The 72,089-nt window shown below is 37.8% G+C and overlaps 1 protein-coding gene and 1 non-coding gene across 2 annotated transcripts in view; one reads left to right on the forward strand and one right to left on the reverse strand.

The window, feature by feature from the left end:
• Positions 1-55,566: 55,566 nt before the first annotated feature.
• LOC145561013 (small nucleolar RNA R71) lies at positions 55,567-55,672 on the forward strand. Its single transcript, XR_014093596.1, has one exon. It is a non-coding gene; the product is annotated as a small nucleolar RNA R71 (small nucleolar RNA).
• A 14,531-nt stretch (positions 55,673-70,203) lies between these two features.
• Positions 70,204-72,089, reverse strand: part of LOC145557554 (uncharacterized) — a 2,016-nt gene continuing 130 nt past the window's right edge. The window contains exons 2-6 of the mRNA XM_081618729.1: positions 71,813-71,926; positions 71,590-71,713; positions 71,319-71,547; positions 71,056-71,247; positions 70,204-70,959 (exon numbers count right to left, since the gene is read on the reverse strand). Of these exons, the coding sequence (XP_081474855.1) occupies positions 70,204-70,959; positions 71,056-71,247; positions 71,319-71,547; positions 71,590-71,713; positions 71,813-71,926 (1,415 nt within the window). The remainder of the gene's footprint in view (positions 70,960-71,055; positions 71,248-71,318; positions 71,548-71,589; positions 71,714-71,812; positions 71,927-72,089) is intronic.

Consider the following 72,089-nt stretch of genomic DNA (forward strand, 5'->3'; position numbering starts at 1 on the left):
TGAATGTGTCAGACTTTCATTTTATACAATTACCTTTGTTGAATACATTTGAGTTTCATTTTTTTGAAAAGCATTGTCTGAATGTGTTTGACTCTTATTTAATTCAAAAATCTTTGTTAGAATGTGTTTGACTTTCATATGATTCAATTAGCTTTGTTTGAATGTATTTGACTTTCATTTGATTCAGTTAGCTTTGTTTGAATGTGTTTGACTTTCATTATATTTAAAAAGCTCTTTTTGAATGTGTTTTACTTTCATTTGATTCAATTAGCTTTGTTTGAATTTGTTTAATTTTCATTTGAAATAAAAAGATTTGTTTGAATGTGATTGACTTTAATTTGATCAATTAGCTTTGTTGAATGAATTTAACTTACATTTAAAATAAAAAGCTCTGTTTGAATTTGTTTGACTTTCATTTAATTCTATAGGTTTTTTTTAATATGTTTGACTTTTATTTAATTCAAACACCTTTTTTTGAATGTGTTTGAATTTCATTACATTCAAGTAGCTTTTTTTAATGTGTTTGACTTTCTTTTTATTCAATTTATTTTTGTTGAATGCATTTGATTTTTATTTGGGGTAATTTTACCCTGCCACGTGGCCCAACCAGAAAGTAACACGTGTCTCCCTAGGGTTAGTCCAAAATGGATCAAACCCTGTTTGACACGTGTCATTCCAAAAGAGTGGGAAAAAGGCGGCCTTCATGGCCCAAATCCCGAAAAAGCGAAAATGCGACGCAGCCCCCAATGATTAGAGCTTGATGACCTAATCAGGGGCACAATTCCCAAGGACCCTATAAATAGGGAGATTTCCTCCATTTTGAGGCACGTTTTACCATTTATTACACATTTACTCTTTGAAAGAGACATCTTGAGCTTGGAATCCGAGCAGATACCCACTTAAATTTCCGCACCTTTTTACTCCTATTCAAGTTACTAACTTGGTCATTGGAGGCGGAGCTCCAACCACTCGGAGTCTTTGTTGTTTTGCAGGTACATCTCACGTCAGACCAGACTTTATGACGTAAATCTCCCGAGGGAAAAAACACCCAAAACATTTGGCGCTGTCTGTGGGGAGAGTACCTCAAAGATGGTTCAAGAGTCTGTACCACCTATTGAATTAAACAACCCTCAACCTATTACCCGACCGGGTAATTCAAGCATTTCTCAACCGGTTCATCAATCGGGTAGTTAAAGCATTCCTCCACCGGTACATCAGCCGGAGGTCTTCACTGACCAAGATGATGATGATGATGTGGAGACGTATGTGACCAAGATGGCTTATTCATTTCTAAATACACTTTTTCCAGAGATCAGTAGGAACGTGAAGCAGACCAGGCGGGTCGAATCAGACCCACTGGGAGGCCAGAATGGGAAACCAAGAAGGCCAGAGGATCAACACCGGTCACTTGGGACGAGCTCATGACTTTCATGAACTCCTTCAAGGGTGAAATTAAGGAGAAGATAAACAAAAAAAGGTTGGCCCCAGCAAGGGTCAGCCGGCTAAGAAGACACCTCCATCTGGGCGGAAGAAGACGGTCAAGGGCAGGCAGCATACTCCTCATCCCAAGGAAAAGGAGAGAGCAGCCACAAGACTTGGCTAGACCAAGATCCTTTTGCCAACGGGTCCTTAGAGGCACACCCGACAAGAGCAGCCGGAAGCCACAAAGAAAACTGTTTTCGACGCTCAACAAATCATTGAGCGGAGGAGACACCAGCACCTGTCTAAGTCAGCCTCCACCACGAGCTTTCCAGACTTTAAGGAACACACTGTCCTTACATGAGAGTCGGAGAGGCGGCAAGTCCGTCAACACCGACCCTCAGATGATGATAGGGTCTGTCCCGTTTGCTCCGAGGCGCAATATGGGCAATATAGCCTTCCATTTATGCAACCACCTCCTTTCGGAGGACAGGCGGCATTTAACAACGTCCAACCTTTGGACTGGCAGCTCCAACAGCTCAAATTTGGTGAACAACCCTCTGCGTTCACCAGGAATATAACCAAGACGGCATAGCCGGCCAAAGTTAAGAATGTGTTGGTAGGTACTTATGATGGTACCTCAAACCTAGAAGATCACCTGATGACATACACGAACCTCATGTGACTATAAGGGTGGGATGATGCCACTTGGTGTCGAAGCTTCCCTGCTACATTGAGGGGTATTGCCCAACAAATGTTTGGCAACCTGCTAGCCTGCTCTATTGATTGCTTCAAGAAGCAAACCTTCTTGTTTGCCACAAACTTCTCAATGAACATCCCTGCTAAGAAAACGAGCCTTTATTTGAGCACCGTTAAGCAGGGTGAGAGAGAAGGGCTATGCTTATATGTCAGGTGGCTCAACCTGTTCAGAATCCAGATCTAGGGGCTGTCTGACGAAGTGGCATTCACAAAAGTCTTCAAGGGTCAGAGAGATGGGTCGAACTTTAAGTTTGACCTCGTCATAAAGGGGGCATTTACGCTGTAGGCGGCCCTAAGGGAGGCGGAAAGCTATATTCAAGCTACCGACCTCTACACGCCTGGCAGCCAGTCAGACTCCAAGAAGTCTGACAAACAAAAAGTAAGCTGGACTACTCAGCCGGCAAAAAAGAAAGAACAGAAAAGAAGTCTGGACGGTTAGTGATTATGACCAGCCGTCTCATAAGAAAAAGAGAGATTTTAAACCGTACGTCCCTAGGTATGAGTTTAACAAGGATTCTAACTCCATTCTCATGGAGATAAAGGACCGGCTGACCATTGAGAAGCTGAATCTAATGAAAAGTTCTTTCCAGTCACCGAACAAGAACAAATTTTGCCAGTACCATGAGGAAGTTGGCCATGACACCAACAACTGCTTCAGCCTTCAACGGGCGTTGGACCGTCTGGCTGATAAAGGGATGTTAAAGTCCTACATTTCTAAGTCCAAAGGGACTAATAAGAAGAACAAGGGGCAGTCGTCTGATATGTCCATTTTATATAGTGTTTTACCCCCGTCCCTTGGTCGTTATTAGTAGTGTTTTTGGCTCTTTCGGGCCACTTTTATTACTAATTTGTGTGTTCTAGTGTTTTCGTAGTTTTAGTTGTATTTTACAGGAAACTACACTCGTGGAGCATTTTCCCGGGCTTTATGGGTCAACTACGGAAGCTAGAAGGACACGACCACTTTTAGAGCCCAAGATCGGTGAGAGCCGATGATTAAGGGATCGGTAATTGGGATCCCGAGGCATTTGGACCAAGTATTCAAGACCCGAGGAGGAAATCCGGATAGGGCCGAGAAATCAAGCCCAATCGAAGTCCAAGCTCAAGGAGAAGCAACCGCCCGATCGGGCTACCTCTAGCACGATCGGGCGCGGCAAGGCTTGTTGCTGAGCGTGCTAAGGCGCGCCCGATCGTGCGAGCCTCTAGCACGATCGGGCAATGCTTTTTGGGAAGAATGCGAAGAAAAAGGCGCGCCCGATCGGGCGCGCGTTTTTAGAAGACCGGATTAATTATTTTAGAAAACTTTTAAATACAATTTTGTACGGAATTATTAGATTACCTTCTTTCTTAGACTTTCTCTCTCTAATTAGTATTTTCTCTCTCTTAAATTCTCTCTCAACTTTTGTTCTTAATTCTTCCTTTAATTCAAGATTTCTTTTTGGTAACAATTTCTTCTTTTTAATTTCAGTTATTTTATTTGCTTTCTCGATTATGCTTTTATTTATTTATTTGATTAGTTTAGTCATGATGATTTGTGAGTAGTTTAATTTCTAGGGTTTATGGGGATCTAATGAATGATATGAAGGGGTAATTTTGTGATTGTTAATTATCAATGCTTGGTTGATTTCCTATTGATTGTTTTAATACTATGCAATTAGGTTTGGCCGGATTTAATTGTATGAGTTTAGCTATATTAGTTCGAGATTCGACAGATGAGAATTGATATTTAGGCTTAGTTTCAATAGGCGGATTAATTTATAAATGGTTAAGTCGAGATTCGACAGATGAGATTTAATACCGGTAAATTAACTCTGTGATTATAATACGTAGCGAAAGCCCTTTGTAATCTGATTAACCAATGCTTGATGATTGCTTTTTATGAATTGCCCTGGAATATTGTTTATTAGTGAACCTATGACCTAGGCCTTAAATATTTGATTTTCTCCCTACTTATTCCCATTCGACTCTATTCTCCGTAGTTTAGTTTTTATTCACAAAAATATTGGTTACTTAGATAATTTAGACTATAATAATTAATTAGGAGTAAAAAGACCTGTTTCCCTGTGGAGTTCGACCCTACTCTTCTATCTACTTTAGTTAGAGGACTGAGGTAATTATTTTTGATTAGGGGATACGACTTTACCTTGTCAAAATTTGGCGCCGTTGCCGGGGAAACGGTTTTATTTTTGTTTTCTGATTATATTTTTGTAGTCTAGATTATCCCCTTTTTGCCTCAGAGAACATTAGTTCTTTGAGGCAATTCTCATATTTGTCTTTAGTACTTTATTTATGCCCAGGTGTTCCAGATTAGGTTACATCCCTTTTGACCCTGAGATCGAGCGTTCTTTTCATAGGCAAAGGAAACTCTATAGACAAATTCTGGCGGGTTCTGAGGAGGACAACGATCGAAGAGATCCTCCCCCTGATTCTAGTGACACAGATATTCCTTCAGATTCAGAATAAGAGATGACGACCCAGAAGAAACTCGGTGACTACTCGCAACCGAAGCTCACAGATTTCCCGCACCTTACTCCCACTCCGGCTCTAGATGGAGTTCAATTTGAGATCAAGCCCCAATTTATCACTATGATAGAGAGGAAGCAGTTCAACGGAGCTAAGGGTGAAGATCCTAATCTTCACATCGCAGATTTCTGCCAATATTGTAACACCATTAGACAAGCCAGGGTCACGCAAGACCAAATCAGGGAGATTCTTTTTCCCTTTTCATTATGTGGCGAAGCAAAATTATGGTTTAATGGTTTGAATAGAACTGCACTTGGTATTACTGACTGGGAAACTCTTGCTTTGAATTTCTATAATAAATATTATCCTGCAGAGAGAACAACGGTGCTAAGGAGTGCTATTCAGAACTTCGCTCAAGAGGCCGACGAAACGTTATATGAGGCTTGGGAGAGGTTCAAGGATCTACAGAGAGAGTTCCCCCACCACAATCTAGCACAATGGCAATTGATCCAAGCATTCTATAATGGACTTGGAAATTCTTCTAGATCAGTGCTAGATTCGGCAGCTAGTGGGAGGTTTATGAATTTAAATGTGGATGATGCAGGACAGGTTATCGAAGACATGGCAATACACAATTCCCAATATGAGAATCTGAGAGGGTTTGCAAATAAAGGAAAACATAGTGTCGATTCCGTATCCTTTTTGCAAGCTCAATTAACATCTATTTGTCAAAAATTAGATAATCTTACTGCTGCTCCTAACTCTGTAGCAAATGTTTCTGCTGTTGCTAACCATGAAGCTTTTTTGTGAAAATTGTGGAATTGTAGGCAAAATAACCCTTATTCCAATTCCTACAATGTCGGTTATAAAAATCATCCTTATCTTTCATACCGGAGCACCAATGTACAAAATCCTCCACCTCCACAACAACCACAAAAGCAAACCCCACAACAGCAAAAATATTATCATCCTAATTCCGGCCAGAAAATCCAAGCATCACCCTCATCATCTTCCGACCCTACCATGACAAAAATTAGAGCAATGCTTGCCAACATGCAAAAGCATATGGAGAGTAAGGATGCGCAAATTGATTCTATCCTAGCCCATAATAAAATCATGGACAATCAAATTGCACAACTTTCATCTACCCTACAATCCCGTCAGCAGGGAGCTCTACCATCACAACCTATCCTTCCTACAGATCATGCTAATGCAATCACTCTAAGGAGTGGTTCACATTATGATGGACCTCCTATGCCAAAGGAAGATAGACCAGTTCCTAATCTAGATTCCTCTATACCAAACTCTAATTCTGCTAGCCCTGCAGGGCTACAAATAGATGCTAACCCTACTAATGTTTCTGTGCAGGGTAAATCGCAGGATAAGGGAGGAGATGTCCAGAGCCCGGTTATCAAACTTCCATTCCCTAATAGACAACTGAAGAGTAAGTTTGATAAATAATTCGGTAAGTTTCTAGAGGTTGTGAAAAACCTGCAGGTAAAAGTTCCTTTCACTGATTTAATCACTCAAGTTCCTGCTTATGCTAAATTTATGAAAGACATTCTTATTAGGAAAAGGGCATTTAATGAAGTAGAAACTGTAGCTTTCACAGAGGAGTGTAGCGCTTTATTGCAAAACAAATCCCCTCCTAAATTAAAGGATCCCGGTAGTTTTTCTATCCCTTGTCACATTGGGAATGTTTTTATTGATAAAGCTTTGTGTGATTTGGGTGCTAGTGTCAGTGTCATGCCATCGTCTGTCTGTGCTATACTAAATATGGGAGAATTAAAAATTACTAATATAACTTTGCAAATGGCAGATCGTTCGGTAAAATACCCCTTAGGTATTTTAGAGGACGTACCTGTCAGAGTTGGTAAATTTTTTATTCCTGTTGATTTTGTTGTTTTAGACATGGCAGAGGAGACACAAATACCCATTATATTAGGTAGGCCTTTCCTCCATACTGCAGGAGCGATTATTGAGTTTAAAAATGGTAAAGTAACCCTTTCTGTAGGTAACGATAATGTTACTTTCAATTTAGGGAAGGTTTTGAAAGGGCCTATGTTAGAGGAAAATTGTTGCTACATTGATATAATTGATATAATGGATGATATTTGTGATGATAGCTTGACACAGGTTCTTGCGAAGGATCCCTTAGAGAAAGTTCTCTGCGGGAATTTATCTAGCGACAATGCAAGCGTTTGGGGTAATGAGGTACAGGATATTGAAAAGGCTCTTTCCTTATAAGAGTTAAGCCCCAAGGAAACAATGAAGGTAGTATTTTTAGTTCATGAATCAAAACCTACAGAGGTCAAGAAACCTGAGCTAAAACCTCTCCCTTCTCATTAAAAAATATGTTTTTTTTTATGAACAGGAACTACACCCCGTGATCATCAGTACTGCACTCATTGACCTACAATCTTCCCAACTTCTAGGGGTTCTCAAAACCCATAAGAAGGCAATAGGGTACAGTATTGATGATCTCAAGGGTATTAGCCCTGACTTTTGTATGCATAGGATACATCTAGAGGAAAATTACAAGACCTGCATTCAACCCCAACAAAGATTAAATCCCAACATGCAGGAAGTAGTCAAGAAGGAGGTAATGAAATTACTTGATGCAGGTATTATCTATCCTATTTCTGACTCCAAGTGGGTAAGTCCTGTGCAGGTAGTGCCAAAGAAGGGGGGATGACTGTGATAACAAATGAAAAGAATGAATTAATTCCCACTAGAATTGTAACAGGGTGGCGTATGTGCATAGACTATCGTAGATTAAATATCGCCACTAAAACGGATCACTTCCCTCTTCCCTTTATAGATCAAATGCTTGAGAGGTTAGCCAATCACAAATTCTTTTGCTATTTGGATGGGTATTCGGGATTTTTCAAAATTCCGATTCACCCTGAAGATCAGGAAAAGACTACTTTTACATGCCCTTATGGATCTTTTGCATATTGTAGAATGCCCTTTGGTTTATGTAATGCACCTGCTACCTTTCAACGTTGTATGATGAACATTTTTTCTGATTTCATAGAGTCTATTATGGAGGTCTTTATGGATGATTTTAGCGTATATGGTTCTTCATTTGATTCATGCTTAATTAATCTCGCTAAAATTTTGAAAAGATGTGAAGAGTGCAATTTAGTCCTTAATTGGGAAAAATGTCACTTTATGGTGACAGAGGGAGTAGTCCTAGGTCATATTGTATCTGATAAGGGCATACAAGTAGACAAGGCCAAAATATCAGTGATTGAGCAATTACCTCCCCCAGTTAATGTTAAGGGAGTTAGAAGTTTCTTGGGTCATGCGGGGTTTTATCGCCGCTTTATCAAAGATTTTTCTAAAATTGCTAAACCACTGACACAACTCTTGCTCAAGGATGCCCCATTTATTTTTACTAACGAGTGTCTTGAGGCTTTCAACAGGATTAAGCAGGCTTTGATATCGGCACCCATCATATGTGCTCTCGATTGGAACCTTCCTTTCGAGATCATGTGTGATGCAAGTGACTTTGCACTAGGAGCCGTGCTCGGACAGAGGAAGGACAAGGTTTTGCATGCTATTTATTATGCTAGAAAAACTTTGGATGAAGCCCAAGTCAACTATGCCACTACGGAAAAGGAGTTTCTTGCTGTTATCTATGCTTTAGAAAAATTTAGATCATATCTTGTTGGTTCTAAAGTTATTGTTTTTACTGATCATGCAGCATTGAAATATTTGATAGCTAAGGCGGAATCAAAGCCAAGGATACTCCGGTGGTTTCTCTTTCTCCAACATTTCAACATAGAAATAAAAGATAAAAAGGGAGCAGAGAACATAGTGGCAGACCACTTGTCACGTATCAGGTATGATGAGGGTAAGAATTCTTTACCTATAGATGATTCTTTCCTTGATGACAACCTATATGCAGTTGTAGAGCAACACCATGGTATGCAGATTTTGCTAATTATTTAGTGGGTGGTACTCTACCTCTTGACTTGTCCTACCAACAAAAAAAGAAATTCCTTTCTGATGTTAAACATTATTTTTGGGATGATCCTTTTTTGTTTCGTAAGTGTGGAGATGGATTATTTCGCAGGTGTGTTCCCGAATGGGAAGTCCACGGTGTGCTTACTAGTTTCCACACCTCACCATATGAAGGACATCATGGCCCCACTAAAACGGTGGCCAAGATTAATGAGTCCGGTTTTTATTGGCCTACAATGTTTAAAGATGCTAACATGTTTGTGCAGGCTTGTGACTCTTGCCAGAGGACTGGAAACATCTCGCGGAGGCATGAGATGCCCCAAACAGGAATTCTAGATGTTGAGATTTTTGACTTTTGGGGTGTTGATTACATGGGACCGTTCCCTTCTTCAAAAAGGAACCGTTATATTCTTGTCGCCGTAGATTATGTATCCAAGTAGGTTGAAGCCATCGCCACTCCTACCAATGACGCCAAGGTCGTCCACAAACTTTTTAAAAAGACCATCTTTCCAAGATTTGGTGTACCTAGAGCTATAATAAGTGACGGAGGATCTCACTTTCATGAACGGAAGTTGGACACCCTCCTCAAAAAGTATGGTGTCTACCATAGGACAGGTTTAGCCTACCACCCGTAAACTAGTGGCCAAGTTGAGGTTTCTAACCATGAGATCAAGGCCATTCTAGAGAAGGTGGTGTCAAAATCAAGGAAAGATTGGAGGGACAAGTTGGACGACACTCTTTGGGCATACAGAACTGCATTCAAGACCCCTATAGGTACTACTCTGTATAGACTCGTGTACGGAAAAGCATGTCATCTCCCGGTCGAATTGGAATATAAGGCATTTTGGGGTACTAAGGAGCTCAATCTAGATGCCAAACTAGCGGGGGAAAAGAGGTTACTTCAACTTAACCAACTCGATGAGTTTAGGTTGACGGCCTATGATAGTGCTCGAGTCTACAAAGAGAAGACGAAAAAGTGGCACGACAAGATGATCCTTCAGAGAGAATTTAACGAGGGTGATAAAGTGTTACTATTCAACTCACGACTTAAACTTTTCCCAGGAAAGTTAAGGTCAAGGTGGTCGGGTCCTTTTATCGTAAAAAGGGCCAACAAATTCGGTTCTGTGGAAGTTTTCGACGAACATGGTAATGAGTTCAAGGTTAATGGCCAAAGACTCAAGCTATATCATGAGGGGGCTACAATTGGTGCGGTTGATATACTTCACCTAAGCAGTTCCGATTCACTCTGAGTTTCACTATGGTAAGCGGGTCGTTCGGGACCTAGATAAACCAGCGCTTTGCGGGAGGCAACCCGTATTTCTTGCTTTCTAGACTAGTTTTTTTTTTTAATTTTTTTAATTTTTTTTTTTTTTACTTTAGAGAGGCGAGGAGAGTGAAATTTTACCGTTTATGAGTGTTTTTGTACAGGTATAGGTCTAAGAGGTCAAAAGACTTAGAAGAATTTGAAGACGAAGAAAAGCAAAGGAAACCGACTGGGCACGGGCCCGATCGGGCGGAGCTCGCCTAATCGGGCGCGCAAGGAAGGTGCAGTTTCAGCCTTAAATTCGCCAGATTGGGCGTGGCTGCCCGATCGGGCGCGCAAAGAGAGCTGGAAAGTCGAGCAAATTTCGCCCAATCGGGCGAGGTTGCCTGATCGGGCGCAAGAGGAGAGCTGGGAATCGAGGCTTAATTCGCCAGATCGGCCGCGCAAGTTAAGTCAGAAACTCGAGTAAATTTCGCCCGATCGGGCTCAAATCGAGTGAAGGAAAAGATATGTCGGGCGAGCCATAGGGCGAATTTTTCGTTCATGTTCGCGCCCGATCGGGCGCGCAACTATGATTCTGGAATCACTATTATCCGCTCGATCGGGCGCGCCTATTTTTGGCCTTCCCCTTATATTTTTCCTCTTCTTTCTTTCCTCATTTTCTTCTTACTTCATCTTCTTCTCCTTTACTTTCTCTCTCTAAAACCTCCATTTTTACACCTTCAAACTCACTTATTTTTCAAGATCTTCTCCAATCCTTCCATCAAAACTCAAAATTTTTACATATTTCTAATCCTTTCATCTTTCTCTACAATCTAGACCCAATTTCTACCATTTTCTCTCAATTTTCTCTAAACCCTAAGAGAGAGAAACCACTCAATTCCTATTCTTTCTACCATCAATGGCTTTCAAGAGGTCAAGGACGGTAAGGGGGGAAGGCTCAAGGAACCAAGAGGCGAGAATTGACCCGGATTTGGAAATTCCGGGATGGGAGAGGGTGGTCATCAACACCCAAGAGCAAAAACAGAGGATGCTTAACCTCATCACGAGGCAAGTAATTCCCACTCGTTTCATTCATCACCCTACCCTTATTAGACTAGGAATTAATAAGCATGTAGAAAAATTATTCAAAGGAGTTGGCATGAGCGGTTTCTTTAACATGCATTACGATACTTATGATTATTTAACCTTAGAATTCGTTTCTAGTTTTAATGTCATAAAATCAAATGCTTTAATTTCTCATGTTCAATTTCCGTTATTCAATAATGATATTAGATTGACATTGAAAGAATTTGGTAAAATTTTTGAGTTGAAATCAGATAGGCCCCTTGAACCGCCCCAAGACAACATTGTCGTTGTCTATCAATCCCTTACGGGGGATCCTAATTTGAACCTCCAACATGCTAAAGGTACTTGGATACAACATCCCGTGCCAAAGATTTGGCAACGGTATGTTGGCCTTACCATTTTTGGAAGGCATGAACCCGCCAATGTTAGGCGGGATGAGCTTGAATTACTAGGGTCATACATGATCCCTAGGAGTGAAAAGCTCGATATAGTCCATAAAATGGCCAACCACTTCCAACGGGTGGCCAATGCGGCCGAGGCGGGTAGGTCTAGGGTGCCCATTTACTTTGCTGACCTAGTTACACATATAGCGGTCAAACACCTTAGCTTTGTCCCTAACGATGACGGTAAGATAGCCGGCCCAACTATTATGGACCTACCCTATCTAGGTGGCCTTAACTGGATTAATGTCATGGGAGGGGAGACATGGTGGGTGATTCAACGGGAATCGGGTAGGAGGGATAATGCTTTCATTTTACCCCACCCCACCTTGACCAAATTTGAGAAGGGGAAGCCTTCTTACACTTTTGAGCTTAACGGTCAAGGTGAGGTGCAACCACCTCACCCTTCACCTCAACTCCATCACTATCCAATTGACCACTCACCTCCTCACCATTCACCACATTATCCACCACCTCAACCCTTTACATGCGATATCCCCACTTCCTCTACCAACTACAACATAGACCCTAACGCCCCTTATGACTTCTCGACTTTTAGGAGCCAATTAGATAGGATTGAGACGGGGAAAGGGAGATTTGAGGGTTTGATTAGGGATTTGGATACTAGAGTAGGGTCTCTAGATAGAAGGGTAGGTTATGTGGAGAGGAACCTAGGGAGGGGTTTATACCCCATGTATGATTACTACGCCCGTCGAGGGGCTATTCCCCCCGATTCACTTGCCCCTGATTGGTTCCAATATCCGCAGGGTGGATATACGAACCCAAGTGCCTTTGGTACCTACGTTGACTACTCATCGGTCCATGGTTATGGGACCGATGTACCTTTTGGTGGGATTGGGGGGAATGTAGACCCTAACTACTTAGCAGGTGGTTCGGGTTATGGAGGTGGTGGCTCTAGCCATGGATGAGCCGGTTCTAGCCACGGCGGGGGCTATTCGAGGATGGATGAGGATGAGGATTAGGCTACTCTCCCATGTCAATGAGGGCATTGCTTGATTTGGCTTGGGGGGGTGTTCTTTCACTGGGTAATTCTCTTCCTTTTCTCTTTTTATTTGCTTTCTAGTATAGTTTTATTGCTTTCCTAGTGTAGTTTTTTTTTTATTGCTTTCTTATATATGAAAAATAAAAAAAATTGAAAAATAATAAAAAAATTCAAAAATACGTTCCAATGAATTATGAATCATACTTCCCTGTGCCCCATACTTGAGAAAAGTTTGTTTTGATTCTTGGTTATTGATAATGAGCATTGTGGATTTGTTGGTCATGATTTGAAGTTTAATTGCTTGGATTCCTAAACATGAGTCAATCTTGCCCAACTACTTGTGAATATAGTGCTTGACTAGTTGATTTGGTTAGGAAATGTGTGATAGTTCCATAATTCCTAGTATGTCAATGAATTTGAGTATTGATTTGCAACTATGAGTAGTGTTTCATGACTTATTATTATGCACATGAGGAGGACGAAGGCGTTCATTCTTTTAGGTAGCCTTTAGAGTATTAGATACATTTGTTCCCTTCTTGTTACCCATGTTGTTGCTTGTGCCCTTTTATTGTTTATTTAGCCACATTACAAGCTTATTTGAGCCCCATTGGTTACTAGTCCCAAGCTTGGCTTGGGGGAGCTTTTAGTTGGTGAGGTGAGGGAGTTGTGGTGTGCATATTATTTGCACTATGTGGGAATAAAAGACGAGTGATTGTTCTTTGATTTTTGTTTGGAAAATATTGATATTGTGTTTCAAAGTTGAATTTTCCAATATGAGTTAAAAAAAAAAAGAGCAAAAGAAAAAATTTATTAATGCTCAAATGTTCTATTTGAAGGTTGTTCAGAAAAAAAAAAAAGAAGAGAAAAAATTTTCAAGTAGAAAAAAAAAAGAATGAGTTCAAAGTTTGTTTTTCACTCAAAGTTCTACATTATCATATTTTTATGAGTGATTATTGTGAGTGTTGGGATTGTTTATGATGATTAGAGTTGTATTTGGTGGTTTTTGTTGGAGTTGGTTATGTTGATGGAGATGTATGATCATCATTATTTTGATCATGGGTTTATTAGGTTTTGGCTCCCTTAATGCATAGCTTTTCTCTCACATAATCCCAAATTTATCCTACCTTTACCCTGGCCTTACATTACAAGCTTTAAAGACCTTCCGACCTTGTGCATAGAAGTTATGTAAACGTGAAAGTGTTGTTTGTCAATGCAAGTTATGACTTGGCATATTTCGAGTCGACTAGTAGGATGAGCGTTCAATGTTTTTGTACACACGAGAGTGTGAGTTGGGAGAGAATTGTTCACATTAAAGGGGTTGGGTGGAGAGCGATCGAGTACATCTTTTACTCGCCACATAAATGAGAGTTGAGTGTGTGAGCACTAGTCTTGAATTCTATATGCTCTTGTGGTTTGCTCTACTTGACAATTGTTGGGGAGGAAGGGTGATTAGATGAATAAGATTGATTGATGTTGAAGCGTGTTCATTAGATTTGCCTTGAGTCGTTGGTTTTTGATTTGATTATAGGGGTGAAGTGTGTTTTTTATGTTCATTGATGAGCTCTTTGCTTAGGGACAAGCAAAGGTTTGGCTTGGGGGAGTTTGATATGTCCATTTTATATAGTGTTTTACCCCCGTCCCTTGGTCGTTATTAGTAGTGTTTTTTGCTCTTTCGGGCCACTTTTATTACTAATTTGTGTGTTCTAGTGTTTTCGTAGTTTTAGTTGTATTTTACAGGAAACTGCACTCGTGGAGCATTTTCCCGGGCTTTATGGGTCAACTACGGAAGCTAGAAGGACACGACCACTTTTGGAGCCCAAGATCGGTGAGAGCCGGTGATTAAGGGCTCGGTAATTGGGATCCTGAGGCATTTCGACCAAGTATTCAAGACCCGAGGAGGAAATCCGGATTGGGCCGAGAAATCAAGCCCAATCGAAGTCCAAGCTCAAGGAGAAGCAACCGCCTGATCGGGCTACCTCTAGCACGATCGGGCGCGGCAAGGCTTGTTGCTGAGCGTGCTAAGGCGCGCCCAATCGTGCGAGCCTCTAGCACGATCGGGCGATGCTGCTAGGGAAGAACGCGAAGAAAAAGGCGCGCCCGATCGGGCGGCCCTTCGCCCGATCGGGCGCGCGTTTTTAGAAGACCTGATTAAGTTTTGTTTTAATTCTTGTTTTAGAAAACGTTTAAATACGATTTTGTACGGAATTATTAGATTACCTTCTTTCTTAGACTTTCTCTCTCTACTTAGTATTTTCTCTCTCTTAAATTCTCTCTCAACTTTTGTTCTTAATTCTTCCTTTAATTCCAGATTTCTTTTTGGTAACAATTTCTTCCTTTTTAATTTCAGTTATTTTATTTGCTTTCTCGATTATGCTTTTATTTATTTTTTTGATTAGTTTAGTCATGATGATTTGTGAGTAGTTTAATTTCTAGGGTTTATGGGGATCTAATAAATGATATGAAGGGGTAATTTTGTGATTGTTAATTATCAATGCTTGATTGATTTCCTATTGATTGTTTTAATACTATGCAATTAGGTTTGGCCAGATTTAATTGTATGAGTTTAGCTATATTAGTTCGAGATTCGACAGATGAGAATTGATATTTAGGCTTAGTTTCAATAGGCGGATTAATTTATAAATGGTTAAGTCGAGATTCGACAGATGAGATTTAATACCGGTAAATTAACTCTGTGATTATAATACGTAGCGAAAGCCCTTTGTAATCTGATTAACCAATGCTTGATGAATGCTTTTTATAAATTGCCCTGGAATATTGTTTATTAGTGAACCTATGCCCTAGGCCTTAAATATTTGATTTTCTCCCTACTTATTCCCATTCGACTCTATTCTCCGTAGTTTAGTTTTTATTCACAAAAATATTGGTTACTTAGATAATTTAGACTATAATAATTAATTAGGAGTAAAAAGACATGTTTCCCTGTGGAGTTCGACCCTACTTCCCTATCTACTTTAGTTAGAGGACTTAGGTAATTATTTTTGATTAGGGGATACAAATTTACCCTGTCATCGTCCAAGACTCCCTAGCCTACTAGTAGTTCGGACACCGATAAGGAGCCAGTCTACACCATAGCAGGAGCCCTACCATCCGGGGCACCAAGAGCCATCTTCGAAAGATGGCCAAGGATGATGATGAGCAGGCGTCGGCTAGCTCCTCCTTCCCAGACGTCTTGATCACTGAGAAGGACAGAGACAGCGTCCGCCGTTCGCACGACGACCCGGTCGTCATTGAATGTAAGGTCGCCAACCAGCTGGTTGGGAGAATCCTTATTGACACCGGCAGCTTGTCGGACATCATCAGTCTCCGGTGCCTACAGAAGCTGAAATACAACCTCAGCAACATGCATCCGGTTACCCACCCCTTGGTTGGTTTTGGGGGTGGGATGGTTTACCCAGTCGGTAGGATCGACTTACCTATCCGGCTGGGTGAAAAAGGAAAAGGACGACACCTGGTCGTCAAATTCTTGGTCGTTGAGGAACTGACCGCCTATAACATCATCTTAGGCCGTCCGACCCTCAACGAAGCCAAGGTTGTAATCATCCCTTCTCTCATGCTCATCAAGTATGAGAGGGATGATGGCTCTGTTCTCAGCCGGTCAGGCGACAAATTCCTTTACTTCTTCAAAGAAATCAGGAAGAAGACCAGATTTGAATGGGGGGGATGGTGCTGAGTCGGCCTTTTAAAAGCTAAAAGTGCACTTGCCCTCCTTGCCAAGGCTCGTTATTCCTCTGCCTAAAGAGACACTGTACATGTACCTAGCCGTCTCAGATTATGCCCTCAGTGCCGTTCTCCTTGCTGAACGAGACGACGTCCAGCTCCCGGTCTATTTCATTAGCCATGTACTCAAAAATGCTGAACTCCGATACCCAATGGTTGAAAATTTTAGTCTTGCTCAGTATATGGAATTCAAGAAATTGAAGCCTTATTTTCTGGCACATCCGGTGGTGATATACACCGATCAGCCACTCAAGCGGCCTATGTCCACTGATAAGTGACTTTTATGTCACTTTTAGGGGTGTTTATTGAATACTTTTCCAGCTTATTTCAATAATTAATCTCATTTTATCCTTTATTTCTATTATTTTGCTTATTCTCGTCTTTTATCCTTTTATTTGAGTATTTTGTAGTTTTTAGTTTAATTTAGATTAACTTAGTTTTATTAATTCCTAGTATCTCTCTTTTTATTTATTTTCTTTTAGTTTCTAGTTTGTTTTCTTTATTTTACGTTATTTCATTTAATTTTATTATTTCTTTAGTTTTAGTATTTTATTTTACTTTATTTATCTAACTTTATTTTATTTTATTTTATCTTTTGATGATCCTCTCGTGTTTGATTTTTGGTTGTAGGTGTTTTCGGGTTGACGCTCGATTTCCATGTTCAAATCAAGTTCGAAATTCCGGGTTTGAGTCAAATGTGTCGAAGCCAAGTCATGGGCTCATAGTTGCTGCCACGCAACCCCAACTGCCAACCTCCACCATCAACCACTAAGCTCCCCTGCTCCACCAATTGCAGCAGCCACCTCCAGCTCCCACGCACCTGACCACCAAGGACCACCACAACCACTTCCTCCCTATCCTACACCACAACTCAACCTCACTGCCCTGCTCCCTGCTTTCCCCCAACAACACCAACACCAACAGTAACAGCCGCACCACCACCATCACCCATCAATATCACACACCAATCCTCTGTTCCCTCAATTCACCAAAGCACCACGCACACTAGCCATGCAACCACCTGCGAGCAGCCCCCCAAACCGCCCTAAACCACCAACAACAACCAGCCGCAACAACTCACCACGACACCAAGCAGCAACCCCGCAACATTTCACTCCATTTAATCTACCTCACTCAACTTTTCCCCTGCTCCCATAGCGCCACAGCCACCGTCACCAACCATCTTCAACCTCCTAAACCGAAAACCACTAGCTGCGCCTCCCATTTCGCCACTAATCTCAACCTCCACAGCCGCCGCAACCACCAAACCACTCACCAATTAAACCACCAGCAGCCCCTGCTACCTCACGCAGCTCCCAGCCCACCAACAACACCTACTTGTACAATCTCTTATCAACCACCAAGCAGCCACTCAATTCCGGCCATCACCCTACCAATTCGCGCAAGAAATAGAGCAAAATTAGAGCAAATGGCAAATTAATCAAGTTCGAGCAAACCAATAAGAGTTCGGTCGAAGTATGAGTCAGAAACTTTCAAAGTTTTTTAAATTAAAGAGGTGAGGTCGAACTCACCCATGGTACGACCGAACCAACCCCGTAGTTCGGCCGCACCAACCCATGATTTGACCGAACCATTTCACGAGCTATGCACATGGCTTTTAATGAGGATCGAACGGTGGTGTTTGCTTGATGCCGATTTTCAATGATGATGAGCGGTAGTGATTTGATGATGATGGTTGTTAGCTTGATTTGGTGAGATGCAAAGCATGGGAAAAAACCACATTTTAGAGCAGCAAAATTCGAAGAACAAGAAGAGGGGTGTGGCAGTTTTGGGGGGTTTTGGGGTTTCTTTTTCCTTTTCATTTTCTTTTATTTTATTTTATTTTTGTTTTGTTTTTGAATTCAGTTTTAATTAGTTTTATTTATTTTATTTTATTCGGTTTAACTTGTATTACAAATACCCCCTTTGGGGTTATTTTCTAATAACTTGTAATCAACATTATTTTACCTAGTATTAGATTAGTTTAGTAGGTCGTTGGGACTACTAACCCTGACCAAATTAGAAATTTATAATACCTAAACTTCCACTAAACTAGTTAGTGGCAAGTAAAGGATCGAACCCAAAAGGACTAAGTGTATTAATTTGTGCCAACTAGACTACAAGGAAAGGTCGTGAGATAGAGAGAGGTTAAACTAAACACGACTAAGAACAAACAACTAAAACTAGGGAAAGTGGAATCCAATCACATCAATGTATTAAACAACATCATACAAATAGATGAAAATGACCTCGATTAGGAACATCAACACATTTAACTCACTCTCGCACAATTAAGCATGTTAATTATCCTACTAAACTAATTCACTCACGTGCAACTAGCCTAGCAAAGGTATGGAAGAATTTAGGGATCTCAACCAACTCACTCTCGCACAATTGATTGAAAGCACAATTAAGAGCATAGAATCGATTAGCTAGAAAGATTTTAATCCATAAAAGCATCACCCATACAGAATAATCAAGAAACAATTTCATACTAATCACAATCAATCATTTAGTTCATTAATATAACCTTCATCCAATTTCCCTAGAACAAGACCTAAGCTAACATAATGAAGAAAGACATGGAAAACAAGATAAAATAAGAATAAAAACAAGATTAAACAAATAAACTAATTAATCTACTCAAATCAACAAACAAAAAGCAAAAACTAAGGATTAAGCAAAGAAATCAAGATGGGAGAATGTTAGAAAATGCTCATTGAATAGATGAGAAGAAGTTCCACAAAGTTGCTTCTTCAACCTCTCAAAAACTCCATGGAAATCCAAGCTTTCTCTCTCTACACTACTCCTAAACTAGAGAGAGAAAATCCTAATCTAACCCTAAGAGAGAGAAAATATAGGCTAAACTAATCTAATCTATCTAAAATAAAAATGTTGATTGAAAGTTATGAGAAAATAACCCAAAAGGGGTATTTATAATACAAGTTAAATAAAAATAAAATAAAATAAATTAAAAAGAAATAAAACTAAATAAAACAATTCAAATAACCAAACTACAAACCAAAAAAAAAAAAACAAAACTCGAATAAAATATAATAAAAGAAAATGAAAAGGAAAAGAAACCCCAAAAACCCACAATTCCCACCAAACCCACGAAAACAATCAGACTAATCTTTTTCCCTTTTTCATTTCGTGGCTGCTCCAATTCAAACACCATCAGCCATTATCCCAAACAACCATCATCACCGTTCATCAACATTATCATCATCTAGCATCACCAAATTCTTGGCCTTTGGATTAATTGAAGGGATCGTGGTCGTCCGATCTTCATTAAAATCACGTGAAAAGCTAGTTATTGACCCACATTTGCTCGCCCGCATATAAGTCGCGCATTGGTCGCGCATAACTTACTGCCTCAAATCTGTTTTGGAGTCCAATTTGCGCGCTTTCTGAGAGGGTTGCGCGGCCGCGAATTGACTTGGCTGTGAGTTTGGGTGATGGGCGAATTGCGGCTGCAATTGTTGTTGTTGTTTTGGTGGCTGACGGTGGTCTATTGGAGGTGAGTTCGGTGGTGTATTGGTTGTTGGATGAGGTGAATTGGTGTCAGTTGGTGCTCGGTTTGGGTGGCTGAAGGTGGTGCGCGAAGGTAACAGGGGATTGTGGTGGTTGATGTGTGAGGTTGTGGTTTAATTGGTGTTGCGGGGTGTTGGTGGTGATTTGGTATTGTTGTTGTTGCGTGAAGTGAGGGAGCAGGGGAATTGGTTGTTGCGGTGGTGTTGGTGGTTCAGGTGGTTTGGGATGGTTGGTGAAACAGGGGAAAATTGGGAATGCGGGTCAGTGAGAAGAGGAGAGGGAAATCAGGGGAGAGTGGTGGTTATTGATGCGGTTTTGCGTGAGGGAGGAGGGGTTGCTGGTGGTTGTTTGGTGGTGTTGGTTGGGGTTTATGGGAGCAGGGGAATGGTGTTAAGGGTGGCTGAATGTGGTTGTGATAGGTGGGTGTTGATGGTTGTGCGGCTGTTGCTGTTGGAGTGGAATAGGTGGGCTGATTTGGTTGGTGGTTGCAGCAGGGTGAAAGTGCAGCTGGTACTCAAGAAGGGGGGGGTTGAATTGAGTACAGGGCAGTGTTAGAAATTATTGGATTTTCTTCTATTTATGTAGGGGGACCAGATGATGAACTGGTCCTGCAGCGGAAACAGAAAATACAATAAATAATCAACACAAAGATTTAACGAGGTTCAGCTCAACTCTGAGCCTACGTCCTCCACTACCCTAATTACTTTTATTAATCAACTCTGAAAAACAAAAGCAATTACAAATGATCACACTCGTGATCCCCACACCTAACTCTAGGTGTCACTTCGCACTTGAACTCACAAGCACTTGCACTCACACTCGTAAATGCTACCCAATCACTAACCTCTTAGTGATTCAATACAAACCCTTTGTTTCCCTCTAAATGCTTCCACTCAAAGCTTACAATAGATAATTACAAAACAATTCTTACTGTGTGCATAAATAGTTTGTAAGAGATGAACTAACTATTTCCCTTAGAGTGTATTTCGAGCTTTCAAAGATAGAGAATTTTTTTTCAGAAAAGCTCACTCGAAATTCTGATCGAGTTTATGCTTTTATAAGGTTGGGAGATGAATTCTTTCGTGATCTTTTCAGATCATAACTTAGGAAAATAGAATATCTTTTATTTTGTAAATAAGAGATATTCTAAGATATTATTCTACTTTCCATAAATGGGTAGAATAATATATTCTAAGTTATATGCGAAATAATTCATCTCCAACTCTGCATAAACTGAATCAATTAGTTTAGTAAATATTCTCTAAGGATAGGAAATATATATTCCAGAAAATATTTACTGAACTAATGTCCAGGTTCACGAAACAAGCTACGAAGCAGCTGTTTTCTAACCTGTTAGTGTCCTAGAGATCAGGTCAACTTTTCCTGATCTCTACAACACTAAATATTCTAAGTAAGGGATACAGATAGCTTACGTACAAACATCCATGCACACTTAACATTATAAAGACTACAAAGATCAACTATCCTAATCTTCAAGTCTTGACGGCCTTCCTTGATAGAACATTCTGATACATATTTCTTGAATGCTTTGATTCAAAAGGACTTCATATTGCCTCAAGTACTTGGGATAGCTGTTCCTGTTCAAAATGTCAGTTGATATGATATAAAACCAACAAGAACCAGCTAGTCAGCTGTTTGTCATCACTCAAAACCTTAAGTGACTCAACAAATTCCCCCTTTTTGATGATGACAAACACTTTGAAGTTTCCTGCACCTGCACGTTAGTGAGAAACAGCAAAGTAAAGAAAGTTCTAATCTACACTTAAGAAGACAAGACTTTCTACTAGACTTTCTACACAAGGGATATCTTGTGTAAAAGACTTATGACACTGATGACTGACCAGGATAGCCATCTTTATTTAAAAGAAACAACTTGTTTTTGGATTTTTGGAAAAAGACACTGAAACAGTTAGTTAATCTAACTGTTCTCTCTATTTTAACTTGTTTTTGTGATTATCTGACTCAAGGAAATAAAAGACGCAATCTAATTGTCTAACAAGGCCTTTTCAGAAACTTCAACCTGCTTTTCCCCCTTTTGGCATCATTAAAAAGCATTCAAAAAATAGAATTGCACACCAAAATATCGCAAGTAAGCCAAAAATCAGTAGTTTCAACCACTGATCAATCTCAATGCTGCAGGTTAGCACAAACAGGTTATTCAATCACATGAAACAGAAAAAGCTTAAAACTGTTCAGGATTACACACCAGAAAGTTAGAAACATAATAGAAACCACACTGCATGAAAAACAGTCTAGCAGTGTGGGGGAACAGCAAATATTATGGCAGTTAATGGAAGGGGAGGGGGAGACTGAAGTGATCATTCATCATCATCTTCATCCTCTTCTTCATCCTCTGGGTTGATCTCCTCCTCGAAGTCAGAACCTTCCTCAGCTGTCTTTTCTTCTTCCTTCTTCTCCTTTTCCTCTGTCTCTTCTTCTTCTTCCTCATCAGATTCATTTTCCTCTTCTTCAGAACCCTCTCCTTTTTCAGCATCAGGACCCTTCTCACTGGAGGATTCCTCATCATCCGTCTCAATGATCCTACAGTGTGTAGAGTCAAACTGCATCCCAGACTCTGGGGGCAACAGGTGATCAATCACCCTGCAAATAGTGAGGAATTTCCTGTTGTTCATAAGCTTGTCAAGCTTCCTTTCTTCTTCAGCCAGCACTAGACTGGCAGCCAACTTTATGATCCTCTCATCCTGCCTTTCCAACTTGGCAAGAAGCATTGCCACATCCTCAGGAGTGATTTCCTCCTGGTTCCCTGCATCCCTTGGGCTACTTTCTTGACCTACAAAAGTCAGCCTCTTTCCAGAGTAGTCAATCTTCTTCTGAGTGAGTATTTTCTTGGAGAATAACTGAAGACTCACCACCTCACCAGAAAAAGAAAACTTGGGATTCTGCTCCTTGATGATTTTGCAGATAAAAGAACCATAAGGCAGGGAGTTGTGGGATGAAGCATGGCAGTACAACATGTGCTCCATCATTAGAGCAGGCAGATTAACCTTAACCTTTTTCAGGATCAGATAGATCAGGACCATGTCCATGATCCTAACAGTACCTCTGCCTTGACCCTTGGGCAGAAAGACCTTCAAACACATGGAGTGCAGAACCAACATAATTGCCTCCCTAAAGTCACTAGGGGAACCAGCTTCTTCCTTCTTTCCAAACAAAAACTGAGTAACCTCCTCAGGTGTTACTCCTCCCATTAGGGGCCACCCATCACTGCTATATCTACCAAAACCATCTCTAGGTATACCCAGCAACTCAGATAAAACAGACTCAGAAACATGTACAATACTACCAGAAACAGTTGATGCCACAGACATATCAATGTTTTGCTTTAGATTAACAAAGAACTGACGAACAGGACCAACAAAAGCATCATTTAAATCATTAAACAGAGACATCCATCCTTGGAACGCAAGAAGTTCCTTAACTTGACTCAAAGCAGGAATATCAAAATATTCATTCTCAACACCACAACCAGATAACACAGTCCTAGAACTTAAAGAAGTTGCACCAGTACTGGGGTTAACAGGTTGTTTACCTTTAGCAGCCTTGGAGATACGGGAAACAGATGATGTTGCTTTCCTTTTCTCTCCTCTCTTAGACTCAGATGGTGTAGTCTCCTTCTCTTCTGAGCCCTTAATGACCTTTGAAGCAGCCCTAGTCTGCCTTTTCCTTACAGAACCAGTAGTGGTACCAGCAACCACCTTGGTCACCACTACATCTAGATCCTCCTCCATTTTCTTGTCCTCCTTCTCCTCATTCAATCCTTCATCAGCCAGTTCCTCTAACTGTTTTTCAAGTTTCTTGGCTATCTTTTTAACAGGTTCCCCCTCAGAAGGTGATTTGGGGTTTGAAGAAACGGTTTCAGTTATTTGAGTGAGGGTTTCGATGGATTTCTCTTTTGGGGCCTTTTTGGATTTGGATTTTTGTGGAGAAGGGGTTAAAGTTTTAGTCTTTGATGATGAGGCAGGTTTTTCCTTCAAGACATTCTCTTTTGAAGGAGTTTGTCTCAAGGGAACGGCCTTGATGGGTTCAGTTTCAGAGGGGATGATTTCTGGTGTTGCTTGTGAAGGAGTCTGCTCAGAGACGTTCATAAGAACATCCTTGATTGTTTCTTGAGATTTTGACGAGGGGGAACTAGCCAAACTTGCTTTGGAACCTCCTTTCCTTCCTCCTTTCCTTCCAGTTCCAGCCTTTCTCACCATTGTTGCTTGTCTAAGCTTCGAAGAATTGATCTTGTGTAGAGAGAGAAGTTGAGAATTTTTGATGAATGATGAATAATCACGGAGCAAGGAAAGGGAAGCAAATATATAGCAAGAGGAATTATAGAGACAATCAGAAATAAAATCAGAGAATTAGAAGATATTTGGAAGTTATTTTAATTTGGAAATAACTTCCATAAATGAACAACTGCCCATAATTGCAACTGTCAGAACAAATTGCCGTTGGAGGAAAATAACTGCCATATTTAAAAGATTTTAAAATCAAATAAGAATAAAAAATATTTTCTCACGGTTTAATTTGAAATTAATTTCAAAATTAATCCGTTTGTATTTGCTGCTGTTTCCTCTGCTGGTAGGGTTACTGAAACAGTTGCTCATCTGTTCAATATGGCCTTCAATCCTGAAAGTGATTAGCTGCAATATTGCTCACATAGAGATAAGCAATTAACATTGAGATAATAGACAGATTGCAAAGGTATGATGCACGCACACATTTAAAGAATACTTAATTAGCCAATCATTGGGGAAAACAGCTGAGAGAGGTCTCTTAGTTTGACCTAGTCAGACCTAACATGACTCTAAACTTGCAGAAAGACTCTCTACCCAATGGCTTAGTGAAGATATCTGCAATTTGTTCTTCACTGTTGCAAAAACTCAGCTCTACAAGACCTTTCTCAACATTATCTCTTAGGAAATGATGTCTTATCTCAATATGCTTTGTCCTGGAATGCTGCACAGGATTCTTAGAAATGTTAATAGCACTTGTATTATCACATAAAATAGGTACATTTTCATAGAAAATACCAAAATCTTTCAACTGGTTCCTTATCCACAACAGCTGGGAGCAGCAAGCTGCAGCAGCTATGTATTCAGATTCTGCTGTGGATAAAGCAACAGAATTTTGTTTCTTTGATCCCCATGAAATCAAGCAGGGACCTAAGAAATGTGCCATACCAGATGTGCTCTTTCTGTCTACTAGGAATCCAGCATAATCTGCATCTGTGTATCCTAATAGTTCAATTGAACCACCTTTGGGGTACCACAAGTACAGGTCATCTGTTCCTACTAAGTATCTAAATATTCTCTTGACAGCCTTTAGGTGAGATTCTTTGGGATTGCTTTGAAAACGTGCACACAATCCCACAGAAAACACTATATCTGGCCTACTAGCTGTCAAGTAGAGAAGAGAACCAATCATACCTCTAAACAGTGTAGCTTCCACACTCTCTCCTTTATCATCACTGTCTAGCTTTGCATTTGTAGGAATTGGAGTTGCATATGATTTACTGTCTTGCAATCCATACTTCTTGATTAGTTCCTTTAGATACTTCTGTTGATGTATCATGATCCCATCAACTGTTTGCTTGATCTGCAATCCTAGGAAGAATCCTAGTTCTCCCATCATGCTCATCTCAAATTCACTTTGCATCAGATCTGCAAACTCACTACACAAAATTTGATTAGTAGCACCAAATATTATATCATCTACATATATCTGTACTACAATCAAATCAAAATTCCTGGTTTTGATAAAGAGGGTCTTATCAACCGTTCCCCTTCTATAGTCATGTTCCATCAGAAAGTTGGACAGCCTTTCATACCAAGCTCTAGGAGCTTGTTTAAGACCATAAAGTGCCTTGTCCAGCTTATATACATGATTTGGGAATTGACTATCAGCAAAGCCAGGGGGCTGCTCAACATATACTTCTTCTTTCAAATAACCATTAAGAAATGATGTCTTAACATCCATTTGAAAGAGCTTAATGTTCTTATGAGCAGCAAAGGCAATCAAGATCCTTATTGCCTCAAGTCTAGCTACTGGGGCAAAGGTTTCATCATAATCAATGCCTTCTTGCTGATTATAACCTTGCACGACCAGTCTAGCTTTGTTTCTGACTATAGTACCCAGATCATCCAATTTGTTTCTGAAGACCCACCTGGTACCTATGACTGACCTGTTCTCAGGTCTTGGCTCAAGATGCCATACTTTATTTCTTTCAAATTGATTTAATTCATCTTGCATAGCCAAAACCCAATCAGGATCTTTTAAAGCCATCTTGTAGTCAGTTGGTTCTATATTAGATAAAAATGAGAAAAATGCACAAAAGTTTTCATAAACAGCTCTCCTAGTCTGAATACCTCTACTGATATCACTCAGAATTTGTTCAGTAGGATGAGAAGATTTATATTTAAAAATGCTAGGCCTAGGTGCATTCTCATTTAATCCATCAGAACCATCATGCATCCCTGGTTCATTTGTGCCATCGAATTGGTTTTGCACAGATGGACCAGTATGCTGAGATGTTCCCCCTACCTCCCTTACCTGGGTGGAAAACTTGTCCTGAAAGTTTTCTGTTCCCCCTGAGGTGTTGCTTTCTCCATTTACTTGGGGGCCTTCATCTCCATCCTCATGAGTATCTACTTGTTGAGGATCTCCTTCATTGTGACCAAGTCCTTCACCAGGAGCATCTGGTGAACCAGTAGGTGAACTTGGCTCTTCTAAGGAAACAGCAGTTGATTCTCCTGTAAAATACAAAAGTCCTATCTCATCTAAGTCATCAACCTGCACATTCTCACAACACATATTAACTTCATCAAAGACTACATGAACACTTTCTTCAACACACAAAGTTTTCTTATTGAATACTTTATATGCCTTACTGTGAGAAGAATAACCAAGGAAAACAGCTTCATCACTTCTTGGATCAAATTTATCCAAGCTGTTCTTACCATTATTATGCACATAACACTTACAACCAAAGGTTCTGAAGTATGCTATGTTTGGTTTCCTTCCTCTAAGTAGTTCATATGGAGTCTTCTTCATTTGAGGCCTTAACATCAACCTATTTAACATGTGACAAGCTGTATTTACAGCTTCTGCCCAAAAAGACTTGGGGAGACAACTCTCAATGAGCATTGTTCTTGCCATTTCTTCCAAAGTCCTGTTCTTCCTCTCAACTACTCCATTTTGTTGAGGAGTTCTTGGGGCAGAGAAATTGTGAGAAACTCCATGTTCCCTGCAGAACTCTATGAAGCTAGAGTTATCAAACTCTGATCCATGATCAGATCTTATGGCAGCCAGTTGATGATTGATCTTGTTCTGAACCTGCTTTACTAACACAATGAACTCATCAAAAGTTTCATCTTTAGAAGACAGAAATAGAGCCCATGTGTATCTGGAATAATCATCAACAATGACACACACATATCTAGAACCATTTCTACTTTGGACTCTCATGGGTCCACATAAATCAATATGAATAAGTTCTAGAGGTCTGCTGGTACTGATAGTTTTCTTTGGCTTAAAAAAGGATTTGACCTGTTTCCCTTTAGCACATTCTTCACAAACTCTATCTGCTTCAAACTTGATGTTAGGCAGGCCTATCACCAATTCTTGAGACCTGAGTTTGTTAAGAAGTCTAAAGCTGACATGTCCCATCCTTTTATGCCAAAGCCACTGGTCCCTATCAGAAACAGCACTCAAACAGATGGACTTGTTCTCAGGGATTTGGTTTAAATAAGTAATGTAAACGTTTTCATGTCTGAATCCCTGGCAGACAAGTTCATTTGTTTGCAAATTCACTATGTGACAAAGGTTGTCTTTGAACTCAACTTTATTACCTTTATCACATAATTGTGAAATACTCAAGAGATTATGTTGTAAACCATCAACATAATATACATCACTAATAGCATGGGAAAGTGACTTACCAACCTTACCAATTCCAAGAATGGTACCTTTGCTGTTATCACCAAAAGTCACCTTTCCCCCTTCATGAGCTGTAAGTGAGAGAAACTGTTTCCTATCCCCTGACATGTGTCTTGAGCAGCCACTGTCCAAATACCAGTAGGTATTGTCTCTCACTTCAGCCTGCACAGGAAATTCAAACATTAGCTTTAGGAACCCAAATCTTTTTGGGTCCCTTTCCAACAACAGATTCAAGCAAGTCTTTTCTAACCCAAATCTGCTTAACATTTTTCTTATTTTTATCCAATCTACTTTTCCTGTCTTTACACTCATATTTCTTATGGCCATTCTTGCCACAATGATAGCATACATGCATGTCTTTTGCTAAGACATACTTACCTTTCTTATATTCCTGTAACCATGTAGTATCTCTGGGAGACCAGTTCCTCCTGTTCCCCTTCCCAGTATAACCAAGTCCCCTTCTACCACTGTTTCTAGCAGTTAAAGTTAACTGGTTCAATGAGTTCTGGGATTGGAGGACTTTATCCATTCTCTTCTTAAATTCTATGAACTCTCTGTCCTTTAAGTTCATTTTCTCATGCAGGGATAAATTCTGGTCAACAACTATCTCAAAGTCAAGCTTAGCTCTTTCAAGCTCAGCTTGCAATTTTGAAATATTTGAATCATGCAAAACTACAGAATCACATGAATTAGTCTTTCTAAGCTGGGCTAACTCAACCTGCAAGCTACAAATTTTAGCTTCACATTCATCATGCATATTACTAGAAACAGTTTCAGAACCAGTACTTTTGCTGTTCTTAACTAGGACATATGCTTTATATAGTTCCTCTACATCATCAACTAACAAGTTGAATCCTTCTAACAGTTTAGACCTATTTAGAGCACTTGCCCTAGATTTTATACTATCAAAGTCATACAAGTCATCACCACTATAATCAAGCACATTAATGACACAACTTGTGAACTGTTTCTCACATTCATCATCACTGTCATCACGCAAACCCATATCAGATTTTATTCTCTGAATTTCAAGTTTGCTTTGATCTAAAGCAATCTCTAGTTCAGCTACTTCCTGCTTCAAGTTAGCACAGACACTTTCCAACAGATCACAACTTGAATTAGCAATATCATATTCTTTAGACTTTTCTTTAAACTTTCTCTTAAAATCATGATAAGCAATTCCAAGTTCTAAACATTGATCTAAAGCACTACTAGCACATTCCATCAAGTTTTCTCTATCATAAAAGAGCATATCCTTTTTGATCTGATCAATGTTTACCTGATGTTGATCCAAGGGGTGCTTCTTTGCCATGAGGCAGTGGACATCTGAGCTGGTTCCTTTGCTGTTCCTGGTACCTTCTTCTGAACTTTGATTCAGTATTGCTGTCATACATACATCTGACTGACTTGAATCATCTCCCTCTTCATCACTGTCTGTATCTCCCCAGACAGCAGCAACCATGGCCTTTTTGTAGGCCATCTTGTCTGCTTCCTTGGACTGGTTGTCCTTCCATTGAGGACAATTCTTCACAAGGTGTCCCTTCTCACCACACTTAAAGCATCCTGTTGCAGAGAAGTTGTTAGATTTTTTATTTGATGCATTATTAAACTTACCCTTGATGAATTTTCCCTTCTGGTTTCTGAAACTTCTTTCAAACCTTCTAGCCATCATTCCTATCTCATCATCCTCATCTTCGACTGTTCCCTTTAGTGCAATTCCTTTTGCTGGTACCTTCTCTGACTTAGATCCAACCAGCATTTCATGGGTCATGAGGGAACCTATCAACTGTTCAACTGATAGAATTGAAAGATCCTTTGCTTCATAAATGGCTGTAACCTTGGGAGTCCATTCACCTGTCAAACTTCTCAAAATCTTTCTAACAAGATCTTCATCAGTAAAGCTTTTACCAAGAGATTTTAAATCATTTACAATAGTCATGAATCTACCAAAACAAGTATTAATATCTTCATCCTTAAACATATTAAAAGATTCATATTTTGACATAAGTAAATCAATTTTAGACCTCTTTACCTCACTGGTACCCTCAAAGGCAAGTTCAAGGGTATCCCAGATCTCCTTGGCAGTGGTGCATGCTGAGATCCTGTTTGTCTCATTCTCAGCAATAGCCTGTTGCAGTATTGACATAGCCTTAGCATTTTTCTCCAGCTTTTTGTAATCAGTGGAGATGTATTCATCTTCAGTCTTTGGGACTAGCTTCCCTTCTGGATCAGACTTCTCAATGGTCAAGGGACCATTCTTAACAACCAACCAGCATTCATAATCAATGCCAATGATGATGTTCTTGATTCTGTTCTTCCACCATGCATAGTTCTTCCCATTGAACTTTGGTGTCTTGTTGTCATATCCCATAGCATTCATTTCCTGAGTACTCATGATCTACTTCTCTAGGTGTTACCCTTACAAGAAGCCGAGGCTCTGATACCAATTGAAAGTGCAGCTGGTACTCAAGAAGGGGGGGGGGTTGAATTGAGTATAGGGCAGTGTTAGAAATTATTGGATTTTCTTCTATTTATGTAGGGGGACCAGATGATGAACTGGTCCTGCAGCGGAAACAGAAAATACAATAAATAATCAACACAAAGATTTAACGAGGTTCAGCTCAACTCTGAGCCTACGTCCTCCACTACCCTAATTACTTTTATTAATCAACTCTGAAAAACAAAAGCAATTACAAATGATCACGCTCGTGATCCCCACACCTAACTCTAGGTGTCACTTCGCACTTGAACTCACAAGCACTTGCACTCACACTCGTAAATGCTACCCAATCACTAACCTCTTAGTGATTCAATACAAACCCTTTGTTTCCCTCTAAATGCTTCCACTCAAAGCTTACAAGAGATAATTACAAAACAATTCTTACTGTGTGCATAAATAGTTTGTAAGAGATGAACTAACTATTTCCCTTAGAGTGTATTTCGAGCTTTCAAAGATAGAGAATTTTTTTTCAGAAAAGCTCACTCGAAATTCTGATCGAGTTTATGCTTTTATAAGGTTGGGAGATGAATTCTTTCGTGATCTTTTCAGATCATAACTTAGGAAAATAGAATATCTTTTATTTTGTAAATAAGAGATATTCTAAGATATTATTCTACTTTCCATAAATGGGTAGAATAATATATTCTAAGTTATATGCGAAATAATTCATCTCCAACTCTGCATAAACTGAATCAATTAGTTTAGTAAATATTCTCTAAGGATAGGAAATATATATTCCAGAAAATATTTACTGAACTAATGTCCAGGTTCACGAAACAAGCTACGAAGCAGCTGTTTTCTAACCTGTTAGTGTCCTAGAGATCAGGTCAACTTTTCCTGATCTCTACAACACTAAATATTCTAAGTAAGGGATACAGATAGCTTACGTACAAACATCCATGCACACTTAACATTATAAAGACTACAAAGATCAACTATCCTAATCTGAGAGACTTCATAATCTTCAAGTCTTGACGGCCTTCCTTGATAGAACATTCTGATACATATTTCTTGAATGCTTTGATTCAAAAGGACTTCATATTGCCTCAAGTACTTGGGATAGCTGTTCCTGTTCAAAATGTCAGTTGATATGATATAAAACCAACAAGAACCAGCTAGTCAGCTGTTTGTCATCACTCAAAACCTTAAGTGACTCAACACAGGGGAGTTGGTGATTAGGTTGATTGGAGGTGGTTGCTGGCTTGTGAGTGGTGTTGCGGATTGGTGGTGGGTTGCTGCCTTGTGCGTGGCTGTGTGGTGGAAGGAGGCAGCAGTGGCTTCATGTTGGGTGGCAATTGAAAAGCTTTGACTTGGACCTTGAACTCGAGCCTACACACAAAAAAACCGGAGGATAAAAGTGTGAAACCGAGACAAATAAAATAAAATAAATAAAAAGAAAATAAATAAAATAAAATAGAAAAAGAGAAGTAACACTAAACTAATAAAAATAAATAAATAAAACTAAAATAGAAATAAGAGAAATAAAACTAAAACTACTAAAGACATAAAACTATGCAAGTAAATAAAATAAACTTAAAACTAATTAAAACTATGAAAGTAACAAAGGAAAGGAACGAAATAACATAAATCAAAAGCAAATAAAATACGAAAATAAACTAATTCTAATAAAAACTACGAAAAGAACTAAAACACGACAAAATTACCAAATAAACAAGAATTGTTATTAAAGAGAAAACAAGAGAAAGAAAGGGAAAATAAGATAAAATAAACACGAAGGTAGGATCGTAAACAAAATAAAAATAAAATAAAGATAAAATAAAGTAAAGTAAATACTAAAACTAAAAGAAAATAAATAAAATAAATAAAATAAATAAAATAAATAAAATAAAATAAAGAAAACAAACATGAAAATAAAATAAAATAAAAAAAATGAGAGAAACTAGGAATTATTAACTAAAAATACGAAAATAAACTAAAAACTATTAAAAACTACTAAAATACTCAAAATAAAGATAAAAGACGAGAATAAGCAAAATAATAGAAATAAAGGATAAAATGAGCTTAATTATTGAAATAAGCCGGAAAAGTATTCAATAAACACCCCTAAAAGTTACATAAAAGTCACTTATAAAACTCCCCCAAGCTAACCTTTTTCTCGTCCTCGAGCAAATTAACATGAAACACGGGAGAAGGAGAGTAATTTATTCAAGAAAATCTAAGACACTAAAGGAGACAAGAATGTACACTAACTCACTTTCGTAGGAATCACGGTTTATTTTAGCAACTAAAGACAAGCTCTTTAAACTCCTAGATCGCCCTAGAGGACGAGTGTGCTCTCGTGAGGGTGTCCTAAGAGTTTAAACCACAACTCTAAACAAAATCCAAGGCAAGGCAATATAAAGAAAAGAAAAAGAAACATAAAAAGAGAAAGAAAACACAAAGTTCATATTTGGACAATAGATAGGAACAAGCACCAGTGAATGCAAACCTTTCTAAATAGACATATGTATGCACGTTCTAAGATATCAATGGTTGATTGAAATATAAAATATGCTAAGCATAGAGAACTAATGGGGACACAATCCACCCTAGCCCCAACCAATCGGGCCGCATTCTCTCCACTAGTTTCAAATCAACCCTTAAGCTAGTTTCTCATGATTCCACGAAGGAACCAGAAAAAGATAAAGAAATGAAAAACTTTTGAGAAGGTAATCCCGACATCTCAAATATGCATACTCTCTCCATAGGTTTAAAGTATATCTCCCTACACCGTTCTTTGACTCTACCCTCAAGGGTTTAAGGGTTTTTTCATGGGTTGTAACGTAAGGTTAAGGGTCAAGGCGGGGTAAAAATTTGAAAATTTTGGTGCTATTTCCTAAGTGAAGCAAAAGAGTGGCCTACTCTAACAAACAAACTCAAGAAGTCACAAAATATCAAACAAAAATACCAATAATGCCATCTCCCCCAAGCTTACTCAACACTAACACACAATATGTACAAAAAATGAAGGAACGCTCCCCCCCAAACTTGAACGAAGCATTGTCATCAATGCTTAAACTAGGGTAGAAAACGAAACTAAACTAAAATATATTTGTGTTTTTTTTGTTTCTTTTTCAATTTTTTTTTTGTCCTTGCCTTTTTTTAACCATGGACGACTTTTTCTTAAAACTTCATTTGATTTTCTTGAATTGCATCTTTCTTTTGAAACTTTTCTTGCATATTCTTTTCAAGCTCAACTTTCAATACCGGACTTAAACCAATTCTCAAAATGTCTTGTTCATGATCAACACTCTCAAAACTCAAACCTCACATGCCAATGCTTCACTAACTAAAAGGGTTGATAAACATAGGCCATTAGGTTTGTAACGCGGTTTAAACAAGAGCAGGAAACATTAGGCTCAAATTGGTTAATAAGTAGGTTGATGCAAAGTAGAAAATCAAATTTGTAACAAAGCAAAAAGAAGATAAAGAAAAATGAGAAAAGGTGCCCTTTTCCTTCCCTAGAGTGGCTCGGTCACGATCTTGGGAGCTATAGGTAAAAACAAGGATTAAGACATGCATAATCAAGGATCCTAAATAGCCGCTCAACAAGGTGATGAAGGCTAAAACAAATGAAGCTCACAAGGGATTATAACGAAACAAATACCAACCAAGGGTTTCAAATCCACTATAGAGAGCAACTCCATCTTACCACATTCCCGTGAACTAAGGCTTCATGGACCCCTAAAAGTTCTTAACCCGACTATCTTAGCTTATAGTATCCTAGAGTCAACCAATAACACTCTCAAACCGTGCATACATTTACCACTTAGGAAAAAAAAACATTCAAGGATTCAAGTCCAAAAACAAAATGTCCAAAATAAAAACAAACAAAACACATTTTGCCAAAATTACCTTGAAAGTAAACAAAAATCTTTTTGGATTTTTCAAAATAAAAGAAAAGACATGGAAATGCATATACTCAAGTTTATGGCATAAATGAATCAACATCCCACCAAACATGATAGAATACCCTCCCCCCAAGCTTGAGTGATATAATATACTAAAATATAAACAAAATAATCCATGGGAGGGGAAAAGAAAGAAATCAATTCAACAAACCAATACAAGTCCAACGAGTCACCAACCATTAGAGAAAGATCTAGGAAAGATATTACCGGATATTAGTGGGTGTAATTACCCGCAAATGAACCAATTTAATCTTTCAAAGCCGATTTCCTCTTGAATTGAATCTCGATTTCCATATGCTAGCAAAAATAGGCATTAAACTTCCTTAATTCTTGATCCAAACCAATGCATAAGTGTATATCAAGTTATGTACCTAGCAAAAGTCACACAAACATTTCCATGAGAGAAAATCTAATCTAAAAAGAAAAGAAAATGAAAGCAATAAAAACCCCGGGTTACTTCTCGAGAAAGGCTTGTTTAACGTCCAAGCGAGACCACTATCAATCAATCAATCAATCAATCAAAGCCTTAATCCCAAAAGTGGGGTCGGCTAACATGAACCAAATTTGATTATTCCGTGTAGTCATCAACATAAATCTTTCTCCTCCATCCCTTACGATCCAAAACTTCATCCTCACGTAAATCCATGCACTTCATATCCTTCCTCACTCCTTCCAACCAAGTCATCTTTGGTCTCCCTCTTCCTCGTTTAATCCCTCCATGGTCCCACTCTTCCACTCTTCGCACCGGTGCACCCTCGGGTCTCCGTCTTACATGTCCAAACCAACGCAGACGATTTTCCCTTAATTTATCTACAATGCCCGCCACACCTACTTTCTTCAAACCAAGCGAGACCACTCTAGTAAATAATATTGCAACGAACGTAAGAGCTTATCAAATGCACTACTATACATTTCATATGATAACAAGTAGGCAAATGAAGGGAGGAGGACGTGCAACAAGATTATTTCACGTAAGTGAGGAGGAAGATGCCAAAAGAAAGAAGAAAAATCAAAAGAAAAATCAAGAAAATAAGAAGAGAATGAAGAAGAAAAATAAGGAAAAAATAAAATGGCAAAACCTCCTCAAAATCTTTTTGGGTGGCACAATCACCCATTTCCTCAATAATAAGAGGATGAAAAGGAAAAGTCTCATAAAAAAAGAGAAGGTCCTTAATAGTCTCTTTGACAAAAGAAGGAAGGAACATGGGATAGTAGGAGATGTGATCAAATTTCCTTGAGAAAGGGACATGAGGTAGGGGAGGAGAAACAAGGGTCTCACAAAGCCCCACATCACTAATGAGGGCATGAAAATCAATCATAGAATCCTCAAAAGAACACTCATGACTCACATCTCCCTCAAACAAAAACTCTCCAATAGAAACAACCACATCCTCCTCTCTATCACAACGATGAACAACAACTCCCTCAATATCCTCAAAGCCTAGAGTCTCTAAACCATGCATGAAAGGATAAAGGTTTCTCTCAAACTCATCCCTTTCCCATAAAGTATTGCCAATGAACTCTCTTAAAAGGCTATAATGATTTGTTACACCTTCAATGAACATACTATCCATAACCTCAAATGAGTCCAAAGACTCATGGATAGAAGGGTCACAAACATGCAAGGTAGACTCATCAAGATGGGGAAGGTGGTTGGAAACCTCAAAATCGACATTTTCTTCATTCACAACTCCTCCACCACCACTGAAGGGACTCTCAATATCTCTTGATTTCTCAAACTCACCATCATCATCCCCATAAAATCCCTCATTCAAACATGAAGATGGCTCACTCACATCCTCACCAAGGGAAGCTCTCAAAGGGGGTGAATAAGGGGAAGGATGGCAATCAAGCTCAAATGGGGAATGAAAAGGATCAAAATCCTTAAAAATCCTCTCATCACTAGAAAATCTCCCCTCACCTTAACACCCTTGCCCTACATCATCCTCAAAAACACTCTCACACTCCAAGTGAGGTGCCTCACGTCCATCTAAATCAAACATAGCACTCATCACTTGGGCAAGCCTCACTTCTCTCAATTTTTGTTCCTCTTGAAGCTCTTGGAGTTGTTGGGTGAGATATTGCATTTGAGAGAGAATTTGGGCGTCAATGTTATTGGGTTGAGGTTCATGATCAAAGTCAAATTGCACATCATCAAAATTAGCACAAACCTCATCAAAATGAGCATAAGGGGGAAAGGTGTCAATTGGCATATTTGGATCTTCACAAGGCACATAAGAAGCATCAAGAGAATTCATGCAAAAATTAAAAGAATCTTGGCATTGAGAATCAAAATAAGAAACATAAGATTCTCTATCTAAAGAATCCCTAGCAAACCATGTGAAGAAATCCCAAGCATCATGCATAGACAAATTTCAAAATTTACCATTATTCATGTCCTAAACCATTCCCCAAGTATACTCATTCATGCCCCAATAAGCTATACCACAAGCATCACTAAGAGAACACCCATGGTAACTAAGGAAACCATCAAGTCTTTCAAAGTAAGCATAGAAGGGTTCACCATCAAATTGAGGAAAATATAAGCATGCCATTTTTATTCAAAGAACAAATAAAAGCAAATAAAAATAAAATAATATACAAGAACCTAGCTAATCTAATCAACACAAACTAATAAACGCCTTAGTCCCCGCCAACGGCGCTAAAATTTGATCGAGGGTGGAAGTAGGTCATTGGGACTACTAACCCTAACAAAATTAGAAATTTATAATACCTAACTTACACTAAACTAGTTAGTGGCAAATAAAGGGTCGAACCCAAAAGGACTAAGTGTATTAATTTGTGCCAACTAGACTACTAGGAAAGGTCGTGAGATAGAGAGAGGTTAAACTAAACACGACTAAGAACAAACAACTAAAACTAGGGAAAGTGGGATCCAATCACATCAATGTATTAAACAACATCATACAAATAGATGAAAATGACCTCGATTAGGAACATCAACACATTTAACTCACTCTCGCACAATTAAGCATGTTAATAATCCTACTAAACTAATTCACTCACGTGCAACTAGCCTAGCAAAGGTATGGAAGAATTTAGGGCTTTCAACCAACTCACTCTCGTACAATTGATTGAAAGCACAATTAAGAGCATAAAATCGATTAGCTAGAAAGATTCTAATCCATAAAAGCATCACCCATACACAATAATCAAGAAACAATTTCATACTAATCACAATCAATCATTTAATTCATTAATATAACCTTCATCCAATTCCCTAGAACAAGACCTAAGCTAACATAATGAAGAAAGACATGGAAAACAAGATAAAATAAGAATAAAAACAAGATTAAACAAATTAACTAATTCATCTACACAAATTAACAAACAAAAAGCAAAAACTAAGGATTAAGCAAAGAAATAAGGATGAGAGAATGTTAGAAAATTCTCATTGAATAGATGAGAAGAAGTTCCACATTAAAGTTGCTTCTTCAACCTCTCAAAAAATCTATTGAAATCCAAGCTTTCTCTCTCTACACTACTCCTAAACTAGAGAGAGAAAATCCTAATCTAACCCTAAGAGAGAGAAAATATAGGCTAAACTAATCTAATCTATCTAAATTAAAAATGTTGATTAAAAGTTATGAGAAAATAACCCCAAAGGGGTATTTATTATACAAGTTAAATAAAAATAAAATAAAAGAAATTACAAAGAAATAAAACTAAATAAAACAATTAAAATAACTAAACTAAAAACCAAAAAAAAAAAAAAAAACTCCAATAAAATAAAATAAAAGAAAATGCAAAGGAAAAGAAACCCCAAAAACCCACAATTCCCACCAAACCCACGAAAACAATCAGACTAATCTTTTTCCCTTCTTCATTTCGTGGCTGCTCCAATTCAAACACCATCAGCCATCATCCCAAACAACCATCATCACCGTTCATCAATATTATCATCATCTAGCATCACCGAATTCTCGGTCTTTAGATTAATTGAAGGGATTGTGGTCGTCCGATCTTCATTAAAATCTCGTGAAAAGCTCGTGATTGACCCACATTTACGCGCCCGCACAGAAGTCGCGCAGAACTTATTGCCTACAATCTGTTTTGGAGTCCAGTTTGCGCGCTTTTTGATAGGGCTGCGCGGCCGCAAATTGGCTTGGCTGTGAGTTTAGGTGTTGGGCGAATTGCGGCTGCAATTGTTGTTGTTGTTTTGGTGGCTGACGGTGGTCTATTGGAGGTGAGTTCGGTGGTGTATTGGTTGTTGGATGAGGTGAATTTGTGTCAGTTGGTGCTCGGTTTGGGTGGCTGAAGGTGGTACGCGAAGGTAGCAGGGGATTGTGGTGGTTGATGTGTGAGTTTGTGGTTTAATTGGTGTTGCGGGGTGTTGGTTGTAATTTGGTATTGTGGTTGTTGCGTGAAGTGAGGGAGCAGGGGAATTGGTTGTTGCGGTGGTGTTGGTGGTTCAGGTGGTTTGGGATGGTTGGTGAAACAGGGGAAAATTGGGAATGCAGGTCAGTGAGAAGGGGAGAGGGAAATCAGGGGAGTGTGGTGGTTATTAATGATGCGGTTTTGCGTGAGGGAGGAGGGGTTGCTGGTGGTTGTTTGGTGGTGTTGGTTGGGGTTTATGGGAGCAGGGGAATGGTGTTAAGGGTGGCTGAATGTGGTTGTGACAGGTGGGTGCTGGTGGCTGTGCGGCTGTTGCTGTTGGAGTGGAATTGGTGGGCTGATTTGGTTGGTGGTTGCAGTAGGGGAGTTGGTGATTAGGTTTATTGGAGGTGGTTGATGGCTGGTGAGTGGTGTTGCGGATCGGTGGTGGGTTGCTGCCAGGTGCGTGGATGTGTGGTGGAAGGAGGCAGCAATGGCTTGATGTTGGGTGGCAATTGAAAAGCTTTGACTTGGACCTTGAACTCGAGCCTACACACAAACAAACCTAAGGATAAAAGTGTTAAACCGAGACAAATAAAATAAAATAAATAAAAAGGAAATAAATAAAATAAAACAGAAAAAGAGAAGTAACATTAAACTAATAAAAATAAATTAATAAAAGTAAAATAGAAATAAGAGAAATAAAACTAAAACTAATAAAGACATACAACTATACAAGTAAATAAAATAAACTTAAAACTAATTAAAACTATAAAAGTAACAAAGGAAAGGAACGAAATAACATAAATCAAAAGCAAATAAAATACGAAAATAAACAAATTCTAATAAAAACTACGAAAAGAACTAAAACACGATAAAATTACCAAATAAACAAGAAATGTTATTAAAGAGAAAACAAGAGAAAGAAAGGGAAAATTAGATAAAATAAACACGAAGGTAGAATCGTAAACAAAATAAAAATAAAATAAAAATAAAATAAAGTAAAGTAAAATACTAAAACTAAAACTATAAAAGTAACAAAGGAAAGGAACGAAATAACATAAATCAAAAGCAAATAAAATACGAAAATAAACAAATTCTAATAAAAACTACGAAAAGAACTAAAACACGATAAAATTACCAAATAAACAAGAAATGTTATTAAAGAGAAAACAAGAGAAAGAAAGGGAAAATTAGATAAAATAAACATGAAGGTAAAATCGTAAACAAAATAAAAATAAAATAAAAATAAAATAAAGTAAAGTAAAATACTAAAACTAAAAGAAAATAAATAAAATAAAATAAAATAAAGAAAACAAACATGAAAATAAAATAAAATAAGAAAATGAGAGAAACTAGGAATTATTAACTAAAAATACGAAAATAAACTAAAAACTATTAAAAACTACTAAAATACTCAAAATAAAGATAAAAGACGAGAATAAGTAAAATAATAGAAATAAAGGATAAAATGAGCTTAATTATTGAAATAAGCCGGAAAAGTATTCAATAAACACCCCTAAAAGTGACATAAAAGTCACTTATAAAACTCCCCCAAGCTAATCTTTTGCTCGTCCTCGAGCAAATTAACATGAAACACGGGAGAAGGAGAGTAATTTATTCAAGAAAATCTAAGACACTAAAGGAGACAAGAATGTACACTAACTCACTTTCGTAGGAATCATGGTCAATTTTAGCAACTAAAGACAAGCCCTTTAAACCCCTAGATCGCCCTAGAGGACGAGTGTGCTCTCGTGAGGGTGTCCTAAGAGTTTAAACAACAACTCTAAACTAAAGCCAAGGAAAGGAAATAAAAAGAAAAGAAAAAGAAACATAAAAAGAGAAAGAAAACACAAAATTCATATTTGGACAAGAGATAGTAACAAGCACCAGTGAATGCAAACCTTTCTAAATAGACAGATGTATGCACATTCCAAGATGTCAATGGTTGATTGAAACATAACATATGCTAAGCATAGAGAACTAATGGGGACACAATCCACCCTAGCCCCAACCAATCGGGCCGCGTTCTCTCCACTAGATTCAAATCAACCCTTAAGCTAGTTTCTCATGATTCCACGAAGGAACCGGAAAAAGATAAAGAAATGAAAAACTTTGAGAAAGTAATCCTGATATCTCAACTATGCATACTCTCTCCATAGGTTTATAGTATATCTCCCTCCACCGTTCTTTGACTCTACCCTCAAAGGTCTAAGGGTTTTTTCATGGGTTGTAACGTAAGGTTAAGGGTCAAGGCGGGGTAAAAATTTGAAAATTTTGGTGATATTTCCTAAGTGAAGCAAAAGAGTGGCCTACTCTCAAAAACAAACTCAAGAAGTCACAAAATATCAAACAAAAATACCAATAATGCCATCTCCCCCAAGCTTACTCAACACTAACACACAATATATACAAAAAAATGAAGGAACACTCCCCCCCCAAGCTTGAACAAAGCATTGTCCACAATGCTTAAACTAGGGTAGAAAAGAAACTAAACTAAAATATATTTGTGTTTTTTTTGTTTCTTTTTCAATATTTTTTTTTGTCCTTAACCATGGACGACTTTTTCTTGAAACTTCATTTGATTTTCTTGTATTGCATCTTTCTTTTCAAACTTTTCTTGCATATTCTTTTAAAGCTCAACTTTCAATACCGTACTTAAACCAATTCTCAAAATGTCTTCTTCATGATCAACACTCTCAAAACTCAAACCTCACATGCCAATGCTTCACTAACTAAAAGGGTTGGTAAACATAGGCCATTAGGTTTGTAACGCGGTTTAAACAAGAGCAGGAAACTTTTGGCTCAAATTGGTTAAAAAGTAGGTTGATGCAAAGTAGAAAACCAAATTTGTAACAAAACAAAAATAAGATAAAGAAAAATGAGAAAAGGTGCCCTTTTCCTCCCCTAGAGTGGCTCGGTCACGATCTTGGGAGCTAGAGGTTAAAACAAGGATTAAGACATGCATAGTCAAGGATCCTAAATAGCCGCTCAATAAGGTGATGAAGGCTAGAACAAATGAAGCTCACAAGGGATTATAACCAAACAAATACCAACCAAGGGTTCCAAATCCACTATAGAGAGAAACTCCATCTTACCACATTCCCGTGAATTAAGGCTTCATGGACCCCTAAAAGCTCTTAACCCGACTATCTTAGCTTATAGTATCCTAGAGTCAACCAATAACACTCTCAAACCGTGCATTCATTTACAACTTAGGAAGAAAAACATTCAAGGATTCAAGTCCCAAAACAAAATGTCCAAAATAAGAACAAACAAAACACATTTTGCCAAAATTACCTTGAAAGTAAACAAAAATCTTTTTGGATTTTTCAAAATAAAAGCAAAGACATGGAAATGCATATACTCAAGTGCATGGCATAAATGAATTAACATCCTACCAAACATGGTAGAATACCCTCCCCCCAAGCTTGAGTGAGATAATATACTCAAATATAAACAAAATAATCCATAGGAGGGGAAAAGAAAGAAATCAATCCAACAAACCAACACAAGTCCAACGTGTCACCAACCATTAGAGAAAGATCTGGGAAAGATATTACCGGATATTAGTGGGTGTAATTACCCGCAAATGAACCAATTTAATCTTTCAAAGCCGATTTCCTCTTGAATTGAATCTCGATTTCCATATGCTAGCAAAAATAGGCATTAAACTTCCTTAATTCTTTATCCAAACCAATGCATAAGTGTATATCAAGTTATGTACCTAGCAAAAGGCACACAAACATTTCCATGAGAGAAAATCTAATCTAAAAAGAAAAGAAAATGAAAGCAATAAAAACCCCGGGTTACTTCCCGAGAAAGGCTTGTTTAACTTCCAAGCGAGACCACTCTAGTAAATAATATTGCAACGAACGTAAGAGCTTATCAAATGCACTACTACACATTTCATATGATAACAAGTAGGCAAATGAAGGGAAGAGGACGTGCAGCAAGATTATTGCACGTAAGTGAGGAGGAAGATGCCAAAAGAAAGAAGAAAAATTAAAAGAAAAATCAAGAAAATAAGAAGAGAAAGAAGAAGAAGAAAAATAAGGAAAAGAATAAAATGGAAAAACCTCCTCAAAATCTTTTTGGGTGGCACAATCACCCATTTCCTCAATAATAGGAAGATGAAAAGGAAAAGTCTCATCAAACAAGAGAAGGTCCTCAATAGGCTCTTTGACAAAAGAAGGATGGAACATGGGATAGTAGGAGATGTGGTCAAAGTTTCTTGAGAAAGGGACATGAGTTAAGGGAGGAGAAACAAGGGTCTCACAAAGCCCCACATCACTAAAGAGGGCTTGAAAATCAAGCATAGAATCCTCAAAATAACACTCATGACTCACATCTCCCTCAAACAAAAACTCTCCAATAGAAACAAACTCATCCTCCTCTCTATCACAACGATGAACAACAACTCCCTCAAGATCCTCAAAGCCTAGAGTCTCTAAACCATGCATGAAAGGATAAAGGTTTCTCTAAAACTCATCCCTTTCCCATGAAGCATCGCCAATGAACTCTCTCAAAAGGCTATAATGATTTGTTACACCTTCAATGAACATACTACTTATAACCTCAAATGATTCCAAAGACTCATGGATAGAAGGGTCACAAACATGCAAGGTAGACTCATCAATATGGGGAAGGGGGTTGGAAACCTCAAAATCGACATTTTCTTCATTCACAACACCTCCACCACCAATCAAGGGACTCTCAATCTCTCTTGATTTCTCAAACTCACCATCATCATCCTCATGAAATCCCTCATTCAAACATAAAGATGGCTCACTCACATCCTCACCAAGGGAAGCTCTCAAAGGGGGTGAATAAGGGGAAGGATGGCAATCAAGCTCAAATGGGGAATGAAAAGGATCAAAATCCTCAAAAATCCTCTCATCACGAGAAAATCTCCCCTCACCTTCACACCCTTGCCCTACTTCATCCTCAAAAACACTCTCACACTCCAAGTGAGGTGCCTCACGTCCATCTAAATCAAACATAGCACTCATCATTTGGGCAAGCCTCACTTCTCTCAATTTTTGTTCCTTTTGAAGCTCTTGGAGTTGTTGGGTAAGATATTGCATTTGATAGATAATTTGGGCATCTATGTTGTTGAGTTGAGGTTCATAATCAAAGTCAAATTGCACATCATCAAAATTAGCACAAACCTCATCAAAATGAGCATAAGGAGGAAAGGTGTCAATTTGCATACTTGGATCTTCACAAGGAACATAAGAAGCATCAAGAGAATTCATGCAAAAATTAAAAGAATCTTGGCATTGAGAATAAAAATAAGAAACATAAGATTTTCTATCTAAAGAATCCCTAGCAAACCATGTGAAGAAATCCCAAGCATAATGTATAGACAAATGACAAAATCTACTATTATTCATGTCCTCAACAATTCCCCAAGTATACTCATTCATGCCTCAATAAGCTATACCACAAGCATCACTAAGAGAACACCCATGGTAACTAAGGAAACCATCTAGTCTTTCAAAGTAAGCATAGAAGGGTTCACCATCAAATTTAGGAAAAGATAAGCATGCCATTTTTATACAAAGAACAAATAAAAGCAAATAAAAATCAAATAATATACAAGAACCTAGCTAATCTAATCAACACAAACTAATAAACGCCTTAGCCCCCGGCAACGGCGCTAAAATTTGATCGAGGGTGGAAGTAGGTCATTGGGACTACTAACCCTAACAAAATTAGAATTTTATAATAGCTAACTTACACTAAACTAGTTAGTGACAAGTAAAGGATCGAACCCAAAAGGACTAAGTGTATTAATTTGTGCCAACTAGACTACTAGGAAAGGCCGTGAGATAGAGAGAGGTTAAACTAAACACGACTAAGAACAAACAACTAAAACTAGGGAAAGTGGAATCCAATCACATCAATGTATTAAACAACATCATACAAATGGATGAAAATGACCTCGATTAGGAACATCAACACATTTAACCCACTCTCGCACAATTAAGCATGTTAATTATCCTACTAAACTGATTCACTCACGTGCAACTAGCCTAGCAAAGGTATGGAAGAATTTAGGGCTCTCAACCAACTCACTCTCGCACAATTGATTGAAAGCACAATAAAGAGCATAGAATCGATTAGCTAGAAAGATTCTAATCCATAAAAGCATCACCCATACACAGTATTCAAGAAACAATTTCATACTAATCACAATCAATCATTTAATTCATTAATATAACCTTCATCCAATTCCCTAGAACAAGACCTAAGCTAACATAATGAAGAAAGACATGGAAAACAAGATAAAATAAGAATAAAAACAAGATTAAACAAATAAACTAATTAATCTACACAAATTAACAAACAAAAAGCAAAATCTAAGGATTAAGCAAATAAATAACGATGAGAGAATGTTAGAAAATTCTCATTGAATAGATGAGAAGAAGTTCCACATTAAAGTTGCTTCTTCAACCTCTCAAAAACTCTATGGAAATCCAAGCTTTCTCTCTCTACACTACTCCTAAACTAGAGAGAGAAAATCCTAATCTAACCCTAAGAGAGAGAAAATATAGGCTAAACTAATCTAATCTATCTAAATTAAAAATGTTGATTAAAAGTTATAAGAAAATAACCCCAAAGGGGTATTTATAATACAAGTTAAATAAAAATAAAATAAAAGAAATTAAAAAGAAATAAAACTAAATAAAACAATTAAAATAACTAAACTAAAAACCAAAAAAAAAAACTCCAATAAAATAAAATAAAAGAAAATGAAAAGGAAAAGAAACCCCAAAAACCCACAATTCCCACCAAACCCACGAAAACAATCAGACTAATCTTTTTCCCTTCTTCATTTCGTGGCTGCTCCAATTCAAACACCATCAGCCATCATCCCAAACAACCATCATCACCGTTCATCAACATTATCATCATCTAGCATCACCAAATTCTCGGCCTCTGGATTAATTGAAGGGATCGTGGCCGTCCTATCTTCATTAAAATCACGTGAAAAGCTCGTGATTGACCTACATTTACGCGCCCGCACAGAAGTCGCGCATTGGTCGCGCATAACTTACTGCCTACAATCTGTTTAGGAGTCCAATTTGCGCGGTTTTTGTCAGGGCTGCGCGGCCGCTAATAGGCTTGGTTGTGAGTTTGGGTGTTGGGCGAATTGCGGCTGCAATTGTTGTTGTTGTTTTGGTGGCTGATGGTGGTCTATTAGAGGTGAGTTCGGCGGTGTATTGGTTATTGGATGAGGTGAATTGCTGTCAGTTGGTGCTCGGTTTGGGTTGCTGAAGGTGGTGCGCGAAGGTAGCAGGGGATTGTGGTGGTTGATGTGTGAGTTTGTGGTTTAATTGGTGTTGCGGGGTGTTGGTGGTGATTTGGTATTGTTGTTGTTGCGTGAAGTGAGGGAGCAGGGGAATTGGTTGTTGCGGTGGTGTTGGTGGTTCAGGTGGTTTGGGATGGTTGGTGAAACAGGGGAAAATTGGGAATGCGGGTCAGTGAGAAGAGGAGAGGGAAATCAGGGGAGTGTGGTGGTTATTGATACGGTTCTGCGTGAGGGATCAGGGGTTGCTGGTGGTTGTTTGGTGGTGTTGGTTGGGGTTTATGGGAGCAGGGGAATGGTGTTAAGGGTGGCTGAATGTGGTTGTGATAGGTTGGTGCTGGTGGTTGTGCGGCTGTTGCTGTTGGAGTGGAATTGGTGGGATGATTTGGTTAGTGGTTGCAGCAGGGGAGTTGGTGATTAGGTTGATTGGATGTGGTTTCTGGCTTGTGAGTGGTGTTGCGGATTGGTGGTGGGTTGCTGCCAGGTGCGTGGTTGTGTGGTGGAAGGAGGCAGCAGTGGCTTGATGTTGGGTGGCAATTGAAAAGCTTTGACTTGGACCTTGAACTCGAGCCTACACAAAAACAAACCCGAGGATAAAAGTGTGAAACCGAGACAAATAAAATAAAATAAATAAAAAGGAAATAAATAAAATAAAATAGAAAAAGAGAAGTAACACTAAACTAATAAAAATAAATAAATAAAAGTAAAATAGAAATAAGAGAAATAAAACTAAAACTAATAAAGACGTAAAACTATACAAGTAAATAAAATAAACTTAAAACTAATTAAAACTATAAAAGTAACAAAGGAAAGGAACGAAATAACATAAATCAAAAGCAAATAAAATACGAAAATAAACTAATTCTAATAAAAACTACGAAAAGAACTAAAACACGACAAAATTACCAAATAAACAAGAAATGTTATTAAAGAGAAAACAAGAGAAAGAAAGGGAAAATAAGATAAAATAAACACGAAGGTAGGATCGTAAACAAAATATAAATAAAATAGAGATAAAATAATGTAAAGTAAAATACTAAAACTAAATGAAAATAAATAAAATCAAAACAAAATAAATAAAATAAAATAAAGAAAACAAACATGAAAATAAAATAAAATAAGAAAATGAGATAAACTTGGAATTATTAACTAAAAATACGAAAATAAACTAAAAACTATTAAAAACTATTAAAAACTACTAAAATACTCAAAATAAAGATAAAAGACGAGAATAAGCAAAATAATATAAATAAAGGATAAAATAAGCTTAATTATTGAAATAAGCCGGAAAAGTATTCAATAAACACCCCTAAAAGTGACATAAAAGTCACTTATCACGAGCCTACTCTTTGAGTCATGCTTTATGATGAAGAGACAAACTAGGATATACCGTTTGAGAATGACAAGAGCCTACAACAAGAAAGTGCACAAGTGCCCTTTGAAAGTTGGCGACTTCGTGTTACGGAAAATGGAGGCAACCGGTAGGACAAATGAATTGGGAATGTTAACTCCTAATTGGGAGGCCCTTACCGGATCTATGCTGAAGTAAGAGACGATACCTACCGCCTAGAAACCCTAGAAGGGAGACGCCTGTCTAGGACTTGGAATGTAGACAATTTAAAAAGTACTACTTCTAAGTTGTAAATTTTTGTAAGCAAGAAGTCTGTTAATAAGAAATCGCTTTTTGTTTTCAATTATGTTATTTCCTTTTTCAGCTTTAAGACCGTTTGGGCAATTCACAGACGGCCCAATTGTTGAACTCTCTAAGTTGGAAACTTATTAGAAAATCAAATGTTCAATTTACATGAGGCCACTGGCCAGATAACTAAACTAGGCACAAAACCGCTTAATGACTATACAGCCGGTCTCAACCTAGAATAGAGGCCAATGGCCGGATGGTTGTTTGTTTTATAAAATCGCCTGTCCCAAAATGGATAAAGGCGTCCGGCGACACCCCTCCGAGTGCAATCGTCGCAGAGAGCAGCCTACCTTCCGAAATTATACGCATCTTCCCAATTGGGTAGAAGACTGGATAGTATAATTGTATTGCAAACCCCCCAGGCGGCCATTTGCCTCCTATCTTATGAAAGGACAGGCGGCTTTTCACCTCCTGCAAGTTTCTCAGATGGTCTTTTTCCATCTGGTTGAAATTCTGGAGCGCCTGTCATTTGGACGGCTGTGTACTTTGTTTGGGGAAATCACTGTTGTGATTGATTGACTTGCTAACATATCATGCTCTTTAAAGCATCAGACGTTTCCAAGCCAATCAATTGACTTTAAGTTGAAACCAACCACACAGCCGCCCAGGGGCAAAAACAGTCGGATTGTCAATTGCCGCATGCTTCCCGTAAGTTAGGAAAAAATATCAATCATACTTACAAAACTAAAAGTGCAAAATTCAAGCGCAAAATGATCAAAACCGACTCAGTCGATACATTCATTAAAAAGTACCCAACCAAGCAGTTCTGGTAGAGCGTTGTTAACCGGACCCCGTCTGGGAAGTGAAGCAAATATTCAAATAACCCGGCTCCTTAGCCGGTAAAGACAACAGTAACTCGGCACGCAGGCTGGAAAGAAAGTAATTTGGCATACATGCGCTGAGTAAGAAAAAATAAAAATGGCATACTGCTGCAGAAAATCATTGTTGAGCTGCAGATGGGTCCACCTGGTCATTGGCCCCTTCATCTTCTTCATCAGAAGGAATTTCATGCGCTTGACCCTAGACGGGATGCTCAGGCTCCGGCGGCTTAGTATTTTCCCAGACTTCAAAAGACTCCGGCTCTGGCTCGCCCCTCTCCCTCAAGTATACAACCTCCTCAGCATACTTGTGAGCTAGTGTCCAAACGCCGTACTCCTTGGTTGGATACAAGACGTTCCAGGCAATCTTCATCCGGGCGCCATTATCAGCCTCACTCTCGGCAACCAGGCGCTCTTGTTCCTCCTGCAAGGTTGCTGCAAAGTTAAGCTGCACCTGGGCAGCCACCTCCTCTAGCTATTTGACCTTGGACTTGAGGTCGGTGTTCTCTTGGGAAACACCCTTGAGCTTGTTCAGCTTCGCCTGAGCCTTGCCAAGTCCCTCTTGAGCTTTTTTGAGCGTCGTCTCAACATCGTCGACCTTCTGCTTGGCTGCCTCCAAGTCCTTCTCTAGCTGCTCAATCTTCGCCGCATGTGTCATTATTGTGGCTTTAGTCTCAAGTTCAATTATTTTACAAGAGTATATATCAACGTTGTCAGCGTCTCTGGCTGACTTATTGGCTCTCTTTACCTTTTCCCTCTTGCGGGAGTAGGGACGTTTGAGACCGTCTACCCGCAACAGAGCTTGCAAGAATAAATCATGTCATATAAGCAAGCGGAATAAAACTTGAAGTTTATCTTCATTACTTCTCACCTCAGCCAGAAGGGATAGAATGCGTTCCAGATTGAACGTCTCTATCCCAGGGATATCGTCTTTGTCCCTCTTACGAACGACATCAAGCATGGCCTTGGCATGCATCTGGATGTCTAGCTAACGGGGAGAGTGATATGCACCACAATCAACATTTGATGAGTGCGAAATATAGGAGGCACCAATGTGTTGTCGACCGTTTGAGGAAGAAGTCTATTAGTAGTGGGATTTCACTCGCAAAGGCCACCCTAACTTAGGCGGGGACTAAAATGGGTTTTCCTTACCTTCAGAGGCAGCTAGGCGGGAGCCATGATCGGGATTAAGTAGGTCGTTGGTTCTACTAACCCTAATCAAATTAACAATTTATAATGCCTAAACTTACACTAAACTAGTTAGTGGCAAGTAAAGGGTCGAACCACTAAGGAAGCTCACTCGTCCAACATCAATATCACTAATGCAAGAGTCAAGAGGGGAAATGTTTTTGTTGATATATTGGATAAAAAGCACTAAAACTATGAATAAGCAAAGATAAAGACGAATAAAATCAAGAAAGAACAACGCTAGGGATACGGGGGTGTCAAACATGATTAGAAAAAAGGGGAATAATCGTAGTTATCATGAAGAACATGCCAAAGAACACAAGATCCTACCTAAACAATTCATTTTCATGCAATAGTCTAGGCAAATCAATGAAAGAGGTCTATGCTAATTAGGATCATTCTCATGCATCCCATTAGGCACAAGCTAACCAAGGAATAAAGGGGCACAATACATGGAACTCCATTTTTAACAACTCATTCTCATGCAATCATTAAAATAGAGGTGATCTAAATCTAGTTCAAATCATTTTCATGCATTTAAACTAGAAGGCAATCAAATAAAGTGCTACAATAGTCTCAAGTCAATAAAAATCATATCTTTCATCAATTTAAGGCATGTAATCAATCCACTATCATCATTCATCCAACATTCAACACATATTTTCCACCCCCTTCCCCTAGCTAAAAGGTTAGCCTAGAGAAAGGAGATTAAACATAATAGCAAAACCAAAAATATATTCAAGAAACACAAAACAAAACATGATTAAAAACAATGAAAACAATAATAACTAGATGAACTAAAAAGACTAACAAAAATAAGCAACAATAAAGCAAATAAATAAAGCTAAAGGAAAGGATTAGAGATTACTAGAGAGAGGATTAATGAAAGATGAAAACTTGAAGGAATTGCTTGATTGGAAATTAAACTTGACCAAAATTGATTACTTGGAAGAAAATTGAGCAATAATCTACTTTTTTCTCTCTAAAAACTATCTAATCTAACCCTAAGAGGGAGAAGCTCTCCTAAACTAACTAAGAAAATAGCATAATGGCCTACCCTCTAATTACCCCCAAAAATGGGTATTTATACAAAGCTCATAAAACTAAGAAAAATAAAAGAAATAAAAGAATGAGAAAATTAAGGAAAAACAAAAGAAAAAATAAAATAGAAAGGAAATAAGAAAAGGAAAAGGAAAATATAAAAAGAATTAAGAAAATAAAATAAAATAAAAGAAAAAGAAATTAAAATAAACCCACAAATCCCCCAAATTCCCTCAGCCACGATTTCCCCTTCTCTTTCATTTGGCTGCTCTGATTTGCATCACCTTCATCACCATCACCACGCATCCCCTCATCTTCACCGTTCATCATCATCATCTTCATCAAGCATCATTAAAACACGGCCGTTGGATTTCATTAAAATCACGTGCAAAGCTCGTGATGTGGTTCAAATTGAACCCCGATCTACGCGCCCGCGAAGACACCGCGCAGAGGTCGCACAAATGCTACTGTATCATTCTGATTTTGGACTCCATTTGCGCGCCTTCTGACAGTGCTGCGCGGCCGCGAGTAGCTCCTCTCGAATTGGGGCTAAATTTGGGTAATTAATTACCAATTGCGAGGCTGCAAATTCTGATTGATGGGCGATTGATGCGAGGTGAGAACAGGGTGTGTGCGCGGCGGTGGCTGGTGCTGCTGGTTGTTGTTGTTGGGTTGCGCGTTGGTGGAGAAGAATTGGAGGTGGTTTGGTTGGAGTTGCGGGGTGGCTGTTGCTGTTGGTGTGTGTGTGTGGGATTGCGTGGGTATCGACTGGTGGCAGAGGTGTTTAGGCTGGGTGGCTGGCGCGGCTGTGGTCGCAGGTGGAAGCTGGTCTGGTTGGAGGTGCTGCATGGCTGGGATTGGTGGAGTTGCGTGGTGGTTTCGATGCGATTGGAGGTGGTTTGGTGGTGGCTGGTGCTGCGAATTATTGCGGTTTGGTGATGTTGGGTGGTTAGTGGTGAGCTGCGAATTGTTGTTGTTGGGGTTGTGAGGTTGTGTTGAGAAGGCAGGGAGCAGGGGAAGTGATGTTGTGTGTGTTGTTTGGGGTGGTGTAGGATAGGAGATGGGTGTGGTGTAGGTTAAGAGGGCAGCAGCAGGTTGGCTTGTGCATTATGCCTCGAACCTTGGACTTTGAACTCAAACATGACCTTGAAACCCGGAACACCTACAACCAAAAACACGAGGGTGAATTGGAAAATAAAATAAAATAAATAAAATAAAGTAAAATAAAATAAGATAAATAAAGTAAAATAAAATAAAATGCTAAAACTAAAAAAATAATAAAATAAAATTAAATAAAATAAAATACGAAACTAAAATAAATAAGAAAATGAGATAAAAAGAGAAATTATTAAAAATAAAAACTAACGACTTAAACTACAAACATTAAAAGAAAGAAAAATAAAATAAAACACGAAAATAAACTAAAAACTATAGAAAATTACAAAAATACTCAAAATAAAGATAAAAGACGAGAATAATAAAATAATAGAAATAAAGGATATAAAAGGTGAAATTATTGGAAAATAAGCCGGAATACGACTCAATAAACACCCTAAAAGTGACATAAAAGTCACTTATCAAACTCCCCCAAGCTTACCTTTTGCTCGTCCTCGAGCGAATTAACATGAAACACGAAAGAAGGAGAATGATTTATTCAAGCAAAGCTAACACACTAAAGGAGACAAGAATGTACACTAACTCACTTTCGTAGGAATCACGGTCACTTTTAGCAACTAATGACAAGCCCTTTAAACCCCTAGATCGCCCTAGAGGACGAGTGTGCTCTCGTGAGGGTGTCCTAAGAGTTTAACCCACAACTCTAAACAAAACCAAGGCAAAACAAAAAGAAAAAGAAAAGCAAAAACAAAAAGCAAGCACAACCACGACCAACATGACATGACAAGGCTTAAGAAAACCAAACAAGCTTTTAGATAGAAAATGCTCTATTCGGACTCAAAACATAGAGACATGCACCAAAGAATGCTCACCTTTCTTAATTAAATGAGGGAATACACGTTCCGAGATGCTCATGGTTGAAAGAGACAAACCTAAGCTAAGCATAGAGAACTAATGATTTCACTCTCCGCCCTAGCCCCATCCAAGACGGTCCACGTTCTCTCCACTAGCTTCAAATCATCCCTTAGTTAGCTCCTCATGATTCCTCGAGGGAACCGAAAAAAGAAATTTTTATGTGGAATCATAAGGTCATCCCGACATCTCAACTATGCATACTCTCTCCATAGGGTTGAAATCTATCTCCCTCCACCGGTCATTGACCTCACCCCTCTAAAGTCAAAGGGTCTTTACTAGAGTTGTAACGTAAGGCTAAGGGTCAAGGCGGGGCAAAAATTTGAAAATTTTGGTGATATTTCCTAAGTGAAGCAAAAGGGTGATCAAACCTCAAAAACAAACTCAAGAAATCACCAAACATCAAACAAAAATACCAATAATGCCACCTCCCCCAAGCTTATTCGACACCGACACTCAATAAAAACAAAAACGAAGTAACGCTCCCCCCCAAGCTTGAACAAAGCATTGTCCTCAATGCTTAAACTAGGGAAGAAAACGAAACCAAACTAATTTTAAATTTTTTTTTTTTTATTTTATTTGTTGTCCTTGCCTTTTTTTACTTTAGACGGCTTTTTCTTAACATTTGCTTTATTTCACACAATATATACAATTTACTTTTCTTGCTTGGTACAAAAAACATAATACTTTCTCAATTTATTACAACACAAAACAAACTCTTAAACCGAAATGCTTCACAAACTAAGGGTTAGGGAAACGAAAGGTCATAAGGTTTGTAATGTGGCTCATAATCAAGAAAGGGAATAGGCTCAAAGGGTTGGCAAGAGGAGCAAATGCAAAATAAGAACAAAATAAGTAACAAAACAAAAAGAAGATAAAGAAAAAAAAAGAAAAATGGTGCCCTTTTCCTCCCCTAGAGTTGCTTGGTCACGATCTTGGGAGCTAGAGAACAACACAAGGATTAAGTTATGCATAGTTAAGGATCCTAAATGCCGCTCACAAGAATGATGAAGGCTAGAACAAATGACGCTCACACAGGATAAGAAATAAGCAAATACCAACCAAGGGAATCCTATTCACCATAGAGAGCAACACCATTTTACCACTTTCCCGTGAACTAGGGGTTCAAACGTCCTCAAGAGTTCTAAATCGGGCTACCTTAGCTTACAATGTGTCTAATTCAACCTGAAGCACTCTCAAACCGTGTAAACCCTCATCAACTAGGAAGATAAGCATTCAAAGACACATCATCATGAAAGGCACACAAATCCAAATGAATGAGCAATTCCAAATCAAAATAATTTCAACTCGTCATAGCCATGTTTGTCAGATAAAAAGGGAAAAACAACACAAAAACAAGAGGAAGAAATAAAAAGGTTCACAAATGAGGCATGTAATTCAAGTAAATCCCAATCGTCATACAAATGACCGTTGATAACAACATCAACGATCCCAGGTTCCTTAGAACCAATGCAAACACCCTCGAACCATTCAACTTCTTCCTAAACTAACCTTAAACTAAGCACTCAAAGAAAAATTAAAAGAGTGAAAACAAGAAAGGTCTCACCGAGAGGTTGGCTTAAAAGAATAATGGAGCATAAAATCGAGTTCACCAAATGTCACTCCGCTCCAAGCTTCCAAAATGCAACCTACAAGGCAAGACAAGACATAAAAGAAAACATTAAAAGAAAACAAAGAAAGAAAACAAAAAAGAAAAAGAAAGGAGGGGGAGAGAAAGGGGTAGAAATCCTCCGGGTTGCCTCCCGGGAAGCGCTTGTTTATGGTCTCTAGCTTGACCCTTCACCTCCTTCAAGGTGGAATAAAGAACATCACCCTCATCAACTTGAGGATTGAATCATAAATGCCCCCAAGCTTGAGGACTAGCATTCCTTGAGGTCTCAAATCACCACAAGGGAAAGGAGGGAATAAATCAAGAGCCAATGGTGGCTCATCTTTTCTTTTTCTCTTCTTCTTGTCGTTTCTTCTAAAAGGGCGATGAAGCTTGGAATCCTCGATATTAGGAAGGGAAACCTCACCTTCCTCAAGAGAGCCTTCAAACCAAGTAGGAACTTCAAGAAAGTCATCATACCTCATTGTCACCTTACCGTCACATGGAGGTAAGCTCTCATTATCCATCACACCATCGACCACATCAACTCTACATACGCTCACCGCCATAGGGCTCTTCAAAACAACATTCTCAACTAGCCTACAAGGGAAGGGAACCGGGCCTTCAAACTTGTTTGGTTCACTAAAATCTAATGGCTCCTCATTTTGTTCTTGAACCTTCTTCTCAACCACATCCTCCACAACCTTGTCTTCCTTACTTTCATCCTCCTTGCAAGTTTCGAGATGATAAGCATATGAAGGGTTAGTAGATGATTGTAAGGGGAGTTTTGCGGTTAAATGGAGAGAAGAAATGTTGTCTAGTTGGGAGTCAACAACTTCATTGTGAGATTTGATCTCTTGGAATTGTTGAGTGAGAATTTGGCGTTGTTGAAGAATTTGGGTTTGTGTGTGGTCGAGTGGGGATTGTTCTTCATACGCTTGAGGATTTTGGTCATGATGTTGACCTTGAAAGTTCCCCATTTGGATGGAAGGGTAAGAAAAATTTTCGGTTAGAGGATTGAAAAGAGGTTCATCTTGGAGGTAGGAGTTTTCTTGTTTTGGAGGTTGTTGAAGTTGTTGAGAATGAGCTTGGGTTACAAACTCTCCTTCCCTCAAAGTCAAAGCCTCACCTTGCTTGGGATTGAACTCTCTACAATACGATGCATCATGATCCGTCCCACCACAACAAGCACATGAGAAATCAATGATTTGTGACAGTTTTGAACCCAAACCAACACTTGAGTTCAACTTGGAAAGACCTTCATTCAAGAGTTCAACTATGTGCTTAAGTTGACCGACTTTCTCCAACTCATAAAGATCACCTTGCTTTCCTTGGGACCTTCTTTGACCTCCCCAAGAATAGCTAGTAGCCACCTCTTCAATTATAGCTTCAACTTGGCTTTGAGGGATCTTAATCAATTGGCCACCGGCACCCGCATCTAGATTGGTTCTTGAAATTGGCTCTAAGCCATCATAAAAGAATCTCATGAGCAAATTATGGTTGAATCCATGGTTAGGACATGCTCAATCATATCCTTAAACCTTTCCCATGCTTCCCCAAGAGTTTCATCCGGTTCTTGCTCAAAAGAAGCTATCTTCCTCCTCATTTTTGCGGTTTGCTCATCGGAAATGAACCTCTTGAGAAAGGCCTTCGCAACATCTTTCCATGTGGTGAGAGAGTTGGGCTTCAAAAGCTTGAGCCATTTCTTTGCTCTTCCGGTGAGAGATTGCCGAAAGAGATGCATACGAATGTAATCTTGGCTCACTTCATTTGTTTGCATCATTGCACACAACTCAAGGAATCGGTCCAAATGCTCAATGGGGTCTTCACTTGCACTTCCGGAAAATTGCTCGACTTGTACCATCCTAGCATATTGTGGATGGATTGTGAAATTAGACTCTGTGGTTGGGAGAAGTATACCACTCGTGAGCTCATAGACTTCCGGATTTCCAAACTCCCTAAAAAGAAGGTCATCCTCTTGTCTTGCCATATCTTTCTTTGAATACAACAAAGCTAAGCACACGATTAGCAATGACAAGTAGGATTAAAAAAAAGGCAAAATAATAAAAAGAAAGCAAATAAAATGACTCTAACAATAGCAAAAACAAATGCTAAACAAGCCGCTTCCCCGGCAACGGCGCCAAAATTTGATCGGGATTAAGTAGGTCGTTGGTTCTACTAACCCTAATCAAATTAACAATTTATAATGCCTAAACTTACACTAAACTAGTTAGTGGCAAGTAAAGGGTCGAACCACTAAGGAAGCTCACTCGTCCAACATCAATATCACTAATGCAAGAGTCAAGAGGGGAAATGTTTTTGTTGATATATTGGATAAAAAGCACTAAAACTATGAATAAGCAAAGATAAAGACGAATAAAATCAAGAAAGAACAACGCTAGGGATACGGGGGTGTCAAACATGATTAGAAAAAAGGGGAATAATCGTAGTTATCATGAAGAACATGCCAAAGAACACAAGATCCTACCTAAACAATTCATTTTCATGCAATAGTCTAGGCAAATCAATGAAAGAGGTCTATGCTAATTAGGATCATTCTCATGCATCCCATTAGGCACAAGCTAACCAAGGAATAAAGGGGCACAATACATGGAACTCCATTTTTAACAACTCATTCTCATGCAATCATTAAAATAGAGGTGATCTAAATCTAGTTCAAATCATTTTCATGCATTTAAACTAGAAGGCAATCAAATAAAGTGCTACAATAGTCTCAAGTCAATAAAAATCATATCTTTCATCAATTTAAGGCATGTAATCAATCCACTATCATCATTCATCCAACATTCAACACATATTTTCCACCCCCTTCCCCTAGCTAAAAGGTTAGCCTAGAGAAAGGAGATTAAACATAATAGCAAAACCAAAAATATATTCAAGAAACACAAAACAAAACATGATTAAAAACAATGAAAACAATAATAACTAGATGAACTAAAAAGACTAACAAAAATAAGCAACAATAAAGCAAATAAATAAAGCTAAAGGAAAGGATTAGAGATTACTAGAGAGAGGATTAATGAAAGATGAAAACTTGAAGGAATTGCTTGATTGGAAATTAAACTTGACCAAAATTGATTACTTGGAAGAAAATTGAGCAATAATCTACTTTTTTCTCTCTAAAAACTATCTAATCTAACCCTAAGAGGGAGAAGCTCTCCTAAACTAACTAAGAAAATAGCATAATGGCCTACCCTCTAATTACCCCCAAAAATGGGTATTTATACAAAGCTCATAAAACTAAGAAAAATAAAAGAAATAAAAGAATGAGAAAATTAAGGAAAAACAAAAGAAAAAATAAAATAGAAAGGAAATAAGAAAAGGAAAAGGAAAATATAAAAAGAATTAAGAAAATAAAATAAAATAAAAGAAAAAGAAATTAAAATAAACCCACAAATCCCCCAAATTCCCTCAGCCACGATTTCCCCTTCTCTTTCATTTGGCTGCTCTGATTTGCATCACCTTCATCACCATCACCACGCATCCCCTCATCTTCACCGTTCATCATCATCATCTTCATCAAGCATCATTAAAACACGGCCGTTGGATTTCATTAAAATCACGTGCAAAGCTCGTGATGTGGTTCAAATTGAACCCCGATCTACGCGCCCGCGAAGACACCGCGCAGAGGTCGCACAAATGCTACTGTATCATTCTGATTTTGGACTCCATTTGCGCGCCTTCTGACAGTGCTGCGCGGCCGCGAGTAGCTCCTCTCGAATTGGGGCTAAATTTGGGTAATTAATTACCAATTGCGAGGCTGCAAATTCCGATTGATGGGCGATTGATGCGAGGTGAGAACAGGGTGTGTGCGCGGCGGTGGCTGGTGCTGCTGGTTGTTGTTGTTGGGTTGCGCGTTGGTGGAAAAGAATTGGAGGTGGTTTGGTTGGAGTTGCGGGGTGGCTGTTGCTGTTGGTGTGTGTGTGTGGGATTGCGTGGGTATCGACTGGTGGCAGAGGTGTTTAGGCTGGGTGGCTGGCGCGGCTGTGGTCGCAGGTGGAAGCTGGTCTGGTTGGAGGTGCTGCATGGCTGGGATTGGTGGAGTTGCGTGGTGGTTTCGATGCGATTGGAGGTGGTTTGGTGGTGGCTGGTGCTGCGAATTATTGCGGTTTGGTGATGTTGGGTGGTTAGTGGTGAGCTGCGAATTGTTGTTGTTGGGGTTGTGAGGTTGTGTTGAGAAGGCAGGGAGCAGGGGAAGTGATGTTGTGTGTGTTGTTTGGGGTGGTGTAGGATAGGAGATGGGTGTGGTGTAGGTTAAGAGGGCAGCAGCAGGTTGGCTTGTGCATTATGCCTCGAACCTTGGACTTTGAACTCAAACATGACCTTGAAACCCGGAACACCTACAACCAAAAACACGAGGGTGAATTGGAAAATAAAATAAAATAAATAAAATAAAGTAAAATAAAATAAGATAAATAAAGTAAAATAAAATAAAATGCTAAAACTAAAAAAATAATAAAATAAAATTAAATAAAATAAAATACGAAACTAAAATAAATAAGAAAATGAGATAAAAAGAGAAATTATTAAAAATAAAAACTAACGACTTAAACTACAAACATTAAAAGAAAGAAAAATAAAATAAAACACGAAAATAAACTAAAAACTATAGAAAATTACAAAAATACTCAAAATAAAGATAAAAGACGAGAATAATAAAATAATAGAAATAAAGGATATAAAAGGTGAAATTATTGGAAAATAAGCCGGAATACGACTCAATAAACACCCTAAAAGTGACATAAAAGTCACTTATCAAGCCACCCACACGTAGTGTTAAACATCCGCCTGTTGACAGAGGGTTGGCAAGGTCAAGACCCAAGCTTTTGGATATCTCATAAGTCTTCCCCTTAATGCGCATTTGTGTCTCCCGGCTTTGGCTCCAGGAGTCAATGAGGAGGCAGACTTCTTAGACTTTGAGGGGGTAGTGACAGAGTCATCCCTTGCCCATATGAGGCTCTTCTCAAACGTTAATGGGATTTTTCCTCCCTGCAAAGAGAATTCAAGCCAGTTATGCATCCGGGAATGGAACTTGTTAAGTTAAGGAAAAAGGGGTCAAGCTTCTTACCTTGGCCCTGATCTGAGCCGCTTGTTTCTCCGCAAGCTCTCTGCGGATGGTGGCTGAGGACCGTTTGGGTGTTTTGTCGTCTGGGAGCATGGCCAAATCTTCTTCTACAAAAAGAACAAAGATATCAGTACTTACACAACAGCTGACATGGAAATAGCGCTGACAGTCAAAATGTTAGGGGCATACGTTTGGAAAACATTGTGCTGAGTCCACGGGCGGACAAAAAGGCCTCGTCCCAAAACCAGGCACTTTTTGGGATCCAGTTCTTCGAAACTTTTATTGATTCCCCGGTTGACATGGTAGCAGTCTCAAGACCAAAAAAGTTGGCTCAATTATTTTGTCAAAGTCCTCATCCGAAATCCAGGGAAGACAACACTTCCGGCCCAGAAGGTCGGGCTTTTTATTATACCGACGCAGTTCAATATTCTCTCGCCGACTGGGTGCAGACTGCAAATAGAAGCGGTGCTTCCAGCCGTCAAATTTAGACACTTTGTCCAAAGTCATCATGTAATGAGGATGTGTGGTAAACGTATACCATGCCCTCCATCCGCCTAGGTTGCGGCTAAGATAATGCATATGGGCAAAGGCCTCCCAACCGGGATGAAACCCTTGAAATTCGCAGGCGGCAACATACCCCAAGATGTTAGCCCAGGAATTGGGGGTTAGTTGCCACACTCCAAGGCCATATCCTCTTAAAATTGCCTTCACCGCCTAGTGAAGGGGAAATCTCAGCCCGGCTAGGAACAAATCCATAACAGCCAAAGTAGGCATTGTTGTTCCTGTCGTCATCCTTCCAGGAGACGGTGCCGACTTCAGGCGGCACCCGGATGCTGTAGTTACCGGCTAGGGGGCGCATAAGTTTGAACTTCTCTAAGTCCTTCTCCATGTTTTCCCTATCTTTGGTAGAGATGTTTATCTTGAAGGGGTCGTCCTTCTCACTCTATTTTTTCCTCTCCTCTACCTCACCATCCTCAAGCGGTGACATAGGTTCGTCACTACTCACGAACTGGAGGCGGAGCTTTCTCCGGATGACTCCTCATCTTGCAAGAAGGGCATAGAGATGGCTTCCTCACCGTCTCCCTGATCGCATTCATCGAGGAAGGAATCTGCATGGGTTGAAGGGGCACGCGCAGGGAACTTCTCAGCAGCCGTCAGGTTTTCCCTTCCTGACGTCTTCCTCTCAAGCGGTTGCCCGCCTAAGCCCTCGCTCCTATAATCAGGATCTATGGCTGTCTTCATTGTCCGAGCCATTGTGTCCTGCACAGACACATAGACGGTCAGATTCCAAGCATAAGGGTGGTCCCAACACCCTAAGGCGGCACTCCCAGTCCTAAAATCAGTCGTACCCTTAGACCGGCTGGACTCTAACCTAGGTTGTGCCATGTGTGTTGATGATGCATCCATTTATTGCAAGAAATATATACAAGCGTAAAAAATGAAAAAAGCTAAGAGAGACAGAGACAGTACCTTTAGATTTAATATCTAAAGGTAAGACGGAACTGACTATGGTAGACGGGAATGAGCTTGATTGCTTGCGCTTAACATAGATGTAAAAGCAGACTCCCTCTCTCTAAGTTTATCTCTCTTAAAGTTTTTGCAAACGTACAAATAATGAGGGTAAACAGCTATATATAGGGGGTAAATCCGAGTGCATCTCCGTAATTTCCGCAGAAGGTGAACAATAAAAAACTTGCGGTAAAATCACCCCCCAATGGAAGAGTGACACGTGTCACAGATGCCACGTGGAATGCCACGTCACATCTGTGAGGGGCAAATGTTTGGGGTAATTTTACCCTACTACGTGCCCCAACCAGAAAGTAACATGTGTCACCCTAGGGTTAGTTCAAAACGGACCAACCTCTGTTTGACACGTGTCATTCCAAAAGAGTGGGAAAAAGGCGGCTTTCATGGCCCAAATCTCGAGAAAGCCGCAATGCGGCGCAGCCCCCCAATGATTAGGGCTTGATGACCTAATTAGGGGCACAATTCTCAAGGACCCTATTAATAAGGAAATTTCCTCCATTTGGATGCATGTTTTACCATTTATTACACATTTACTCTTTGAAAGAGACATCTCGAGCTTGGAATCCGAGCAGATACCCACCTAAATTTCGGCACCTTTTTACACCTATTCAAGTTACTAACTTGATCGTCGGAGGCGGAACTCCAACCATCCGGAGTCTCTGTTGTTTTACAGGTACAACTCACGCTGGACCAGACTTTTTGACGTAACTCTCCCGAGGGACAAAAACACCCAAAACAACTTTCATTTAATTTAAAAGGTTCTGTTTAAATGTGTTTAACTTTCATTTGATTCAACTAGCTTTGATTAAAGGTGTTTAACTCTAATTTGATTTAAAAAGCTTTGTTTGAATGTGTTTGACTTTCATTTGATTCAATTAGCTTTGTTGAATGCATTTGACTTTCATTTAATTTAAAAGGCTATATTTAAATGTGTTTGACTTTCATCTGATTTAAAAACCTTTGTTTGAATGTGTTGGACTTTCATTTGATACAATTAGCTTTGTTGAATACATTTGACTTTCGTTTTATTCAAAAACTTTGTTTGAATGTGTTTGACTTTCATTAGATTGAATTAGCTTTGTTGAATACATTTGACTTTTGTTTGGTTTAAAAATCTTTGTTTGAATGTGTTTTTACTTGCACATGATTCAATCAGCTTTGTTGAATACATTTAACTTTTGTTTGATTTAAAAAGTTTTATTGGACTGTGTTTTTTTTTCATTTTTTTTCAATTAGCTTTATTTAATGCATTTGATTTTTGTTTTTTTGAAAAAGTATTGTTTAAATATGTTTAACTTTCATTTGATTCAATTAGCTTTGATGAATGCATTTGACTTTCATTTAATTTAAAAAATTATGTTTTTATTTGTTTAACTTTGACATGATTCAAAAAGCTTAGTTTAAATGTGTTTAAATTTCATATGATTTAAAAAAAAATTGTCTGAATGTTTTTTCCTTTCATTTGATTCAACTAGCTTTGTTTGAATATGTTTCACTTTCATTTGATTCAATAAGCTTTGTTGAATGCATATGACTTTTTTTTAACTTAAAAAGCTCTATTTAAATGTGTTTGACTTTAAATTGATTCAAAAAGCTTTGTTTAAATGTGTAAGACTTTCGTTTCATACAATTAGCTTTGTTTAATGCATTTGAATTTCATTTGACAACTCAAAAAGCTCTGTTTATATGTGTTTGACTTTCATTTGATTCAATAAGATTTATTGAATAAATAAAACATTTGTTTGATTTAAAAAGCTTTGTTTGAATGTGTTTAACTTACATTTGATGCAAAAAGCTTTGTTTGAATGTGTTTAATTTTCATTTGATTCAAAAAACTTTGTTTGAATGAGTTTAACATTAAATTAATTCAATTAGCTTTGTTGTATACATTTGACTTTGATTTAATTTAAAAATCTCAATTTGAATATGTTTGATTTTTATTTGATTCAAAAAGTTTTGTTCGAAAGTGTTTGACTTTCATTTGATTCAAATACCTTATTTAAAGGTGTTTGACTTTCATTTGAATCAATTAACTTTGTTTGAATGTGTTTGAATTTCATTTAATTCAATTTATTTTTTTTAATGCATTTGAATTTCATTTAATTTAAAAAGTTCTGTTTGAATTTGTTTACTTTCATTTTATTTAAAAAGCATTTTATGAAGGAGTTTGACTCTCATTTGATTTAAAACGCTTTGTTTAAATGTGTTATACTTTCATTTTATTCAATTAGCTTTGTTGAGTGCATTTGATTTTCATTTAATATAAAAAGCTCTGTTTGAATTTGTTTTATTTCATTAGATTCAAAAAATTTTGTTTGAATATGTTTGACTCAAATTAGATTAAAAAAGTTTTATATAAATGTGTTTAATTATCATTTAATTCAATAAGCTATGTTTGAATGTTTTTTTACATTCATTTGATTCAATTAGTTTTGTTAAATGCATTTGACTATCATTTAATTCAAAAAACTTTGTTTGAATGTGTTTGACTTTCATTTGATTCAATTAGCTTTGTTGAATGCATTTCACTTTCATTTAATTTAAAAAGCTCTATTTGATTTTGTTTAACTTTCATTTGATTCAAAAAGCTTGGTTTGAATTTGTTTGACTTTTATTAGATGAAAAAGCTTTGTTTGAATGTGTTGGTTTTTCCGTTGATTCAAAAAGATTTGATTGAGTTTGTATGACTTTTATATGATTAAAAAACTTTGAATGAATGTGTTTGACTTTCATTTAAATTAAACTACCTTTGTTTAAATGTGTCTGACTTTCATTTGATTCAATTAGCTTCCTATGAATGTGTTTGACTTTCATTTCATTTAAAATGTTGTATATAAATGTGTTTGACTTTCATTTGATTTAATTAGCTTTGTTTGAATTTGTTTAACTTTCACTAGAGTTTAAAAGCTTTCTTTGAAAGTGTTTGACTTTCATTTGATTCAAAAAGCTTTGTTTGAATGCGTCGGACTTTCATTTTATACAATTACCTTTGCAGAATACATTTTAATTTTGTTTAATTCAAAAAGCTTTGTTTAAATGTGTTTAACTTTCATTATATTGAATTAGATATCTTGAATATATTTGACTTTCGTTTGATTTAAAAACCTTTGTTTGAATTTGTTTGACTTTCATTTGATTCAAAAAGCTTTGTTTGAATGTGTTTGCTTTTCTTTTCATTCAACAAACTTTGTTTGAATGTGCTTAACTTTCATTTAATTTAAATAGCTTTGTTTGAATGTGTAGACTTATTTGATTTAATTAACTTAGTTCAATGCATTTGACTTTCATTTAATTTAAAAAGCTCTATTTGAATGTGTTTGACTATCATTTGATTCAAAAAGCTTTGTTTGTATTTGTCTAACTTTTATTTGATTCAAAAAGCTTTGTTTTAATGTGTTTGACTTTCATTTGATTCAAAGATCTTTGTTTGAATGTGTCGGACTCTCATTTTATTTAATTAGCTGTGTTGAATACATTTGACTTTCGTATAATTTTAAAAGCTTTTTTTTTAAAATGTGTTAGACTTTGATTTGATTAAATTAGCTTTGTGTAATAAATTTCACACTCGTTTGATTTAAAAAGCTTTATTTGATTGTGTTTTTTTTTTGTGGTGAATACATTTAACTTTTGTATAATTCAAAAAGCCTTATTTTATTGTGTTAGACTTTCATTTGTTTGTATTAGCTTTGTTGAATAAATTTCACATTCGTTTGATTTTAAAAGCTTTATTTGAATGTGTTTCTTTTTTATATGATTCAATCCCTCCTTTAATTTTCTCGTTCTTCTCGAAACAATCCTACCTTTTAATATTCGCAAAATAATCCCACCTTTGACCTCAATATTCTTCTAACAAACCATTACCGGTTTTGATAGGTTCGTAACTTGGTAGAGAAGGTAAGTTGACACGTGTTGAGTTTTTATTGGTCTAATTCTTATAAAAAAAAAGTTTTTTTTTACATAAATAAACATCTTATCCTATACCCGCCTCCTCAAGTCCTCAGTCCTCCCATGGCTTACCAGCCACCTTTCGCTTCCTTTTCCATTAAAATACCGATGCTGCCCCACAATGACTGAGAACCACCACCAAACCACCTTGTCTTGTCGTCAACAACAAACCAACAACAACAACAACCCCAAAATCCCTCCGAAAACATGAGCTATAAGGCCCAAGTATAAAAAAATAAAAAAATAAATAAAAAATAAAAAAAACAAAAAAACAAAAGAAATGCTTATTAATTTTAAAGCTTTTGCTTTCCATTATTACTAATAAAAATTTTAATTAATTAAATGAATTGTCTAATAAATATAATTTGTAGAATTACAGTCTTATCGTAGCAGCTTAATTAATGCGGCTTCGCGGCTTCTTGATGTTTATGTGTGTAGGAGAGACCGAGGGAGTAGTGGGTTGGGCAAGGGAGCATGACTGTTGGTGGTGGTTGCAATGAAAGGGAGATGTTATCAGCGTGATGTGAGAGTTGATGTGCGGTCGTACGGATTTGGAAGATGAAGGTGTAGTTGGCAGGATGTAGGTTTTAGTGGGTGGGATTTTGTGTGGGTTTGGTGGGCAGTGGCAGACTGGTCGAAAGGTCAGGGTGAGAAGGTGTTTTCAAAATTTCAATGGTTGTTCGAAGGTAGTGGTTGTGTCAGTGGGGTGGAATTGAGTTAGTTCCTTAGCTTGGTGGTTGGGGACAGGAGAGAGATTTAAGAAAAAAGCAATAAATGAATAAATAAATAAACAAAATAAACTAAAAGATCAAACTGTTATATAGATGAGGGTTAAAACAACTATTAAAAGAAGATGAGGGTTGAAGGTGGGGTTTTTTCAGGATTAATTGAAGGTAGGATTGTTTTCGGAAGATGGGTCTAAGCTTTGTTTAAATGTGTTTGTCTTTCATTTTATTCAATTAGCTTTCTTGAATGCATGTGATTTTCGTTTGATTGATAAAGTTATGTTTGAATGTTTTTTACTTTAATTTGATTCAAAAAGCTTAGTTTGAATACATTTGACTTTCGTTTGATTCAAAAAGCTTTGTTTGAATGTGTTTAACTGTCATTTGATTGAATTAGCTTTGTTAAATACATTTGGCTTTCGTTTGATTTAAAATGCTTTGTTTGAATGTGTTTCACTTTCATTTTATTTAATTTGCTTTGTTGAATAAATTTTATTTTCGTTTGATTTAAAAAGCTTTGTTTTAATGTGTTTGACTTTCATTTGATTAAAAAAGTTGTGTTTGAAAGTGATTGACTTTCATTTGATTCATTCAAAAAACTTTGTTCGAATGTGTTTGACTTTGATTTGATTCACTTAGCTTTGTTGAATGCATTTGACTTTCATTTAATTTAAAAAGCTATGTTTGAATTTTTTTGACTTTCATTTAATTAAAAAGTTTTGTTTGAATGTGTTTGACTTTCATTTGATTTAAAAAACTTTGTTTGAAAATTGACTTTCATTTTATTCAATTAGCTTTGTTTGAATGTGTTTGAATTTCGTTAGATTTAAATAGCTTTGTTGAATGCATTTGACTTTCATTTAATTTTAAAAGCTCTATTTGATTGTGTTTAACTTTCATTAGATTAAAAAAAGCATTGGTTAAATTTGTTTGACTTTCATTTGATTCAAAAAGCTTTGTTTGAATGTGTTTGACTTTAATTTGAGTCAATTAGATTTATTGAATATATTTCAATTTCGTTGGATTTAAAAAGCTTTGTTTGAATGTGTTTAATTTTCATTTGATTCAATTAGCTTTGTTAAATGCATTTGATTTTCGTTTGATTGAAAAAGTTTTGTTTGAATGTTTTTGACTTTCTTTTGATTAAAAAACTTTGTTTGAATGTGGTTGACTTTCATTTGACTCAATTAGCTTTTTTCATGCATTTGAATTTCAATTAATTGAAAAGGCTATGTTTGAATTTGTTTGACTTTCATTTGATTAAAAACGCTTTGTTTGAATGTGTTTACTTTCTTTTTATTCAAAAAATTTGTTTGAGTATGTTTGCTTTTCATTTGATTTAAAAAGCTTTGTTTGAATGTGTCGGACTTTCATTTGATACAATTAGCTTTCATAAGTACATTATAATTTCAATTGATTCAAAAAGCTTTTATTCTTTGTGTTTGACTTTCATTTGATTCAAATAAATTTGTTGAATATATTTGACTTTTGTTTAATTTAAAAAGCTTTGTTCGAATATGTTTGACTTTCATTTGATTTAATTAGCCTTGTTGAATGCATTAGACTTTCATTTAGTTAAAAAAGCTCTGTTTGAATTTGTTTGACTTTCATTTGATTTAAAAAGTTTTGTTTAAATGTATTTGACTCTCTTTTAATTCAAACACCTAAGTTTGAATGTGTTTTATTTTCATTTGATTTAATTAGCTTTGTTTGAATGTGTTAGACTTTCATTTGATTCAATTAATTTTTGTTGCATGCTTTTGACTTTTATTTAATTTAAATGGAAAAATGTAATCTAATAATCCCACCTTTAGTCAGTTTTCCATAAACAATCCGACCTTTTAAAATTCCAGAAACAATCCCACCTTTGACCCTCATCTTCCACTAACGATCCCATTGACTTACAACCCGTTAAATAAGTTAATTTCCTTTTTTTTTTTTACTTTTTAAACTACTTTTATTCTCAAGCCACTAGTCCAACCACCATGGCCACCCCAACACTCACTCCTTACCGCCACCCTCACCTACTAAGCCACCACGAAACCCTCCAACCGTGCCAGAAAACCCTATAACAACCCCCTAATCCCAACGACAGCCTCGAAAACTCCACCCACAGCCACCAAAAAACCCCACCCTTGCCCTGAAACTCAATCCGCTACCCCGAAATATTCCACCCCAGCCCCAAAATTTCACCCACAACCTCGAAAAATGCCACCCATCATCTCTTAATTTGATTTTTGGCTTGAAATTAAACGCAAATTATGATTTCAGTCAACTGAAAAGTCGAATTGAAAAGGAATTGATGATTTAGAGGAGATAAACATACCAAAGAGAAGAGGGAAAGAGCTGGAGAAGGAGAAAGAGGGGTTGCGACAGTAGTTGCGGTCATTGTGGGTGCTTGAGATTTGCGGCAATGCTTTTTTGGTTGGGTTTGCTAGAAAAGCAAGGGAGGGGATGCGGTGGCGGGGATGGGGAGGGGATGCGCTTGCTATGGATGGGGGTTTTGGTTTTTTTATTTTTAAATAAAAAATAAACCAATTAAAATTTGACATGTGTCTTATAACCTAAGAGAACCGGTTATCAAAACAATCCAACCCATTAGGGATCGTTAGTGGAAGATTGGGGTCATGGGTTGGATTATTTCTAGAATTTCAAAAGGTGGGATTGTTTATGGAATACCGACTAAAGGTGGGATTATAAGATTACATTTTTCCATTTAAAAAGCTTTTTTGAAATTTGTTTAACTTTCATTCTAATCTAAAATCTTAGTTTGAATGTGTTTAACTCTCATTTGATTAAAAAAGCTTTATTTGAATATGTTTGAATTTCATTTTATTCAATTAACTTTGTTTCAATGTATTTGACTTTCATTTAATTAAATTAGATTTGTTCGAATGTCTTTGACTTTCATTTAATTTAAAAAGCTCTTTTTGAATGTGTTTGACTTTTATTTGATTCAAATAGCTTTGTTTGAATGTGTTTAACTTTTATTTTATTCAAAAGACTTTGTTTGAATGTGTTTGACTTTCATTTTATTCAATTTGTTTTTGTTGAATGCATTTGACTTTCAATTATTCAAAAAGCTTTATTTAAATTTGTTTGACTCTAATTTTATTCAATTAGCTTTTTTTTTTGGTAAATAAATATTTTTATTACCAAAAGAGAGAATTACAACTTACAAAGCTAAGTTATAACAGACACCCAAACAACACAAGACCTGCAAAACAACAGGCCAAACAACCACCAGACAAAGGTTCTAGATTCAAGCCTAGCCACCTTCTAGAAAGGGTTCTAGGAAGAACCAAGAACACAACTGGACTTAGACTATCAGCCAACTTCTAGGAAGGGTTCTGAAAGACAGGACCAGAATAGACACCAAAAGCAAACAACATAGCAGACAAGCCTGCAACTGCAAAACCAACAGCAGACTAAACAAATAACAAATACTTCTCACTAGGGTTACATCTGCAAACAACTAAAAACACAATGTCCCTAATAAACACTCTTAAAAGATTTACAATCTCCATTAAACATCATAGAATTTCTCTGCATCCAAATATTATAAACAGTTTCAGCAAACAGCATATCAATTAATCTGTTCCTAACAGTAGACTTCCTATAACACTTAGCAATCCATTGTTGTTCTTCAGAAAACTACAAAACAGGTCTGGAAAAACCCAGCAGATGCAAAACAGATCTCCAGATTTCTTTTGAGTATGGGCAGTCAAAGAACAGATGTTCCACAGATTCAACAGCTCCAGAGCAAAGAAAATAGATAGGGTCACATGGAATGTGCCAGGAAAGTAACCTATCTTTAGTCACCAGTCTGTTCATCAAAACTAACCAAGTTATGAAAAGGCTTTTAGGAGAAGCATGGTTGTTACAGATGATTCTTTTCCACTCAACTTTGGGGCCTTGAGGTCTGATTAAATCATAGAGTTTTTTTTATACTCATTTTACCCTTGAAAGTCACAACATACCACCCCCCAACATCATTAATCATGTCTCTACAGGACATGATCTTTTTAAGAACCCAGGATGACTTCTTAGGAATAGAAGCAGTCCAGAATTTCTTATTAGCAAAATAATAGGTGTGAATCCACTTAACCCATAAGTCATCAGACTTATGAGCACAATCCCAAAAAAATCTTAGCAATAGCAGCTTTATTCCAATCTTCAAGGAAAGTGATGTTCCACCCACCACAAGACTTGGGAAGAGACATAAACTTCCAAGCAACCAAAGCTTTCTTAGAAGGATTGCCATTGCCTGTCCAAAGAAACCATCTAAACTTTGATTCAATTTCTCTAATGATTTTCTTTGGGAGAACAAAAATCTTAGCCCAATAAGCTTGAATACCAAATAGCACACTCTTGACAAGTTGGAGCCTACTATCATAGGACAAATGTTTAGTAGTCCAAGAGTCAATTCTAGAGGTGATTCTCTTAACTAAAGGCCTACATTGTTAGATTGTAAGCTTTATAGCAGAAAGAGGAACACCAAGATACCTAAAAGGCAAAGTACCCTTATTCATTCCCAAGGTTCCCTTTAAAGAGTCTTGCTCTGAATCAGTGAGGCCACCAAAATAGACATCACTTTTATCAAGATTAGCAACAAGAAAAGAAGCACTAGAGAATTTCTGAAAAGCCTGAAGAAGAAGATGCACTGAAATAAGATCACCTTTAGAGAAAAGAAGTAGATCATCAGCAAACATAATATGAGTAATTCCCAACTTTTCACATTTAGGGTGAAAATTAAAGTTTGGATCCTCAGTCATCTCAGATAAACACCTAGAAAGATATTCCATGCAAATGGCAAAAAGAAAGGGAGACATAGGATCCCCTTATCTTAAGCCTTTCCTAGCTGGAAAAAGAAGCAGTAGGGTAGCCATTCAGAAGAATAGAATAAGAAACAGTGGTCATACAGCTCATAATCCAATCAATAACTTTGTTAGGAAAACCTAACTCTCCAAGAACAGTTCTAAGAAACCCCCATTCAACAGAATTATAAGCCTTCCTCAAGTCAATCTTGAGCATGCATCTAGGAGTGATGAATCTGTGAAAGTAACCTTTAGTAAGCTTAGTAGCAAGTAAGATGTTATCACCAATATGCCTACCAGGAATGAACCCAGCTTGAGAAGAGCTAATAGCAGAATTGATAACCTGAGCAATCCTAGCTGTAAGAACCTTAGAAATAAGCTTATACACCATAGTACAGTAGGCAATAGGTCTGTATTCCTTGACATAGGAAGGGCATTGAACTTTGGGCACAAGAGTAATTATAGTGCAATTCCACTGTCTAGCAATCTGACCATGATCAAAGAAATCAAGAACAACACTGTAAACATCACCTTTGATCTGACTCCAAGTTTGTTTAAAGAACACAGCATTAAAACCATCATTACCAGGAGCTTTGTCATCACCAATAGCAGCTAGAGCTTGGTCAATTTCAGAGTGAGTAACAGGCTTAGACAGAAGTAAACAGTCTTCAGGGCTAAGCTGTTTTCCAGCTCTGAGAGTATTAAGGTCAGCAGTAGGTAAAGAGGTAACAGCTGACCCTAGCAGGGCCTTATAAAACTTTTGAACCTCAGCCTCAATCAGAGTAGGATCCTTATGCTAATCACTAGAATCATTATAGATAGTATCAATTCTCTTCCTGTTCTGCCTTTGCTTAAGGACAAAAAAGAAATAGTGAGAGTTTGAATCACCCACCTTAATCCAGTTCACTCTTGATTTCTGCTTCAAAATACTCTCTTGAATATTCATCCAATATTTAACTTTCTCAATGGCCTTAGCTTCCTGAAACTGAAGACTAGCATTAAAAAAGTCATTAGCAAGCTTGGATTTAATATCATGCAAAAGATTTCTAGCATTTTCAAAACTCTCAGGAACCATAGAAAAGTGCTTAATATTTAAGTTTTTCAGACCACTTTTAACAGATTTCAATTTGTTCCAAATTGCAACCATAGAGGTACCAGGACAGAAATATTCCAATGAGAAGAGACAATATCATCAAAATCAACATGAGAATCTAAATAGTTCATAAATCTGAAAGGTCTGCCTTTCTCTGCCATAGTGTGCCCAATATCCACCAGAACAGGACAATGGTCAGAAAGATCAGGAGGAAGATAGATAGCCTCAGCATGCCCATAAGAAAGCATCCAAGACTCATTTACCAAACCCCTATCAATTCTAGTAGTTGTTCTATTAGACCCATGCCCTTTATTATTCTAGGAATAAAAAGACCCCTTGCTCTTGATTTCAGCAAGATCCAAATCAAAAATGAAATCTAGAAAATCTTTCACTTCATAATCAGTGATTGGGTTACCATTCAATCTGTCATCAGAAGAAAGAACAGTATTAAAATCACCTATATAGAACCAGGGAAGCTAAATAGTGCCCAAATTCTTAATGTCACTCCACATAGGTTTCCTATGTTGAATAGAATGAAGGCCATAGACAAAAGTACAAGCCATCTGGTGCTGCAGATCCTTAGTAGACACAATATTATGAATAAACTGTTCATTTATAGAAATAACATCAACATTCACAGTATCACACTTCCAACCAACCCATATTCTACCTTTAAGAGAGAGAGAATAGTTACAACTCTAATCCCAAGCTCTCCCAAATTTCTTCTGAAAAGCAATAAGATTATGAGACTTGACTTTAGTTTCCAGTATAGTAATAACATCAATAGAATGATCCTTGAGTAACTGCTTTACAGCAGTTACTTGTTAGGGTAA

This window comes from Chenopodium album, chromosome 9, assembly GCF_948465745.1.
Source record: "Chenopodium album chromosome 9, dcCheAlbu1.1, whole genome shotgun sequence".
In the NCBI taxonomy this organism is placed as follows: Eukaryota; Viridiplantae; Streptophyta; class Magnoliopsida; order Caryophyllales; family Amaranthaceae; genus Chenopodium; species Chenopodium album.